General features: G+C 42.1%; 1 long non-coding RNA gene across 3 annotated transcripts; it reads right to left on the bottom strand.

Moving 5' to 3' along the window:
- LOC102161430 lies at nt 16989–47886 on the bottom strand. 3 transcript variants are annotated; one of them, XR_001304013.2, is made up of 6 exons: nt 47235–47886; nt 29919–30041; nt 23253–23326; nt 22582–22947; nt 20656–20799; nt 16989–17254 (listed from the first exon to the last, which is right to left on the bottom strand). It is a non-coding gene; the product is annotated as an uncharacterized LOC102161430 (long non-coding RNA). The 3 variants fall into 3 exon arrangements; XR_001304012.2 differs by lacking the exon at nt 16989–17254 and having other exon boundaries at nt 18227–20799; nt 47235–47884; XR_298883.3 differs by lacking the exons at nt 16989–17254; nt 22582–22947 and having other exon boundaries at nt 18225–20799; nt 47235–47877.

Below are 72089 nucleotides of genomic sequence, written 5' to 3'. Positions count from 1 at the left end.
TAGCCCACAGAATTCAGACTTTCACCTCTCATGTCTGAGGACTTTCTGAGCTTTCTCCTGAAAGGAGCACGATGATATGTGTGTGCGCATGTGTTTTGAGATGGTTAATCTATAAAACGGGCTTGTCAGTATCCATTTTACAGCAGCGCAAGGATCTGCATTGCATGTAAAGAAGGACAGCCTAGGAGGCCTCTGTGCTCCACAAATAGCATATGTAGTAAGGTTTATAAAGGGTCCTTAATAAATTCTACCCACAGTTACTGAGCATCTGCGTGTGTTGGGTGCTGTACCAGTTTCTGGGAGATCAGAGGTTCACAGAATCACCACACCCCATGCTTCAGTGTAGCTGGTATTCCACTGAGGGGTGGGGAAACCGACGGAAACTAACGACACAACTTAACTAATTCCAAGGATGGTGAGTGCCTTTGAGCACCATGAACCTGGTGGCAGAGTGGCAGAGTGACAAGTGATGATGTCACAGGCATGGGAGTCAGTCCCTTAAGGGCAGCTGGGGAACATCTGAGCAGAAGCCAAAGGACAAGTGGTGTGTGTGGGGGGGTGGCAATAGCAGACATCAGGGCAGGATGCTGCCCCTGGGAGAGGGAGGAGCCCGTGAGACCATGACATTGGGAATGATGAGAGGGAGGAAAGGAGCCAGCATGTTTACAAGCACCTATACTAATTCACTCGTTCATCCACCCACTTCTGCACTCATTCCTTAGACAAGCACGTATCAAGTCTGTTTGTCTGTGCCAGGCTCTCTGAACCGGACCTAGTTCTTGTGCTCAAGAACTTTCTCATCTCATAGAGGAAGCCCATCCAGGCAGATGTTCCCCACTTTGCTCCGTGTGGCTTTTCTGTGGTCATTGGGCTAATTTTCAGTCTTCACTGCAATTCCTTTATGTCCAGCTGCTTCTGTCTTTAAAGGCAATGCCCCAATCAACAAACCTTTCAAATACAACTGTAGATGGCAAACTCGAAACCCTCCCCAGCCTAACGTCTGACCCTCTCTGGGTGCTCTGAACAAGGCACTTATCCTACAGCCTGTGAGTAAACCACCTCCTCTTGCTTTCCAGGTCGTAATCCACCCAAAGTGCATGCGTTCAGCTCCATGTCTTTTCACCTACACAGACTCCAGATGTCTGTTTCTTCACCCAGGACTCAGGTGCTTGGTTTGACCAGCATCAGGCTTAAATGGTGAGATTTTTTTTCTCCTGAAAGCATTTAGGCAGTCACCTCATCAGATCTGTCTGACTTCATGGCTCTCTATCCATTTTGCACACCTGCCCCAGCAATGCTTTTTCTGGGTCTTTCCAGGGCTTAGAACCACTTACAGAATCTTATTCGTAAGGTCTGTAAATCCCTCCTGGTTCATATGGAAGACGGAATCACTGCTCATATTTTTTCCTTTGTTTTCAAAGATGTCTCAGGTACAGCATCTTATCAGACCCTCACTGCTTCCTTGGCATCAGAGCCAATGACCATAGGGGAGCCAACTGAATTTCCAGGAGGGTGGGGCTGCAGTAGGGAGGGGTGAAGATCTAAACTTTTGAGATGCCTGAGTGCTTTTCTGTTCTGGTGATGGCCATAGGATTTCTTCCAAATATTCTCTTAAAAAGCTCATTTAGGGAGTTCCCATTGTAGCTCATTGGGCTAAGAACTACTATCCATAAGGATGCAGGTTCAATCCCTGGCCTCGTTCAGTGGGTTAAGGATCTGGTGTTGCTGTGGCTATGGCTGTGGCCAGCAGCTGCAGCTCCGACTCAACCCCTAGCCTGGAATTTACATATGCTGAGGGTGCAGCCCTGAAAAGACAAAACCAAAACCAAAAAATAAAATAAAATAAAACCTGCATTTTGTAGACATATATTAGCCACCCAAGGTCCTAGAATGATAGACTCAAAACTCCAAGCAAGGGCTTCAGACTCTTTGTTCAGGGCACCTTCTTCTATATGATCCTGCCTTCATCACTGTGAAGATAAGCCCAATGGCCCATGGCTTGTGTGGTGGCTTGGAGGCTGGAGGGAGCTGGTGGGTGGATGTTCTCGACCCAGGATCTCCACAACCCTTGTGGATGTTCTCGCTCCTGTTGTATTGAAGAGGGAAAGGACCACAGGCTGTTATAGAATCTGTATATTTAGAATCATGGTCAGATCCAGACCAAAAGCATATGTGTTTCATGAAGAGTCTAGTAAAATATTCTTTCGTCCTATGCATCACAACAAAGAAAGCTTAGAGACCCAACAGTCTCAAACGTTTAACAAAGAAGGAAATGAAGAAACCCACTTAAGGATTGCATTCCCAAATTCCCTTCTATTACCTGGCTGGCTGAGGCTTATATTTAAGTCACCCACCATGCTCACCCACCATGTCCTCTGTGACAGCCTCCCAGTGAGTGTTAGGTGTTCTCTTTGGGGTGACCTCAAGGCCTTGGGCGCTTATCACCCAGTAATTTAAAAGTTGGCTTAGGAGTTCCCATTGTGACCCAGCAGGAATAAACTGACTAGTATCCATGAGGATTCAGGTTTGATCCCTGGCCTTCCTCAGTGGGTTAAGGATCCAGCGTTGCCATAAGCTGTGGTGTAGCTCACAGATGTGGCTCCGAGCCCCTGTTGCTGTGGCTGTGACATAGGCTGGCAGTTGCAGCTCGGATTTGACGCCTATCCTGGGAACTTCCATATGCTGCAGGTGCAGTCCTGAAAAAGATGAATAAATAGATAAATGTTGGCTTACATGTTGGATCTCTCCAGTTAGACCCCAAATCTATTTTGGGACATAGTGTATGCAGACTTGTGGCTCCCAGGAACCCAGTTTGGCACCTGGCAATACCTAGAGACTTAGTAGAAGCTGAAAGCACATGAAATGAACTTTTAAATAAAATGGTATTTCCTACAATGAGTTCCACGACTTTTTGGGAGATGTTGGGTCAAGAAGGGAGTTTCGTATCCTAATATTTTTGGGAGTATTCAGAGGAAGAACAAGTATGGAGGCCCCTTTCTTGGGAACTTCTCAAAGCCATTATCGTCCCCATGTGCAGAGGAATCTCCTAGAGGAGCAGGGCAGGTGGCATTTCCCACTACAAATTACCTTCTGTTCAAAGGACTGACATTTGATAGAACCATCATTGGGAAATACTGCGATAGATCAGTTCCCCTGAACCTCCCACTGCCCAAGGTTAAACAGTCAGGACCCCACTGGGAGCTGAGGATATGGTCTCAGGCAATGCTATCTAAATGATGAAAGGACTGCTGCCTTCAGGGCCAGCTATTTTGAGACACAACCTAAATTCTCCAGGTTGGGAGCTCTTTAAATGGAGGTTGGTGCCAAGGGAGTAGACCAAATCCAAGATTCATGTGAGCTGGCCTCCGGGCCAGCAGATTTGGCTTAGAGCAACTGCCTTTTAACTGGGTGCCTTTGAGAAAATCACTCAACCTCTCTGGGCTTTAATTTTCATAGAAATCAATCAAAGAGGTGTAGAAAAAAGTGAATGCCACATATCTAAGGGAGCATCAGCTTTTTATAGTTGTCAGAAAGAGTGTTCATGTTAGCTCTTTGGGCTCTTTTTTATTTTATTTTTTATTTTAATTCTCGGGATCCTGGGGTAAGTATATTGATATCCCCACTTTACAGGTAAGGAAACTAAGACATCCATTTCCTGATTTCCTCTATTTAAAGCTAGTAAAGGCACGAGCAGAGACACTGACATGGAAGATGGATTTTCCAAGTTGTCCACAGCTGTGTAATGTCACGAGTCTATATTCTGCCTGACCCCACCCTTCACTGACTCTCTATCCTCCTTGAAATTTGCCCTGCCCTCCAAGGTCTGAGGTAAGTGTTTCTAGGCAAGTCCATTCTAGAAAGCTTCCACATGGCCATGTCTTGATGAAAAGCAAATTAGCAGGGGACAGTGACAGATCATTGGCTTTTATGTTTGCTTCCTCCCACCAGCACTCTTCCAGCAGAGGGTATGGAAGCCCTTTCTCCTTCTACAGGGAGGCCCCAGATTCATGTCAGTCTCTGGGGCAGCAAGGTCTTCTTCCCATTGCTGCCATATTGCTTCATCTCTGACCCCAGGAGTCAAGTGTTTCCTTGGCAGGAGAAGAATGTCGAGCTTTAAGAATGAAAAGCTCCATCCATCATTAGGTAAGGGAATAGCTTTTTTTTGTGGCAGTTCTGCAAACCCCTGTGCAGTGCAAAGAGCCGTGAGAACCAGGGGCTTCTTTCTGGAAGCAGGGAGAATCCAGTCCCCATGAGAAACCCAAGGGCACCTCAGCCCCTTAGCCATCTCCCACCAAAAGCAGGGAAGCTTCCATCGGTGTCAACACACAGAGGACACCGAGTGCCTTGCTCGTCTCCATGCATCCTTCCATTGAAAGTGTCCTCACCACCAGGTCAGCAGCCTCTGTGATCCTGCCCCAAAGCTCAGAATATCAGAAAAGCTTCTTTTCTCAGGCTGTCCTCTGCTCAATGCCCTCTACCCTGATGCTGTGGGCCACACACCGAAAGGTGAATCCACCAGCAAGAGATGAGCTGGTTTGGAGGTGTCCACCCTCCATGCTAATGTGCCCCTCCATGTATGTCTCATGGGACATGGTCTGGCACCCCCTGGTGTCCCAGACACTGTCCTCTGAGATCCCCCCACCTTTGCTTCTGCTCCTATGTAGCACGGAAGCAAAAACCCTCCCTGAAGCCAGCACTACACTTACACTTCATTAGCCCTTGACATTGTCTTTCATTAATGCAACCTAGAGCTACATTGACATTTGGTTAGACACCCCCCTGCCTTCCAAAGAATAATTCATAACCCTGTGCTAATTCACAGTGGCACCAGCCTGCAGTTTCTGACCGTGAAGCCCCAAGGACTGAGTCCCACAGCTGGGCTCACTAGCTGCAGAATCTTCCCTCTCTTCTTTCCGTCAACAGCCCTGCTTCCTTCTCCTCCTTCGTGCTGCTTTCTGTGGTCTCAAGACAAGACAAGCCTTTGTACTAGCCTCCCTGTGCTCCCTCTTTCCCGCGCTGGGGAAAGGATACTCAGCTGAACAGAGGGGACCATTGGAGCAACCAGGCAACAAAGGAGCAGAGTGAACACTGCTTCCTCCAGCCCTTCTCCCCTGTGCTGTGCCCTCAGCCACCTGCCAGGGCACCTACAGGGGGCCAGGCCCAGCTCCAAGCCAAAGACATGAATGATTAGCACATTTACAGTTTCCAAGACCCCATGAGTGCAACTACTATGCTTGTCTCTATATGTGAACCAGAAGCCCAGGTAAAAGCACTCGCCCATGATGTCATAGTTAAAAATGGCATTGTCCAATTTGAACCTGGTCAGTGTGGCTCAAGAACACGTGCTTTCTTCTAAGAGAAAGACTTTCAGAATCTTCTGAAGTCCCAGAGGCCTTGGTCCCTGGGCCCTGGTTCTTTCACTAGGTGGGACTCTGGAAACTTCCTTTACCTGCCTAAGGGCTCAGCTTGGCCAACCCCTTTGCAGGTGACTCTGGCCCTTCTGCCCTCCTGTGGGGCTGCTCTCCTGGCCTGGCCTGGGCCCCGGTACCCTGTCTGTAGACAAGGAAGGATCTGTCAGGCCAGTTCCATGAACTCTAACTCAGGACTTGGAGATGAGAGGCTGAGAAACAGAGGCCTCCCTCAGGACAGAAGGCTAGGCAGCCCTGGCCATCGGAGCCTGTTAGGAGCTCGTGGGCCCTGAATTCTGTCTTTGGGGGTCCAGACTAAGAGCATAAGCCAGAGCACAATAAAATGCCATCAGGTCACTCCAGGGACCTCCATGTCATTCCTCCATCCACATGGCTCCAGCTCCAGCGTCACCCTTCCCTCTCCTGACCTGGCCCCTCTGTCCAGGGAGGCCAAACATTCCTTTGAGGCTAATCTCAGGAACCCAGGGCCCAGACAAAAAAGAACCACAGAAACGTGTCTAGGACCCCCCGTGGGGAATAGCGCTCAGCCTCTCAAAATTTGGATTCAAGCTGCTATCATTTCCATACGCTCAGGTTGGAGCACAGAAAGGTGGACATGATTGAAATTTGCATTTAAATGGAAATGGTTCAAGGTAAAGGCCCAACGTTTAGAGAAATGAGAGGATCCATTTTTCTAAGAGGGAAGCCAGGTGCTATTGTGTACCATTAAGGTGTCATGGACAGAAATATGTTTAGAAATATTAGACGCGGCTGCCGCACGCAGAGCGGAGACAGGCATTTGGAATGACTCCACACTATGAAGGAACCGAAACAAACCCTGCGCATTGAGCATGATTGCTCATCATGTCGCCTGCCACCGTTACCTAATTCCAGCCCTGTTTGCCCAACAGGAGACATTCTAGTAGACATCTTTGTGCTGCTTTTCCATTGTAATAAATACCAGAACTGCTTCGTCAACACACAGTTTGGCAACAGAGACGGTCTTCCATAGGATACAGACATACAGACCTTGACCTGTTTGGATGATGCCTCACTGAAAATGTCGCATGGATTTAACCCACATTATACCAACAGGGCATGGGTCATTACCATAATCCAAGAGGAAACAGAGATTAAGGTAGTGGAAAATGTTGTGTGCCCTTCTCAGTCTGGTTTCTCTTACCTTATGCCATGGTAGAAGAGACCCCGAGATTTATCCTTTATGGCAACTAAGCTTTCTTTCATTCTCATGCTCTGTGTCTGTCATAAGTCCTATGAAGCTCTGCTTCTTACCCCCCAGTCCAAGACTCTGGCTGATGGGTGGGCTGCCATATTGACAGTGTGGTCACCAAAGCAGAGGGACAAAGAGACTCAGGGGGTCCCTCACAGACAAACTAATAGTGTAGCTGGAAGTGACACCTCTTTCTTAGCTCACCACCCATTGGGCAGAACTACTTCATAGTTCCAGAAATAAGCTGACTCAGTACCCAGAAGGCAGGGACTAAGAAATATTGGGTGAGCCCCACTAATGGCTCCAGGCCACCTTCTAGTCCACACTGTCAGGTGGGGAGAAACTAGAGAGGTTGCCTGTGAGAGTGTCAGAGACAACACAGATCCCCAGACTGGACGGCAGCAAACACGAGTGCCACCTAGAAAGTTATCCTTGGAGAGGAAGAACTAGGGGAGAGGAACGAAAATAGAGCCAACAAAGAACCAAAGAAGAAACTGAATCCCAGTCACCGTGGAAGAGTTGAGTAAAGAGAAGGATTACAGGCTGGAAATGAGTTCAGTGGCTAAGACGAGATGGCTGGTAGAACAGAGGAAGGGGTGAGAGAGCAGCTGAACCTGGAGCACTTGGAATCCAAGTCCATGAACTCTTGCAGATGGAGAGCCTTTACATCCCAGAGTCCCATAGTGCTCGCTGGGTCACGGATAATGCCTTAAGGAGAAAGGCTGAGCCAGAGAGCTGTCTGCAGTTTTGAGGGAGCATCGGTTAGTTCAAACAAATAAACGAACAGATAAAACATGACACATTGCATCCAGGGTTTGGGGGCTGTTGTCAGTTGCCGGTTTCCAAAGCATTCTGTCCTTTGGCCGAGCAGGAATCACTTGCTTATCTCCTGGGTATCACCTCACCCTTTGTAAAGTGAATAATCATTCCCTCATTTGTTCAACAAATATTTTTCAAGCTCTCTAAAACAAGAGCTTAGAACAGTGGCTCATGCATACCAGGTATTTCATTTAACAAATGTTTGTTGAAGGGCTTAACGAGTGACTCCCAACTCTGAGCCAAGTGCCATAGGCCATGCAGGGAGAAGAGCGAGACTGACATCAGACACCATCTAAGCTCCTGCCACGCCCGCACACCCGCCCAGGTCACAAAGAATCAAATGACAGTGGCATCGTGGCATGAAAATGGTCAACTCCACCTCTCTTATGCCAGGTTCTTCTAAGTGCCCTACCTGTAGGAGTGGATTCAATCCCCCAAACAGCCCTACAAGTTAAGTGAGATACACTCCCACTATACAGATGAGGAAACTGAGTATAGCAGGTCTTAACTGTCTTGCTCAAGCAGAGATACCAGGATATAAACCAAGGTACCTGGCTTTGGAAACCATAACGATGAGAAAAACATTATAGAGGAACAGAAGAGGAAGCCATTGTTTGTGGAGACACTGAGAGGTGATGCATTATCTGGGAAAATCTCTAACTAGAGAGTTATTCCATCTGGGCATTGAGGGATGAGTAGGAATTACCAAGAGGGAAAAGGACGGTCCAGGGAGACTGGACTGGAAGACCCAGGAGGTCCTTTCACACTGGGCAGTAAGTCCTTAAGGGCAAGCCCATTTCTATTCATCTGTGCCCCTGCTTCCAATAGAGGCCATGATTCACACACAAGCATATTTTATTGAGCCTAAGATACTCAGCTGTAAGATGAAACAGTATCATACAGGCCACTAAGAAAAGTGGAAGAAAAAAAAAAGAGAGGATATTGACGATAAAACAGTGGCACCATGCTTTCTTCTTACTTAGAGATCTTATTTTGGACTTAAGTAGACAGATTTTTTTATCATAAATCACTGTTGTGATAGGAAAGAAATATGGTTATAGTCATCTTAAAACTTGTTCACAGATTGCAGCTTCCCTGAATCACTTTTTCAGTTAGAGTCTGTGGTTTTCTTTTTCCATACAGTATTATTTTCTCTGCTGTCAAGAGAGTTAGTGACACAGCATTTCTTTAAAGAATTATGGTCATTGGTACTGGGCTGTTAAGTTGGCTTTGCAAGTATGTGAAACTAGCTGATTTCTTACTCCTTGGGAATGTTGCTAGGTTTACCACCTTCCCACAACCCTTTGAGTCCTAGAGGTTGAAAAAGGTGCTAGAGGAGTTTCTGCCCTGGCACAGTGGGTTAAGAATCTGACCACAGCGGCTTGGGTTGTTGCAGAGGTGTGGATGTGATCCCTGGCCAGGAGCAGCGGGTTAAAGAATCTGGTGCTGCCACAACTACAGCTTAGGTTACAGCTGTGGGATATGATTCAGTCCCTGGCCCAGGGACTTCTATATACTGAGAGCTCAGCCATAAAAATAAAATAAAAAGGTGCTCTACCATCATCACCTGGTTACCGTTATCTCTGCAGCTCTGCAAAGCTTGTAGCACTCTGACAAGTACCCATGTGCGGGCGGGGATGGGGCCATGACTGCTCTTGGTATTGAGTGATCATGGGTACCCGCTATGGATTTAAAGGTGCATCCCAATTTCAGAGATGCTTACATATGCTTCTTAAAATGCTTAAAGATATGGGCCTCAGAAACTTCTGTTGCATAAATGGATGAATGAGCGTTTGAAAGACCCTAAATGTTAGAAAAAGTCAATTTCAATTTTATCCTAAAAATCATAGACAGTCACTAAGGTTTTGCCCTTGGGTTATGTGGGGTGGTAGGATCTGACCTTGTTTTTTGTTTGTTTGTTTTTTGCTTTTTAGGGCCACACTCACAGCATATGGAAGCTCCTAGGCTAGGGGTCAAATCAGAGCTACAGTTGCAAGCCTACTCCACAGCTCACGGCAACGCCAGATCCCTGACCCACTGAGCAAGGCGGATCGAACCGGCATCCTCATGGATACTAGTAGGATTCATTTCCACTGTGCCACGATGGGAACTCCTGATCTTGATTTGTAAACCAAGAGTTACTGAAAAGAAAATCCTCGACACTTAGGAATTCCATTACCTGAAATAATTAGGGCTTTTTACATAAAACTGGATGGAGTTTAGCTGAGCTGATACTGTGGGTCTTTCCCGAATTGAGAAGAAACCTGTGGGACAGACTGCTGGGCCAGAGCGCTGGCGGGAATGATTTGCATGCTGGCCCCCTAGGAGGTGGAGGGTGGGGGGGTGCAAGGTCTGGTGAGATTCACCCTCCAGGTCCCTTCAAGCCCTTATTCCATCAGCAGTGCTGGATGTCACCTGTGTCTCCAGACCAAATGGAGCTGGGACTACACGCGGACTCCTGGGAGATATCCAAGGGCTGTCTGAAAAATCTCAGGACTTTCCAAGGCTGTTTAAAACATTACAAACTTTATCTTTATGGATGGAGTAAGCAGGCCTCATTTGCCAAATCCTGATGCAAAGAGCAGCTCTAGAAGAATCTCTCAATGTCGGAATGGGACGATCTCAAAGCAGAAGATGTAATGGGTACCATGTATGAGTTTGAGAAAACTTAGGCTAATTCATGGTTAATGGTACCGTTAGCCAACATTATTGGGCATTAGTCACGGACCATTAGTACGCTTACTCCCCAACCTTGTCTCTTTTTAACATGAAGTACAGATGATTGACAACATTTTCAGGTGTACAGCAAATGATTCAATTATATATACACAAAACATATATATATAAAATACTAACTATAAATATATATATATGAAATATATGTATAAGAATATATATACATTCTTTCCCAGGTTTTGTTCTATTAAAGGTTATGAAAAGATACTGAACATAGTTCCCTGTGCCATACAGTAGGTCTTTGTTGTTCTTATGAAACAGATACAATTACTGTTTTATTTCACAGATGAGGAAACCGAGGCACAGAGAGATTAGGAAGTGGTGGGGTCTTGGTTGGAGGCCAGATGATTTGACTCATGGGTTTCAGATCTGTGCCTTTACAGGACACTTTCCACATTCCCATCTCAGACCCACCTGCCCCAGTGGGTTCTGGATGCAGGGCTCATCAGCTCTTTGCCCTCTGGCAAGTTAGCTAACTTCTTTGAGCCTCAGTTTCCTCATTTGCAAAGTGGTGGTTGAATTAATACCCACCCCGCTTCACTGATACAAGGGTTAAGGAGTTGATAATGTGTACAGAACAGAGCGTGCCTGGCTTAGACTAAGTGCTCAATAAGATAATTTACTATTTCTATTATTATGAGCCCACCGCTCCTTCTAATAACTGATTCTAGTTAACAAAACAGTTTTAACAGTTAACTAGGGCTGCCTGCATCTTCCCCCTTGTAAACTCTTATCTCCGCAGGAGTTGATGTTGCCTCTCACAATACCAAGAGTGAGAGTGCTCTCACAATTCAGACTATATATTCTCTGAATCACTTCTTTAGCCATGAACCTGACCACCTTGCACCAGGTATTAAGATAGCATTTTGCTCTGTGGTTGGCAGACTACCAGGGACAGGCCAGATCTGGTCATTGTCTGTGTTTGTGTGGTTGTGGAGTCCAGAGTGATTTCTATATATTTGAATGATTGAAAAAAAAAGTTGAAAGAAGAAGAATGTCTTAGGACACGAGAATTACGTCAAATTCCATCTGTCTCCATAAGTAAAGTTTTACTGGAACCTGGTTACTCCTGTTTGTTTGCCTGTTTGTCTCTGACTGTATCTGCCCTACCGCAACAGCGTGGAGTAGGTTGAGAGAGACCATGTGACCTGCAAAGCCTAATATATCTGCTATCCAGTCTTTCATAGAGAAAGCTTACTGACCTTTGTCTTGGTCATCTGTAGCAAAGCCAGCTGTGGAACCCACTCTTCCTCTCTTTACTGCAGAACATGCCTCTTCAACCCTGTCCTCTGTCCCCCATGCCCCCGGTGATTTCACTGCACAGCACCCTGGACGTAGAAAGTCCTCATTTGTGTGTCTTTGCAGGCTAATCTGAAGTAAGAACTAGAAAAACAACCCCTGGCTGGAAAGGCTGCTGGGTGCCACCCTCTTGTATTCTTGTAGCAACTATGTGTCTTATGTCTTTGCTAGCAGCCCTGCTAACCAAGTTCCAAGCATTGCTTATCAGTTTCGCTTTTGTAATCTTGCTTTCTCAGCTCCTTAGGCAGGAACTCTGTCTGCTTGGGGAAGGGGGAGGGCCAGGACTGCTTGCACAGGAAAACCTTGAGGCCAGACATCTGTATTATATAAGTTACCCAGAACAAAGACCGGTGCTCAGACTCTGGTGGTGACTCCTCTGAGCCCTCACTGGTGCTGAATAAACCTTGCTATTCTGCATCTCCGAGTGCCATGCTGTTTGTCTCTTTCCGCTGCCATGGTTTCTGCAACAAACCTAAAGCCCACATTTTGCACTTGCCTTATTTTTACTTTGGAACATAGTTTTGTATCCCTTCACGTTTAGTTTGCTTGATCGATTCATTGATTTATGTATTATTTCGTGCCTGATCAGTCTAGGATTCATCATGGGGCCCTTGATCTCAGTCATGACATTCTACCAGCCTGTTTCCATAAAAGTTACTTAGGTGGATCACATTCTCCAAACCTGGGTGCTGGCTTCTTTCTTGTCACCAGCTTTGTGGGGAGCAACCTGATCCTAGACTGAACACTGCAAAAGGATTCTGGCAAGACATTCAGACAGCCCCTAACTCCTTTCCCTGAATTTCTCCCCTCCCACCCCCTTAGGGATGTATTTAAGTACTTGGGCAGGTTTGCAAATATTCAAATGGGTGCTCAGTTGGGGGGGGGAGGTCCTATAAGAGAGAATTCACCAGGATAATGCATTCATTGCCTCCTTGCCCTACCCACCTTGTAAGTTTCATGTCTCTTTCAAAATACTGTCAGTGTCATTCCTCCCACACAAGAAAAGTAGCCCATGTCACATGTAGAATATGCCCATTAAAGATTTCTCTAACGTCCACCTACTGAAATGGGAGGTTTGGGGGGGGTTTTTGTTTGTTTTTTTTTTTACTTGGAAAGACTTCAATGGGTTGTACTGCTGGGGACCAAAAATAAGATTTTAATTGAAATACAGATAAGATAGGAGCCTTTAATTTACCTTCTCCCTAAGCAACAGGACTTTTCCTGGCTGCATCTGATAGATGGCTTTCTCTCCTTCTTTCTTTTTCAGCCTAGGCTAGAGCAAAATTATCTTATCTTCAGATGAAATATTTTAGGGATTTGGGGATTTTGTGTGCCTCAGGACAAAGGACAGTGTTTGTGAAAAGATCACTGTCCTCTTTTGGAGGCAAACTCCATCCTCATTGAAATTCTGATGTTAGAAAAGTCTGCCATCTCATTACCACCCCGCACGCCACGCATTTTATGCGCTCTTAGAGGTGGGCACCAGAGTATTAGGGGCAAGAGAGAGAAAGGAACACATGGAGATTCCCCCTGCAATCCTGTCAGATGAGACGTTTTTCTCCACCAACAAAAGAGTTTGCACAAAGTGTGCTGCTATAAAAGTGAATCATGATCTTCTTACTGGGGCTCCAAGGGACAATGCCTTCTGGACCGGGTGTCCTCACTTTCAGAGGAAACAACACGGGTTCTTTTTCTCAGCCCCCTCTCCACGTGCACACCGGGGACCTCCCCCCACCAGTGGCCAGCCCCACCATCTCCACCCTCCCCAGATCTGACTGAACAGCAGGGATTGATGGAGAAGGGCACATAAACCGCACGACAGACTTCCAAGGCCAAAGATAATTGAATTACCTGGTTGTCTGCAGTGGTGAACACAAGTCATAGAAACAGGATGAATAGTTTGTTTTTACTGCATTTCTGGCTGCAGTTCCAGCTTTTAGTTTCCATGCCTGCACCAAATGGCTGCAACTCCACTGTATCGGCCATTTCTGGCCCATAATGTCCCTCAAGCGCCACTTGAAATGCGGCTTTGAAATCACCCTTGCATTGCGCAGATACTAGATGGTAGTTGGTCGTCCCTGTGTGATGCAATTTTACAGAATATTTGACATGATTGCATGAATTATGCAACTTTATTAGTTTTAAATTAGGTCTGATGGCAAGTAATATTTGTTAATAAGCTGTGTACTTATTTTTCTCTTTCGTCCTTGCTGGTCAGATGATTTCCCCCTATTTTTTATTTGGCATTTCCAATTTTCACCTCTCTGGCTGCTGTGCAGATTCCTTGTACAGAAGTTCCATACCAGGAACGTCGTTGGCCTTTAATGTAGTAGAGCAGTCATTGCGTAGATGAGAAAGCACAGTGGAGGAAAACATAGCATTTTGGAAAAGGCACACGAATTCATTTCAGAGCTGAATGAGGCTTGAGTCCTAGCTCTTGAGAAGGCACTAAGATTCTTCACTACCTAATTCCAAGATGGCAGACGGAATGCTTTTCTAAAGGGCTGACGTGCGGTTGGAGTTACCTAATGCTCATGCAAACACTTACTTGGCACAGACTCCAACACAGGTGACCCACTGACACATGAATTCATTTCTTTTTCCTGTTTTTAATGGCTGGATGGAGTAGAAATTATGCCATTTCAAAAAAAAAAAATTCAAATTTAAAAAAATTTTAATGGAATGAAATAATGCTATTTGCAGCAACATGGATGGACCTAGAGGTGGTCATACGAGTGAAGTCAGTAAAAGACAAACTCATAGGATATCACTTATATGTGGAATCTTAAAAGGGGATACAGATAAACCTATTTGCAGAATAGAAACAGATTCACAGACATTGAAAGCAAACTTATGGTTACCAAAGGGGACAGGTATGTGGTGGGGGGGATGGCCTGGGGGGGTGGCATTAGCATATGCGCAGTATTGTACATGAAATGATTGGCCGGAAGTGACCTGTTGTATAGCACAGGGAAATATACCCAATATTCAGTGATAACCTTTATGGGAAAAGAATCTGAAAAAGAGTGGATGTATGGGCTCAGTAGTTAATGAACCTGACTAGTATCCATGAGGACAGGGATTCAATCCCTGGCTTTGCTCAGTGGGTTAAGAATCTGGTGTTGCCACGAGCTGTGGCGTAGGTCGCAGACGTGGCTCGGATCCTGTGTTGCTGTGGTGTAGGCCGGCAGCTACAGCTCCGATTGGCCCCCTAGCCTAGGAACCCCATATGCCTCAGGTTCAGCCCTAAAAAGACAAGAAAAAAAAAAAGAATGGGTGTGTGTACATAGATAACTGAATCACTTTGCTGTACAGTAGAAATTATCACAACAATGTAAATCAACCGTACTTCAATAAAACTTTAAAAAATGAAAAATAAATTACACCATTTCTCTCTCTCGCTCTCTTTTTTTTTTTTTTTTTGTCTTTTTGCCTTTTCTAGGGCCACTTCCGCAGCATATGGAGGTTCCCAGGCTAGGGGTCTAATCGGAGCTGTAGCCGCCGGCCTACACCAGAGCCACAGCAACGCAGGATCTGAGCCCGTCTGCGACCTACATCACAGCTCACGGCAATGCCGGATCCTTAACCCACTGAGCAAGGCCAGGGATCGAACCCACAACCTCATGGTTCCTAGTCAGATTCATTAACCACTGAGCCACGACAGGAACTCCAAAATTACACCATTTCAATAAAAGAAATCAATTATCATATTTTTCACTTTAAAAAAATAAAGAAATTATGGCATTTCATCAGCATCCTCCTGTTTGCCAATTTATTCTCCCTCCCAGGAGAATTAGGGGTTGGTGGGCCTATAATCTGCAAGCTCTAAATGAGCAAGGACTACATGTGTCTGTGTATTGCTGGGTGGCCAGCATCAGGCCAGACCTGGCAAATGGTACTTTTTTATTGAGACAACGTGGAGATGTACCTTACTGACAAATACACCCCATTCTATTAACAGATTAACAGAAGATATAAGTTCCACAGTCAGTTCAGCTAAAATGTGATATATGCATTCCTAAAAATCACCCACTATGCAAAACTGTGCAAGAAAAACCACAGAATTATGGAAAAAATTAGGCTGGAACTCAACATTCAAACACTTTCTCAATGGCATATTGGAAAAACAATTTTTAAAAGACCCAATAGAAAAAGTTGCACATGCTCAAAGGTTCAGAAAAACATGTGAATACTGCACTAGATACAGTACTTCCTCCAGAAAAAGGCTCAAAGTTGCTTATAAAAGTGAGCGTTGGAAGAGTTGAAGCTTGCGCGTTATTGCAAAGGGGTGGAAGGACGGTTTTCTGAAACCGGAGGAAAAGCTGGAGCAGAGCTATGAATCAAGACACACACAGAAGACTGGGTGGTAGACAGGTGTGTGAGGAGTACCTGCAGGTACAGGTGGACAGCCTGCATTTCCACAGGACCCCATTCACATGGGTGCGTTTTTCTGCTTTCACCCAATGTTTCCTGCAGAGGAAATGGCACACAAGCAAAGGCACATTTTGCATAATATTTAAATGGTTCCTTAATCTATCAATTACAAGGAAACAAATGTGTGTTTTCCAGACAAGAGTTACAGCCAAAGTGACTGTATTTTCAATTGCTTAATGGGCTTCCCTGTAGAAAAACCAACAGGCTGCTACTTGATTTGTCAGACGGTGGAGCCATGGGAAATGGATAGATCTTGGAGAAGGCAGCCCTGTTCTTGATAGAAAGCCCATGATTGTAGCAGTCAGAGCTGCCTGACCATCCATTTCCATGGAGGGCGGTGGATACCACGTTACAGGAGGGGTTCAGGCAGAGGATGGCCATCCGTTAGACTGGCTAGCCTCAAAGTCTCTTGAATATAAATTCAACTATAAATTTAAAAATTCTTAATAGTATTATTTAAGTTGCAAGGACAAGACTAACCAGGCGAAAACTTGAGAACTAAGTCAATAAAATGTTCATCGTGCTCACAAAATGCTAAATTTCTGATGTGTTGGTATATGTGCGTGGCTATGTATGTGTATATGTGTTGGTTCGTCTATGTGTGTTGACGCATGTGTGTATATGTGTTGGTGACATATACGTGTGTCTGATCTATTTGTAAATGGATGAACAATATTGTGTGTACGTACTGGAGAAGATTAACCCCAGCTACTGAAATAAATAAACCCTCAACTTCTAGTGCGTTAACACTTCTGAAGTTTATTTCTTGCTTAAGTTCATTCTAATGGGTGTGCCCTGAAGGAAAGAGAAGCTTTCAAGCTCACAGTACTTTTCTTCATCAAGCCAGAGGGGACCAGAGCATGGAGAGTTGTACGGGAAAGCATGTGGCAGTGCCTGATAGGAAGGAGGCTGGTACATGTGATCTAGCTCTGTCCTCAGGAAGGGGGTGGATGGCAGACCTGGGGATCTCTGGCAACCTCTGCTTCAGCAGAACCCACCTTGTCCACATCTGCCAACCCCTGTCAACACAGAGAAAAGTTAACTCATTGCGGGAGCAGAGGGGGGAAAGAGCCAACATTTATTAAGCACCTATCATATGTTTAACTATATTCCTTGTACATGTGTTAATAATGTTTCATTTAATAATTCTAATTGTGCTGCCAGGTACTGGTCTTCCCATTTAATGTTAGAAAGGTTGAGGTTAGAGACAAGAAGCAAGTCGCAGAAGGAACTTGAACTCCAAACAGAAGATGCTCATTCTGCTTTCTTTTCCTTTGGTCCTTTGGAGGCACTCAGTTGGTAACTTTTGGCTTAGGGAGGACTGAATCTGCAGTAATGATGACGTAGAGAGACTTGGATGTATCTTCAAAGATGGGGAGGGATGGGAAGGGGGAGGGGGGACATAGACTCTGATGGGGGAGCTGGTCCTCAATTTGGTCGCTAAATGTGTATCATTTGGGCACACCATTTGTTGTCACAGAAACAGCACACAGGCTTCAAATCTGGACCAACCGCCGTTTCTAGACTGTCCTCAGTTACTTGTGGCCACCTGTGTGCTTACTCCAGCCATCCACCCAAATTTCAGTTTCTTCAACTAAAAAACAGATAATTAACCGCTTTTCTGGAGTGAGCTAAGAGTCCATTAATCGACAGTGTGCAAGTGAATGTGTTTTTAAGCTCTTAGGTGCTATATAATTATCATCATTACAGAAAATAGCCATTTGTGTCGCTGGAGTAAAAAAAAAAATAATAATAACAGGAAAATCATATTCAGGTTGTTTGTGGGGAAAATACAAAAACTTGATCCTGAATACAGGGGGAGGAAAAAAAAAAGAGTCTATTTTTCCTCCTGCTGGTTCAATGATGGCTATTAATGTTTTTAAATCTTTTGGTTCGGTCTTAAGGACTTATTTTCTGAGGTCTTGTTGCAGGAGAAAAGCCCATGGCAGCGATTTCCAGTAATCTAAGTTAATAAACTGAAAACTAACTTTTTCCCAAAGATTAAAAAAAAAAAAAAAAAAGAAAACTCTACTACCTTTGACAAAATAATTGCACCAGTTGTAAAACAGCCAAATGCTGGCTACACACAGATACATCATCAAGGCCTTAGTGTGGAAAACAAAACAAAACAAAAAACTACGTGAGTTCCCGTCATGGTGCAGTGGTAACGAATCTGACTAGAACATAGTTGCGGTTCGTCTGCCTTGCTCAGTTAATGATCCGCATGCCGACTGGTGTAGGCAGAGCCTCGATCCTGTGTTGCTGTGGCTCTCATTATAGCTATATATAAATCCGAATCTTATATTTTATTTAATTTTATTTCGCCAATTGTTTATTATATTTCTTCTGTTATTCCTTCATTGCCATCAAATGTTTGGCCAATTTCTGATGACACGTCACTGCACAAATAAAGTTTGAATTAAAGGAAGAAAAAAGAATGGGTATTTCAGTCACTCTTCCCATCGACTTGTCTTTGTCCGCCTGCCATGTTGGAAAGAATGTTCTGGAGTTTGCAAAGCTGGGGGAACTGCTGAGCTTTCGTCCCAGCGGTCTGCTTTTAGAATGAAGAAGGAAGAGGAATCAACATTTGGACAGTGTTCACCATCAACCAGGATGTAATATGGCTCATCATTGAATTCTGTCAAGTAGGCTGGGATATCACTGCCTCCAGCCATCACTGGAGGCTCAGAGAGGCTACATCACCTTCCTGAGGCTGTCACATCATTGGGAAGTGTCCATACCACAACTCCAACGCAGGCCATCAGGATTTTGAAGGAAATTCTTTGCTTTTAAAGAGATCGTTGTTGCCTAGCATCATGAACCCCAACAAAATTAGACTGGCTTCCTTTCTGGGGGGGTGTGTTAGTCAGGATTCTCCAAAGAAAGAGAACAGGATGTTGCATTTATTTAGAGAGAGAAAGATTTATTTTAAGGAAGTGCCTCATGTGATCATGGTAGTTGAATAAATCCAAAATCTACAGGGTTGGTTGGTAGGCTGAAGACCTAGGGAACAGTCATAATTCTAGTCCAAAGGCCCTCTGGTGGCAGATTTCCTTCTCTCTCAGGGAAGGTCAATCTTTGTTCTATCAAGGCCTTCAACTGATTAAACGGGGCCCACCCACATGGTGGAAGGTAATCTGTTTTACTCAAAGTCTACTGATTTAAATGCCAGTCTCATCCAAAAAAAACCCTCACAGAAGCATCCTGAATCATGTTTAACCAAACATCTTTAGCCCAGCCAAGTGGACATATAAAATTACCCAATCACAGGGGAGTAATCCATGATGAGATTCAAAACAACAAAGAGAAATTCCTAAGCTGAGAATCTCCTCTCCTTGTTGGAAAACCAGTTGAAAACACATTCTCATGTCAGCTTGTCAAGAGGGAGGTCCATTGTTCCCAGTGCATGAAAAGGCTGAGGTGGCAAAGAGCACAGAAGTTATGGGACAAAACATATGAAGGTGGGCATCTATCATCTACAAATCCCAGATTTCCTACGTAGTCTCCATGTCGCATTTTCACTCCACAGTGTAAGCTCATCCATCACCAGGTTGTCCCTCTTCTTTTATGAATTTTATTTGCTTCTGACAAGTAAATCCATTATGGGGGGTGGGGTTTACACAAACTGGGGACTCACTGCAAGTATAGTCTTTGCATCATTGTTGTCATCACAACACATCGCAATACCAGCTCAGGTGGGCAAGGTGCAGGCAGCCTGTTCCACATGTGCCGCCACAGTTACCTGAGGAACTGTCACTATCAGCCTCACAAGAGGGTATTGTTATGTGCGTTTTGCAGATGAGGAATTGGAGTCTCAAAGAGGTAGGACAAGTTTTCTAGAAACACCTAGATTGTAAATGGCAATGCTGAGTTTTAAACTCACGTGCGTCTGTGCTGACACCTGTGCTGACATTTGCCCAACGTGACATTTTTCCAATGCATTATTCCTTTTGTCTCTGATATTTTATCCCCAATGTTTATGCAGAATGTACCTTGCTCTTGGGTTTAAAATATTTGTTTTATTCCACGACTCCCATTTAAAAATCAAGAAGACTCCACCTGTAGAGTGCTGGAAGATTCTGTGTCTTGCTCTGGATAACATAAAAAATGATCATCTTGGGACTGAAGTTTCATGAGCCTTATGAAGGTAGGTCAGACCTCAATGAAAGAATTCAAAACTAAAACCCAGAATTTTAAAACCTACCAAAAGACAAAACAAATCCAAAGAATAGAGCAATAAAACCAACCGCAGGACCTGAGAGTGTCCACACCGAAAGAGACTAACTGAAACGTGGCTTCTTTGCTTGGGCGTTTTCATCACGTGACGCTGTCACGGCTCGTCTGGGTGTGTTCTTGTCATCCAGCCAGACCACCTCTCAGGGACCGAGCCTGGCACACATGCTGCCTCGACACAGGCTCGCAGGGTGAATGAAATCGTGTTTCTGCCTTGGCACATTTCATTTGCTCAAGTTAACCTGGTATGAGTCAAAAACCTCATCTTGTTTACCAATTACGGGTTCTTGGCAGAGGCATTTATTACACACCTTAAATTTGCAAGGTTATCTTTTTCCCTTCCTGCTGTGCACTCACCTTTAGCTTCCTTATCTCCTCCCTTCCCTGATAAGTGCCCACTCACCTAAAACACGGGGTAATGATGTTTATTACCTCACAATGAAAATATTGTTATTTATGGTTACAATCAGGAAGTCATCAAATACGAAGGCTCACATTTGGCGAAGCCCTTTCAACTGATTGTTGATGTAAATGAAAGCATTCGTTCATCATCTCATCCATTTGGGGAAGAAACAATCAGCCAGGCAGGTGGATTCTCCTTGTAATACCTTTTTAATATTCAGTTCGCTAGAAGCCAGTCTGCAACAGAAGAAAAGAAATTAAAGAATTTCAAGATAGATTTAAGTCTAGAGCAAGATACAAAGTGGGCATGCCTGTCACCATCAGCACACAGCAGGCTCAGGGCAGGCAAAACTCAGCGACGGATCCTCTTCGCTGGGAAACTTAACAGGGATGTTTAATCAGGATGCACTTTGCCATAGCAACGCCGCCACTCCACCCAGTGTCTTCCACTTAGCCCCATGTGAAAGAGACCATCATGCCAGTTACATCAGTAACTGCCCAGCCTTACAGCTGGCCATCTTCAACATCTCAGGGATGTCACATTTATAGGCTACGTCTTAGGTAACTTACCTATGAATGAAAAATTAGATGGGCTCAAAATTATGACTCTAAAAATGTGTCCATAATGGCCATCTGAATGGCCAGGTCCCATTATACCATTAAGAAGGGAGTAAAATGTTCTGGCTCTAACACTTGTAATGATTAATACTGAGGCTCTCAGTTTGTAATAAAAAAGGAAAAAGGATCCCATTGTATTATTCTCCAAAGGGTTATATATATATATATATATATATATATATATATATATATATATATTTTTTTTTTTTCCCTGTAAGGGATCAGTTAACAAATAGTTGTGACTTTGTGGGTGGGCCATACTGTGTCTGCTGCAACTATCTAATTCTGCTCTTGTAGTGCAAAAATCCCCCACAGAGAATATGTCAACAAACAAGCATGTCTGTATCTCAATAAAACTTTGTGGACAAAACAAGTGCCCAGCCAGTTTTGCTCTATGGACCATAGCTTGCGGATCACTGGTCTAAAGCATTGTTACCCAAAGTATGATTCAAGAACCCTTAGCCATACAGAATATTCTCGAGGGAAAAGAAGATTCTCTAAGCAAATAAGTTGAGAAGCACATCACATATCAACTCCCTTGGACATTTATGATGTACATTAGCCCCTTACGTGGGCAGAAAAATCCTACTACAGAGAAACTGCTTAAGCTAGAATGTTCCCAAGTACATTTGACCTTTTCCGGGCACCTACCCGCTATGCTGACCCTAAAGGATTCTTGTTTGGAAGGATGTTTCCCAGAAGCATGTGTTGGTCAGAAGGCTCTGGGATGCAGAAAAAGGAAGAGTTTTAACCTCACTTTGCCAAACTTTGTCTGGGTGATCCATGCTCTGGGGTGACAGAACTGGGATCTAGGGAGACTAATAGATCCAGCAGGTAAGAACCACAATTACTTGGTGGGGAAACTTTGTCTTAATGGGCTGAAGACTAACCAGGAAGTAGCCTCACAAACACATGGAAGGACCCATTTAAGAGACCCAAGTCTTGGTCTTCAGTTTACCATTAACCAGCTCTGTGGCTCTGGAAAGCCGATTCACCTTTCCCAGCCTCATTAGCAAAATCACCTCCTTCAGCTGGAAAAGGAAGGCATTTGCTGAGGAAAACCCTAGGGGTTTTGTTACAGTGCTTTTGTTTCCACCGTGGGATGAGATTTGCTGTCTTTCAGGACAGCTAGAATGTGGAGGCAAATTCGTAGCACGAGGAATATGCAGAAAGATGGAACAGCACTTTTTTTTTTCCTTTCTTTTTTGGCCGCCCCAAGGCAAATGGAGTTCCCAGGCCAGGGATCAGATTTGATCTGCAGTTGCAACCTACCCAAGAGCTACAGCAACACCAGATCCTTTAACCCACTGTGAAGGGGATTGAACCTGCGTCCTAGTGCTTGCAGAGCCTCCCCTCAGCCCTTTGCACCACAGCAGGAAACCCTGGACCAGCCCTTCTTACCCATGGGCTTGACTTCTTGGCTTTCAATTTCATGAAAACAAACTTGGCTGGGGTTTGTTTCTGGATTCAGGCTCACAAGGTTCCAGGCCCCAGGAGGAAAGAAAGCAGCAGCACGTCCTCATGAAAACCACTGGGTGGCCTTGCATTCGGATGCAGAAGTCCTGATCGGAACCCAAGTTCAGGTTATTATTCATGGGACCGTGCAGAGATTACCCGCTCTTCCTCCCCTGGCCTCGGTTCCCCCCTGGCCTCGGTTCCCCCCGTGTCGCTGGAGATAATGAAGACCCAAAGGTACTTTCTAAACTGTTGTGATAAGCGAAGGATGTTGTCTTTAATGCCACAATTGCCACCATCGCTGTGGTTGCTCTGTAGGAAGGATAAAAGGCAAAACAAAATTACATTGTCAGAGTTCCCGTTATGGTTCAGCAGGTGAAGAACCGGACTCATATCCACAAGGATGCAAGTTTGATCCCTGGCCTCGCTCAGTGGATTAAGGATCCGGCATTGTTGTGAGCTGTGGTGTAGGTCTCAGATGCAGCTTGGATCTGGCAGTGCTGTGGCTGTGGCGCAGGCTGCAGCTACAGCACAGATTTGACTCTAGCCTGGGAACTTCCATATGCCACAGGTGCTGCCCTAAGAAGAAAAAAAAAATTACATTATGAATATCATACCCTTCTTAGAGCTGGCAGAGCTTTGGAGGGAACAGCCATTGCTTTGTAGCCATGGTGTGGATTAGCCTTCTCCTCTGCGGAAAAAAAAAAAAAAAAAAAAAAAAAAAGCCATGTTGAGAGAATGCCTCAAACACCATAAATACTTTTGACACATTATTATACATAGAAACAATGGTTACTAATGGGACATACTTTGTGGAGAAACAGGGAGACAACCTCAATTTTTGCAGCAGAAATATGCTAGAAATCGCAGGACAGTCTATCCCACAGAAGGAGATGAAGAAATTGGCCTTGAATCCAAAAGTTTGCAAGGATTTAAAAAAAAAAAAAAAAAAACACATGACTTGGCTTTCTGGAAAATGTATCCAATTGAATTTCCTTTCAAAGGAGAACTGAATGATTCCTTCATTTCGGTTGGAGCCTGGCTTCATAAATACCATCTCTGCACAGTATATTACACACATCATTTATTCAGCAGATATCATAATATATTCAGGGCTGCTCTTAGGGAGAGAAATTTCAATATTAGATAAAAATAGTGAGAGGGCGACGGTAACTGTGTTTGTCTGGTACACAGAGTAAATAGGATTGTTAGTGATTGCTAAAGGCTTCGGGAAAAAGATAGGGAGACAAAGATAGCCCGTGCCAGATGCTGAGCCAACCGGTTGCAGAGGTTCAAGGAAGCTTGATTACCTTCTGCCATCGTGTACTTCTAAGCCCGGCCAGAGATGAGTTCCTCCTTCCCTATATCTTCTCCCAAGAATAGCTGAATGTTATCCTAATTAGAAATCTCCTCCGATTTGGAAACAGGCTGGCGTTGCCTTCCTTTCCATTCTTTCATCCACTGCTCCTCTCTCTCTCTCCTTCTCTTTCTCTCCCTTTTGCTCCCTTCTTTTCTCCCTCTGTCACACACACACACACACACACACACACACACACACACACTCTCATGATAATGTTCAATGTCCCAAAGAGTCAGATGTCTCGGCCAGGCTTCTACCACAAGCTACCCACATGGACGTGACCTTGGTTGCGGCGCTCAGCCTCTCTAAACGTGCATCCTTCAATCTGCATCAGGAGGTTGATTGTACATTTTCCTGTTCATTTCCTGTACATTTCAGGGCTGAACTATATTGACCATCAGGGACACCCAGGCCTGGCCATGTGCCGGCCCTGCTTTAACTCATTTAATCCCCAGAGCACCTGAAAGACGGGTGATGTGATGGATGAGGAGCCAGAGGTGTGAAGAATTTACCAAGTTGGCCCAAGGTCACATCAAGGAGTTGGCCCAAGGAATTCCAGCCCGAGCTCCGTGGTTCCAAAGCACAGAGCAGAGAGCACTGGACAACCTCTATGAGGCCCAGATCTGCAGTGAACACTCCTCCGTCTCATCGTTCAAGGCTGTGACTTCTGTGTGTCCATTAACATACGGTGCGTTCATGTGCACAATTCTGTGCTCGCTACCCTGAGCATTGCAGAAGTGTCCTGCTATGTCATCAAGAGCCTGAAAGACAGTTGGAAAGCGTGGACCTGGGAGACAGCTGTGATTTTATAGAAGAAAGGAGAAAGTAGAATAAAGGAGACTCTGCTGATGCCAGGCAGAGGGGAGGTGGCCCTGGGCTGAAGGGGTCCGAAGGCACCTGATGAAAGAAACATTTGGAACCGACCATGAGGTCAGGTATGGAAATGGGAAGGAACAAAGCAGAGGGCAGGAAAGTGAGCGGCATCTGGGCTGTAACAACAGCAGGGCAGAGCTGAAGACTCTCTCCTGCAAGGGGAGGAAGGCCAGGAGGCATTATTAGTTGACTTGAGCTCATTTTTATGTTCCAGTTTGTTTTGCATCATGCTGAATGCCAGTGGAATGCCTCCAGGGACTCTGGAAAGGCTGGTTGAGTTTTTGACAAAGATTCTCAACCAGGTAGCTGATGAGCAAGGTTGCAGACAGATCTTATAATGGTAACACTTCACAAGCTCCACCAAAGCCCTCTACATGGCACATAAGGCATTTCTTCGTTATCTTCTGGTTGTGGACAATATGGATGAATAGCTGAGAATGTAGCATCTAAATTATTACAATGCACTCACCTCCTCCTACTTATTCTCATCTATTCTTCTGGGCTCCATGAATAGATGGTTGGATGGGGCAGACATCTCACTGTGGGGGTCCCCACTTGTATCTTTCCCTTCAGCTCGTCCACGTGGGGCCCAGTTGGGACCCCCACTCAGGAAGAGCTGGGATGCTCGAGCAATGTTAGTGCCCTGTGGGTCTAGCACTTGCTCTCCAACTTCTGTCCTTGCCTCACAAAGAACTTCTTTGTTTCTGTGCCCACCAGTCATAATTTTTGTGTTATTTCCAGAAGCACTAGGAAGTTCCCGGGCTAGGGATCAAACCCTTGCCATAGCAGTAACCAGAGCCACAGCAGTGACGATGCCCTCTGAGCCACAGGGAAGCTCTTCTGAAGCATGCTGACAGTTTCAAAACTGGGGGAGGGTGATTCAATCTTAGCAGGGGGCCCCCTTGTATTCTCCTGAGGGAAGAGAATGAAATTCCATATGTAGGAAGATTCTTGAATCTGTCTTCATCTACTCTATTCACCCACCTTCAGAAACAAGCTCTAGACTGGAGTATCACAGGTGCTGGTATGTGTCTTCCTTTTGTTTCTACCTTCTGGGGGCTCAGTTCCTCCAGCAGGGAGGGGGCTGGCTGCCTTCCTATGGAAGTTCCCTTTTGGCCACTTTATTCCCACAAGGTCAGCTTCCTTCTCTCCACAGACAGATGAGGAGGCTGAACTTCAAGGCTGTTACAGAGTGCAAAAAAATAGAGAGGATGGGAAGGAAGAGAAGGAAGGATGGAAAAAAGAGAGAGGAGGAAAGAGGGAGGGAGGAAGGGAAGAAGAAGAGAAAGAAAGAAAGAAAGAAAGAAAGAGAGAGAGAGAGAAAGAGAGAGAGATGAAAGAAAGAAAGAAAGAAAGAAAGAAAGAAAAGAAAGAAGGAAAGAGAGAGAGAGAGAAAGAGAGAGAGATGAAAGAAAGAAAGAAAGAAAGAAAGAAAGAAAGAAAGAAAGAAAGAAAGAAAGAAAGAAAGAAAGAAAAAAAGAAAGAAAGAAAGAAAGAGAGAGAGAAAGAGAGAGAGAGAGACGAAAGAAAAAGAAAGGAAGGAAGGAAGGAAAAGATTCCAACACAAGTGGATCTGATTTCAAAGTTTTCATTTCTTCCCTTATACTCAGTTTGGTTCTCTTGAATGAAGAGCTTGAAGGGGAAATGCTGGCTCGGTTTTGCCATCTGTAAGGTGGGGCTGTGAAAAGTAAGGCAGAGGCTGGTTGGAAGAATGGAATTAGCCATGGCTTATGTGGTGGTGGGCAGGGGGAGCCAGGTGCCCACAGATGCCAGTGGGATTTCAACCTGGGTCTTCTACGGGAAGAAGGGAGGGGTGGTGCAAAGTGCTGCCGGTGGATACAGGAAATGGAGGAAGCTCAAGTCCCCCTCAAGCTCAAAGCTCATGATCAGTCTTTTGATTTCAAATGGAGTGTGAGTGGCGGCAAAGCCAGACTCTGCTCAGCTGTGTTTTCCCTTCTCTCCTTCTGACCCCATCCCCTCCCCGTCCACTGTCTTTGAAAGAGCAGGTGGAGAATGGAGAGAAATTTGGAAGTCAGGTGTTTTTGCCTCCTCATTTCCCTCTGTATGAGTCTGACCTCTTGAACTCTCTGAGATTCCCTTCTTCCTGCATCAAAAGGAAGGAATCAGGCTAAATTATTTTAAGATTTTTAAATCTTAGCGTCTCCCATCTTCCTCCTCTGCTTAGTCCCCTCCTCCTGAGAGTCACCTTCTGTCAAAGAAGCTCAAAGGCCACATGCAGAAGACACGACCAAGAAAAACCAAAGCTGGCTTCCTCCCTCCAGGTAGATTTAGGCCGGGGCTGAGGGATGCAAAGAATCTGGATGGTAACATAAAGTCCGGTTAATGTCCTGTTCTGGAAAAAGTCTCCAACCCAGACAGGCCTCCTGGAAACACTCACGGGGGTGGGGGTGGAGGCTTGCTCAATGCTCCCCCCGTCTGCTCTGGGCCCTCCCTGCCTCTCCTTAGCAAGCACAGACAAAGTGTGGGAACAGGCTTTGCGGAAAGGGAGGAGAAAATGAGACTAGAAAACAGGAAGCAAGGAGAGAGAGGAAGGTAGAAGATGGAGCTAGAGCAGGTGCCGGGAAGAGAAGCAAAGCAGAAAGGACGGAGGCAGGAAGGTGATGGAAAAACAAAGACACCAAACAAGTGGGAGAAGGGACAAGGAGGACACAGGACACGTGGAAGACTAAACATTGAACTCCTGTGCTTCACTGTGCTGGATTCTCAAGTGTACTTTTCGTAATGGTTTTATTGTAGCTGATTTACAATGTTCTGTCAATTTCCCCTGTACAGTAAAGCGACCCAGTCATACATATATACGCATTCTTTTTCTTACATCATCTTCCATCGTGGTCTATTCCCAAGAGACTGGATAGAGTTCCCTGTGCTGGACAGCAGGACCTCATTGCTCATCCATTCTAAAGGTCATAGTTTGCATCTACCAACCCCAAACTCCCGTCCATCCCACTCCCTCCCCTCCCCCTTAGCAACCATAAGCCTGCTCCTAATGTCTGTGAGTCTGTTTCTGGACACTCAAACTTAAAGTTTCTACTATATAAACGGGTGGGTCCTCACAGACTCCCCCAGGGGAGGACTGTTACTTGTGCCAGTCAGGAGGAGGACACGAAGTCTAAGACAAGGTCCTTTTCCTGAAGCTCCTTGAGCAGTGAGCCCAGAACCAGCCTCGTCCGATTCCCGAGTCCAGGACCATCCACCAGCCTGGTCTGCCGGTCTCCAAGTTCAACCCTGTTTTCATCCAAAGTATCTCGGATCCACCCTGAACCCCAAAGAGTGGGAATCCATGAGAACAAGTGAGGAAAAACTAGTTTCTACCTGAACTGCATGTGCCAGTCAACTCGGGGCCCAGCCCCATGCCCTAGAATTTTTTTTTTTTTTTTTTCATTTCAGGTCAGTAAAATCAACCTCTACTGGAAAAATCATACAAAGAAAGGAGATACGGCTGCAACACTAGCAATTAATGTATTTGTTAATTCCTTACTGCATCATCCAACCACTAATACATGACCAATCGGAGGGTGCAAACTCTGGGGCTAGACTGTATGAAATCAGGACAAGCTCTGCCTTCGAGAGCTTACCATGTAGTGAGAGACTTTACATGCATATATATATATTTTTAGTTGAATTTTTTAATTAAAGTATAGTTGATTTACAATGCTGTGCCAATTTCTGCTGTACTGTACAGCATAGTGACCCAGTCAGGCATATATATATATATATATATATACATTCTTATTCTCATAAATCTTCCATCATGTTCTATCCCAAGAGATTAGATAGAGTTCCCTGTGCTGTACAGGAGGACCTCATTGCTTATCCAGTCTAAATGGAAGAGTTTGTGTTTACTAAACCCAAACTCCCCAGTCCCTCCCATCCCTCCCCCTCCCCCTTGGCAACCACAAGTCTGTTCTCTGGGTCTGTGAATGTGTTTCTGTTACATATGTGTTTAAATATCTCTTAAAGAAGATTTTTAAAAAGGAAATGAAAAAGGAAAAATGCCAGCAATCTGCAGGGTCTGGATAAGAGTACATATAAGCTTTAGTGCTGGCCTCTTTTACCCGCCAGCTTTGATGTCCAATCAGCTTTTCAGATCCTCAGTTTTCTCATCTATGAAATGGAGCAAATAAGAGCCGTATCATCTGGTTGCTCCGGCGAAGTCAAGGTGATACGTCAGCGAACTTGACTGCCCCAGTCGATTTATCATCAAGGAACCAATGCATGTACACCACCCGGTTATGTTCCAAACAGGCAATTTTTTTTTCCAGTTTTGACTTGAAAGTATTTCCTTATCTGTGTTTTTATTTTTTCTATTCTTAATAAGTTTAATCAAAGGGACAGTGAACTGGAAAGGGAAAACATGTCAAAATGCCGAGAATTCCGAAAATACATCTTTCCAAATTGTGCAGCTTGGCGCTGGCAAGATGACAAGGGCCCCTTACAACCCGGTGCAAACAGAGAACTGAAAAATCACGCAGCTCGCGTGTGCAATATATGTATGTTACGTGCCAAGTGCTAAGCAACTGCTTCTAAACAAATGACAAACACGATAAGACTCTGGAAGGATAAGGCCAAGCGTTTGAGGGGTTTTCTAGATGCCGATGTGGACAGGCGCTTTTCTCATCCCCGCCCACCAGCCGGTCCCACGCCAGGGACCCCAGACCGCATCACCTCTGCTTCCCGCCACTCTCTGCCAACCCTGTGCCCGGTGGCCCAGCCGACCTGTCGGTCACGGGCACACAGCCTCGGGAACACGCAGCTCCATTTCAGATGGGAAGCATTGGGGCGGCGGAATATCAGACAGCACGTTTTTTTCCTCCCACTTCACTTCATGAACTTCACTAATAATTCCATTCACCACATGACAAAGCCACCGACTCCCACCCACAGCAGCTTAAATGGAAGCGGGTCATAAAAATTCCTTGTACGCCCAGGCTGGATGCCATCGTTAAAAAAAGAGAAAGGATGACAAAGTGAAAGGGAAAACGCTGTGATTCTTTTATGGGAAGATTACATTTAAAAATAACCAACTAACCGTCTGCACTTTTCGGGGGCCTGACGTCTCGAAACGCATTTAGATTGATGCAGACTGAGGCTGAAGTTCTCGTGCTGAGTAAACAGTCAAGTGTTCTTAATAGGAATTGCAGTTTCTCGACATCTGTTAGGGAAAAGGAAATGGCGAAACAACAATTTAGAGTGAGATTGGTTTTGTTAAATGCATTTAAATTCCAAGATTAGTGGTGTTCTTTCTTTTTCAATTAGCATTTACTTGTAGAAAGGTTACAGATGAAAGGGCTGGGTGGGGGGAGGTCGGTGGATTTTTTTCCTCACTGAGAGGGCACTCCAAAGCATAGCAAAGCTAAAATTGGGCATGAAGAGAAGACTTAAAAGAACTTAAAGGCGGTGCCAAATCAAGACGGCAGATCGTGAAGGGGAAAGCATTTGGGGAAAAAAGAAAAAAGAAAAGAAGAGAAAAAGAAAACAAAGTTGAATCCGCATTGGATGTGCCTGCCCTCTGGGTAGAGAAATCATAAATTGCTTTGAGAAAATATAGACACGTGGATTTTCCAAGCCAGTTACTAAGTGAAATTTGCATGAGTCCCAAATATATGCCATGGTTCTGTTTGAGTGTGTAAAGAGCTGTAACTAGCTCAAATTTTTTTTTTTTTTGATAGAAACATAAACAGAGACGAAAAATGTAGGGAATGTTTCACCTGTTTTACTGCCATTAAATAAACCTCATCTGCTACCAAGCTGTTTTGGGTGACATTTGTTAAATAAATACATTTTGTGGGAGACTGGAGCAGGAAAAGAAAGAGACATGCAAGCAATGTTCTCAGATAAATTCTGTTTCCTTCTTAGCACCCTTACCCCTGCCCTGGGGGCAGAGCGAGGTGGCAAATTCAGATTTATAGTTTCCCATATGTATTTTATGGCTATACTTACAGAGCTACAACCAAAAGTACATATTATTTGTAAAGCTTCTTTTAATATCTCTCCTTCCCTCCTGGAAACACGTTTATTTAGTAGTTGTGTTTTGGGTTTTTTTTTTTATTTAATTTTAATTAGGGACGAATTTAATATTTCTTTTCTAGTTCTTTAGGCTTTGATTTTAAAAATCTATTAGCGTGTCTCTTTTGTGCACGGCCGAAACCTTTAACTATTGTTAGATGGTCGTGATTATTTCAAGATATTGAATACTTGCTTCATGTAAAGCCAGTCCTACCATTTCTAGTTTACAAGCTAATAAGCAGATAAGCCTGTTCTTTCAAGCATCTCTGCAGATATCCTACAAGGCACCAGGACGGCGTATTGTTTCTGATGATTTCCTAGGTAAAGTCTCTGCAATTTCGCAGCAAACATAAATTGGAGAAATTGAAGACCACGAAGTTCTGAATATATCACACTGGACTGCACTAGATGAGCAGCCAGCTGAAGTCCTTTGCTGTCCCCAGCAAACAGGGGACCCCAGTGAGGATAATGCCAAAGGTATATTCTTCTAGAACCTTCTTCAGCCAGACTCTGGGCACCAGGATGCCTGCATGGAGGCAAGGTTCCTCCGGCTTTTCAGCGTGCCTCCTCAGAAATTTCACATGCTGATTCTTTTCAATTATCTGTCAATTTTCAAAATGCAAATAGAAACACGCATGTCATCACTTTGGTACTCACCACCTGATTTCCTCCAAGCACCCAGACCGTAAGTGAATGCAATTCAATATGTTCTCTTCCCTTTTTTAAGTGGAGTTAATATTACTGAGCAGATTTTGGTCAGCTTCCAGGAACCCAGTGTGGAGAGAGGCAGAATTTTATTTTAGAAGCACGAGTTGGTTTGAAAAATGTGAACTTAGCTCAACTATTTCTTTGTTTCATCTTTCTCGCTAGACATCTTTTTCTGAAAAAAAAAAATCTTCATCGAAACACACACACACACACACACACACACACACACACACACAGTTTCGGCCAAATACCATTACTGCTTAGAATGTTTTCAATTATTTTACATGCTTATAAGACAAAAATGGTAAAGAAAAAAGGAAAATGTCCCAAGACAAAATAATAACCAATAATAAATATTTTGGCATGATTCATTGGCACTGTCTTCTAGGCATATATTTTATAGGGTTGTGTTCACTATGTTTTGACCTTAACCTCATTAATAAATATTTCTTCATAGGCACAAAATTTCTTAATTTACATAACCTAGTATTCTAGTTAATTACTCTACCTAATCATTCACTCGTTTGGGGGATTTTGCAGTTTCCCTTTTTTTCTTCATGCTTGCAGTAATGCTTAAACAAACCAATTCATGGAAAATAGCTATCTAGGTTGGCTTACTTTCTTAGAACCAGATTCCCGGAAATAGAAGGACTAGGTCAAAGGGCACCAACATATTTAATGTCCCTGATGCATATTGGCAACTTGCCTTTCAAAAAATTATGCCAGTTTGCCCTCCTGCAATGAGCGTATAAAAGTGCCTGTCTCACAACCTCTCTCTTGCAAGATTTTTAAATAGTTCCACACATTTGAAAGATAAACCCCCAAATGGTAACTTTTGCCTGAAATAATTTCTAAACAGATACCAGGCAATGGAATCCTTTTAAAACTAGTTTAATTCAGGAGTTCCCGTCGTGGCACAGTGCTTAACGAATCCGACTAGGAACCATGATATTGCAGGTTCGATCCCTTCCCTTGCTCAGTGGGTTAAGGATCCAGCGTTGCTGTGAGCTGTGGTGTAGGTTGCAGATGCGGCTTGGATCCTGCGTTGCTGTGGCTCTGGCGTAGGCCAGTAGCTACAGCTCCGAATCGATCCCTAGCCTGGGAATCTCCATATGCTGCGAGAGCGGCCCAAGAAATGGCAAAAAGACAAAAAAAAAAAACAAAACAAAACTATTTTAATTCATCAAGAAAATTTAAAGCTTACCTCCAGGACATTTTCTGACCAAGGAATACCAAAAAATTGTGATTCAAAATCGTATAGTAGATTGTGTTGTTATACTATTACTTTTTAAATTTTTTTATTAAAATATAGTTGATTTACAACGTTCTGTCAATTTGTGCTGTACAGCAAAGTAAAACGTATATATACATATATATGTATACACACACACATACATATGTATACTTATTCTTCCTAAGATTCTTCTTTTCCATTAGGCATTATTACAAGATATTGAAGTCTTTCTAGTCCAGGAAATATTTCCCTAAAACAAGGGTGGTGACTAGTTTTTTGCATCGCATTTAAAGCACCCCCCACTAGACTCTAAACATGATTGAATGAGGGCATCTTTGAGCACAGATTTTCAATGACCCATGTCGTACGGCTTGGTACTCTGCCAAAGGGAGAAGATGGATGATGCCCTTGGTCCTTGGACAGACACTCTGAGTTCAGGAAGGAGAACTGAAGAGATGTTTGAGAACCTGATTTCAAACAGTCTTTTTGAGATTTTTTCTGTCAAGGCCATAAGAAAACACTCAACTACACAACCCAGAGAGGCACCAAGAAAACTGCTCAAAGGAGCAACAACAACACAAGGAGAGCACACAGGAAAAAGCTTCTCACGCCAGAAGACTTGCCAGAGACCACCCAGGGGTCCTTGACAAACACCTTTATGTTCCACTGTGTTAGAGGGAAGAAGGACAGTTTCGGTCAGTAAATGCTGCTTTTGTTTCGACATGTATTATTCCCCCAGGCTACTGTGTTTTCCAAGGTAATGAAGTCCATCCTACTCGATGTTTTTTGTGCTAGACCCTAAAGTTTTCAGCTACGTACACGTTGGCATATAACCATCCTAAAAGAGTTCCTAACAGTGCTAATAACTGAAGGTGGGTCTTTGTGGTCAGGGGAAGGATCAGCCATTCTGCAAACAAATTCAACATACAAATTAGCACCAAAGTGTCTCCATTTACATGGTCCTGATCATGCCTACTTCAACAATTGCCAGCGCTAGTGAATAGCATTCCTGCACCACTGACCATTCAAGACCAAATAAAGGACAGGGCAAGAAAGAAAAGGAAGGAAATCCAGGAACCACCAACTCCAAGTAGCTTCCCCTTCCCCCCTCCCCGCCCCCCGACCCCAAATCCTCAATTCCCTTAACTGTCAGATTGTTTAAAACTGAGCACACCCTCCTGAGATGATGGCATTTTTCCTTGTAAGAATATTCCTTCTAGTGATCACTTCCCAGCTTAATGAAGTGTTCCCTAAATTAAATCTACCCTTTCTGAAAGGTTACTCCCCAAACAAAATGAACAGGAAAATGCCTCTAGTCCATATAAATGTCATCCTGCCCTCCAGTAAATCTGTTTTAATCACTACTTTTCAGGAAGCAGCCCAACTGAATAGGAGGGAACTCAATTACTCCGTGCACCAAGACAACTACCAGAGGGGGTCACAAACAGTGTCTTTCAGAGGAGCCTTCCTCTGGAGAGATGCACTTTGTTCTGCAAATGATTTGTCCTTTCCCTTTTTCTAGCTAGAGTGCCATCTCCCACCTGAAAGAGAGGGAGGAGAACACAGCATGTCAGTTGAAGGCTCATGGTGCCAATGCACTTTATGGTAGATTTTCTTAGAATTCCTTAAAGCCAGATTATTCAAGATCTCTTTTCCCTTCTGTGTCTAGAAATGGAAAAAAGCTCCCAGAGGGGTGCAGTCCACCTTCAAGGTCACCACCAGCCCAGAGAGAGAAGAGGTGACACTTGCACCCAATTCCAAAGGTTTCGATCTGGGTAAGAGGCACAAACTCTATTTTCCACTGAGCTGTACAAGCCTATTTAAAAGAAATAGTGTGGGAGGATGAATCAGTCAAATTACTCTTAATAGAAGATTGGGCAGAAGCTGCTTCTCTGACACTTAAGAAGCAAGTGCTTCAGCAAATCCCTAGTGTCTACAGAATGTTAATGAATTTCATAGACCCACAAAGTCTATGAACTCAGGACTGAGGCTACTGACCCCAGATCAACATGGGACCATCAACTCAAGAGGGCTACAAATGACCACCCCAGAGAATTCAGGTTGGGAATGACAAGCAGCAGATACCTGTTGACACTGATTCCAAACAAGCATGTGCCTTGGATTGGGTTTCAGCAAAGGCATTCATATGCTTTGCAAAGCTAATGTGCAGAGGCAGCCTTCACTGCTTATGTTTTTTGGAATTAAGTTGCATGACTGTGCCTTGCTCTCTAAAAATGTGTAAATGTGTAAATTATGCTAAAACAGATTGCCAATGCAAGTTGAAGAAATGAAAAATATGGTGTACTCTCACGGTAAGGGGACAGGGGTGTGGCTTGCTGCCTGATGTTAAAAGCAGCCTCCAAACTCTCCATCTTTGGGGGTTCTGGAAAGGATTATTAGGAAGGAGTGGTGAAATGAAAAGTAGCTAGGTGGCTTTTCCAAGGGCCCAGTTGCATCTCAACATGATCTCTTTTACTGGCACTAAAGAGGTTATGTAAATTATGTGTGTTACATACGTTCTGTTTCCAAGTCATAGCTAATTTCCCCAATTCACCGTATCCTAATAGAAATACCGTAGTTACATGCCAAATCTTGATCCCTAAGATGCTCAAGAATAAAAAGAGAGGGAAATGCCCCCACCCCTTCATTAACTCTGGGATGTGTGCGTGTGTGCGGGTGCGTGTGCGTGTGGTGTGTGTGTGTGTGTGTGTGTGTGTGTCCCAGTTAGCTCATTTTAGTGTCGTCTCTATTTACTGTGATAAGGAGACTAATTCCATCTATGAAAATGCCATGCAAATATACAATAACTCCTTCCTTCAAGAAAATGGGATGGACTGGGAGTCTGGGGTTAATAGATGCAAACTACTGCATTTGGCGTGGATAAGCAATGAGATCCTGCTATATAGCACAGGGAACTAATCTAATCCCTTGTAATGAACATGATGGAGGATAATATGAGAAAAAGAATATATATACATGTATATTTATATTTATATATGACCGGGCCACTTGCTGACAGTAGAAAATTGACAGAACACTGTAAACCAACTATAATGGAAAAAATAAGAACCATTAAAAAAAGAAAACGAAACAATCACATCTCCAATGTTTCAGAGTTGAGAAGGAAGAGCAGATGCTAATCATGTCTGTAGCCTGGGACTTGGTCATGAAATGAAGAAATGATGTGAAAACTGTGTTCGGTCAGTGATAGGTTTGTGAGCCATCAGGGCCAAAGGCATCACCTGTGAAAAATGAGTCATCCTGAGGAAAGATACCTGGAATCCAGTCCTTTCCTTGGAAAACTAAAAATACCAGTGACTTCCCAGGCTCACACACACTGTCTGTAGAATTCATGCTAAACTCCTGCTAACTCCTTGTCCCCTGTTCTCCTTGGTACAAGTTCTATTACTTGGAAAGTCAACAATCATTTTGTAAATTGAGCCAGACCATATTCTTTCAGCTTCCAAAAATACTTCAAGCATTAGATATGACTCCTGTTTTAAAGGAAATGGATAACGAACATTGCAACTTCTCCTAAAGGTCATAAGTTGCACACGGAAAAGGAGGAAATTTAGATACTACAATTATAGGTAGGTCCTCACAGCTTTGTCGAGAGGCGGAAATGTGTTTCTATAGAAACTCGTTGACACATGCAGCCAATTTAATTGGAAAGGAGATCTGGAATAGGAATGCTGAAAATAGTGATGCCTAATTGTGGACAAAGGTTTCAACGGTGTTACGGAAGCTTCCAGATTTGTGATTTTCATTCTCTTGTTCCTCCCTCCCTTCCTGTTCCATTGTTCCCTCTCCTTTCCTTTTATCTGCCATCGGGAGAAAGCAACGAGACACTGGAGGTGACAGCTCTGAATTGGCAGTGCCCTGAAGAATTTTTTTTCCCCTTCTAGTCTTAATATGGAGCTCTGTCTCTATTACAAAGTGTAATGAAGGCTTCATGAAATTAACCCATAAAGTCACAAAAGAACAGGACCCTACAAAGAAGAGGGACAGAAATGTGTGCGGGTTTGCATCAATTACCTCAGGTTTTGCAGGAGATTGGAGACTTGCATCTGAATGGCCTGTTCAGTTCTCACAGATATCGAACAAGCCCCAGTACCCCAATGTTCATATCAGAAGACAGTATGGCCTTGGTTACGCACAAGATTCCTGGGTTTGTGCAGGAATTCTATGAGCTGAGCTAGTGGGGCTCCAGATCAGGCCCACAAGGAAGACCTATGACATCTGAGAATCGAGGTCTAGCATCCAGTACTGTCTTCCCTATCTCAGCCAGCTATTTGTAACCAGAGGTTAGGGATGCTTCGAGGCACTGGAAATGGTCTAGAAACTCCAAGAAGATTTGACCACCTGCACATAAATATAATTATTACATGAAAATACCTGTCTCCACATCTTGGTTAGCAGTTATTCTGTAGTTCCTCAAGATCAAAGAGTATACTTTTTATCTTTATATCTGTCTTAAAATTTTTATCTCCTCTTCACCTAACACATCGCCTGTCATTTAATAGGCATTTAACAAATACTAGGTAAACAAATAGATGAAGCGAAAAAAATCAATCAAATAGTTTTTATAGAACTCAAGTGCTTTGTACTTCTGATTTTTTTTGCAACAGTTTTCTGCTCTGTTTCTGTTTTATTTGTTAATGAATTTTCTATCTGCAACTCTTGAATATGGCTTAGTTCACTCTGTCTCAATTTAAATATCCAAATTAAATCTCAAGGGTATATCATGAAAATTAATATATGTATTGAGGAGTACGCCTTGTAAATTCTTTGCGTGTTTTATGTTGATTGAAGGCAGACAACTGTAAATAACTATTAGAAATAATTTTTGTAAGCTCTGAAGCACATACTGTGTGGAGATGTCACCCTAGACATTTTCATATATATTACTTAATCACTCCTAGCTCTGTGTGTAATAACAGCCCTATCTCACCCCCTGACACCTCACTCCAGAACGAAGGACCACTTCCAAGGTCATTCAGAGTGGTGAAACTGGAATTTGAATCCATGTGTGTCATTCTCTGCAACCACATATCAGTGTAAAAATGAAATATTCTTTTTAAAATAACTCAAGATTCTGGAGGATCAATCATGAGTGTACCGTATTTACCCAGACGCTCCATCAAAGAATGCCATTTATCAGGAAACTACTTCACAAGAACTTTAACAATTTAGCTTCTTGAGTGATTGATTTCAGAGTTGACTCTCATTAGATTCTTGCAAGCTATGTTTAGCAGAATGGATTATGTAATCCATTTTTTGAACTGAATTTTTATTATCCGATATATTTTCTAGTCAACTAGTCATGATTGAACTTTTTGATGGCTCCAACTTCAAAACTACATCTTACATAATTTTAAAATCTGGCACTAAAAATATGTTGTGCAACATAAATTATCATTTCTGGGAGAAGAATGATGTATATTATTCAAGTTTTCTCTGGAAGGGTGGTGAGGTGTAAGGACTTCTGTAGTGTCATTGCTCGAGCACTTACCAATGTGTGATTGCAAATGTGTTGGCTCATCTCTTTAAGCCTCGGTTTTCTCATCTGTAAAGTGGGGATAATAAAAGCATATATCTTTTCCAATGTCTTTTCCAATTGCCATGAGGGCACAGAGAAACTGGCTGTAAAAAGGATTTGTGAAAGTCTAAGGTAAATGCAAGCTCTAAAAAGAGATCACCATGCAATTTGGACCAGTAAAACAGTCCCCAGGACTTACTAAAGAACAGATGCGTACCTGTCGGTAACTTTGAAAGATTTAATCAAGATGCTTACTACCACAGAGAGATCATTTGTTATAGATCTATTGTTTTCTTTTTAAAATATATTTTATTAAAGTACAGTTGATTTAAAATGGGGTACCAATTTCTGCTGTACAGCAAAGTGACTCAGTCATGCACATATATGTGTGTGTGTGTGTGTGTGTGTGTGTGTGTGTGTGTAAATATTCCTTTCCACATGCTCTATCCCAGGAGATTGGATATAGTTCCCTGTGCTATAGGGTAGGTCCTTGTTGTTTATCCATTCTAAGTGGATCTATTGTTTGCAATCGTGGAGGCCACCGGTTTTCACTCATAACCTTGGAAATTTGGAGAATCTTTATTGAAAAATATTATAGATATTATCATCCTAATTACCATAGAGTGATGAAGGTGATCATAATTACATTCTCATTCCGTCTTCTGTTTCAAACACAGCCTATGTGGAAGAGGGCCCCGCGACGCCTGCCTTTGCGACAGTCAGGCATGTACCACCGTCACCTGGCACACTTCCAGCCGGGGTAATTGCATTCTGCTCACCAAAAACTCCCTGGAGTTTTCCCCAGGGACGGGCTCCCTCATTTCCTGCTCAAAACCAGCTGTGCCGTGGGGCTGGCAAACAGCTGCCGCCTGGAACAAGGCTGGGATATGTCTGTGGCCAAGGCTCCAGAGAGAACCAGCAGAGTATCCAGGCATTTTCTTTTGCTCTTTAAAAAAAAAAAAAGCCTTCTGAATAATACTTTTCAGTAGATGCTACCATTTGGGGGTGGGAGGACAGGGAAATATGACTTTATTTTCCCATGTATTTTGAAATTTTAAAAAGCCCATCATTAAATAGCATCACACACCTCCAGCTGCCACATCTCCAAGGAGGGAACGAACAGTCTATTTTATTTTAATTGTTCATAGTTTAAAGATGACCTCTTTACCTCCTAATTAATTACCGAGTTTCTGGTAAGGTTCTCCAGTTAGAGCTAAAGTTGATATAAAACCTAGACCTCTTTCCGAGCTATGATCTTGCAGATGTATTTTTGAATGAGAACATGATTCTGTTTACATGATGTCTAGTGAAAGGGATGATGGAGATGTTTGTGGCTTCATGCGGGCCTCCCATAAAACCCCACGCAGAAGATGAAACATGACACCCGCTTTGTAATCCATCCAAGACTCCTACCCCCAGTCCATACGTTTCATATGTATGTAATCAACTTTTATTGGTTCTTGAATTACATTCTGCAAGCACAGAACTCCCCTTTGCCAATTGGAGCACAATAGCAGAGCTTGGAAGTGTCATTAATAAACAGCCGTGTGGCTTGAACACAGTGAAACATTTTTAAAAACTCTTGCTTATACCGATGCCTATTTTGGGGGGAACGAAGCTTTAGAGAAAATGTTTCACAGAAAAATAGGACATCAGAATTAGAACCTTGATAAAGTGAGCAAACTTTCCTTCCTTCCTTCCTCCCTCCCTCCCTTCCTCCCTTACTTTTTTCTTTCCTTCCTTCCTTCTCTACTTTGCTGAGTGCTTCCTGTGATAAAGGCACAACTTAAACATACATGACCTTGATTTGGCCGTAAGGAACTCATGCAGATATGAGCCAGCCCTTGCAGTCAAGGGATAATGGAGTGCTACCATCTGAGAGAAAAAGCATGTGGTTACAAAGGAACATTTCTCAAAGCAGCTACTCATGATTACATCATGGTCCAGAAGTGACCATTCACCCTGGCATATTCAGGAACTCAATCAGTTTGGAGGAGATGACCTGTCCTTCATGTTTAGACTCATACTAACCAAACTCAAAAAGTCAGATGTATAGCCTCCAAATATTGATTGACTCAGTTTAAATAAGAAATTGATCTTATTTCAAAGAAAGTCACAAAATGCTCAGATTGTCTAAAATGCCAGTCTCCATAAGCAGCCATATCAAGAAAGTTACTGAAGCTCAAAAGTTCCTTAGTGAAAATGGCCATCAGGCCACAGGTACTAAGTCTCTGACGTCAGGGTAGGACAGCCTACCCTGTCCTAATCAGGGTGAGACAGCCTCATGTCTATATCACCACCAGATAAATATTTGAACCAAGGACTGCTTTTGCTAGGACAGTTCTTATGGGCCCTACCAGGTCTTATTGGCTGGATTTCCCAGTTCTTTGTCTCAGGCTGCTTAGCCATCAGCTAATCACAAAGGTTTTTCTCCTGATAAGCTTGACAAAAACCATCAGGCACCCATTTATTAAATGATAATCTCTCCAAGCTTAACTCTTAGACACTCTTGCTGATTTCTGGACTTGGGATTGAGCTGCTTCCAAGCTGCATCACGCACATTTATGGCTTGCTGAGTTTGTGCACACAGATGGCTAACCCTCCCATTATGTGTGGATGTGAGGATTTTAATTCTCAGAGGCAAATACTGAGTCTGGGGTTAGGGAGCATCTGTGATCACCAAGAGGAACCACATTTCTGTGCAACCCAAACCTCATCCTTCCCACACAACCCACGAGCACACATAACCCTCCTCGCTGTAACTGTCTCCATTATTTCCCACTGGGTCTGGTCCCTCATTCTTGGTCCTGCATTTGGAGTTACCAGGTCATGCAAGTCTACCTGGCCATTCTCATGCCTTTGACAATTGCATCACATGTTCCTTCTTCCCAATATCTCTTGCATCTGCTTCTTCATGATGGTTTCCACTGCCACCATTGTGAATCGGTCCTGGCTCCTTCCAGACTGATCTTTATTGCCATAGAATCAAACCTCCATGTTCATCAAATCTCTTCCCAGCACAAAAGTCTGCACCTTACTTCATCCCCTGCAGCAGAGACTCCATTCTGCTCAGCTTGGATTTCAAGTTTGCACAACTCTCTACATGTGGACAACATGAAATGTCTTTCAATGGCTGCAGATTTGGCTTCTAGGTCCACTTTAACAGGTGAAGAGCTTAATAAAAGCCATTTCAACACTCTGAACATCCGTTTTTAAGTGTAAGCTAGAAAAAGCAAAGCCTATCGCCTATGGTTTTAAGTGGATCCTGAGAATGGGCTTCCATAGCTACACTCCCCAAAGGCTTATCCTGCCTTCCAATGATCATTTTAAGGCAGGTTGGGGTCAATCCTTCCCTCCTCCCTGCCTATAAGAAGATTTCAGAGTCTGGCCCCATCGCTGGTTCCTCTCCACATCTCTTCTGCATTGAGGTGAACTGGAGTGAATCTCATGTCTTTAAGAAGGATTAGGAAAAGCAAAATCATGTTAGTCAAGGGGATTAATGACAAACCCTGGGAGAAATCTGTCTTTAGTCTGTAGGCAGTGTGGACTCTGAAAAGTTTGAAGGATGACTAACAGCAATAGAATATGCTACCTTCTGAGGATTAGTTATCCCTTAAAAGTGGAGATTTAAAAAAAGACAATAAATAAACCCCAGGAACATGAGCACCTCTGAGAACCGTATTGAACGGGAAAGAGAGTGTTGGGCCAGGTCTTCCCACTGCAACTCATATCCTCATAGTCTAACCTCTGCTCCAACTAGGATGAAAAATATGTGAGCGTTAAATTCTTTCAACCATCCCCCTTCCTCCTCCTCTAACTTTTATCTCCCCAGGTCTTTTTGTTTGTTCGTTCGTTTGTTTGTTTTTGCTTTTTTTAGGGCCGCCCCTGTGGCACATGGACGTTCCCAGGCTAAGGGTCGAATCAGAGAGCTAGAGATGCCGGCCTACGCCACAGCTGCAACAACACCTGATCCGAGCCATGTCTGCGACCTACTCCACAGCTCATGGCAACACCAGATCCTTAACCCATTGAGCAAGGCCAGAGATCAAACCTGCATCCTAACGGATACTAGTCAGATTCGTTTCTGCTGCACCACGAGAGGAACTCCCTAATTTTTTCTCTCCTTTCTCCTTCCTTTTTCTTATTCTTCTTCATATTAGCTAGTGTTCTGCTATTAGCAGAGCAGTTTTATTTTTATGTGATTTTTTTCTTCTGTAAAATTATCTCATATTTTTTATGCATACCTTTTTATATGGAAATACAGTTGACTTACAGTGTTGTGCCAATTTCTGCTGTATAGAAAAGTGACCCAGTCATACATGTGCATACATACATTCTTTTTCTCATACTGTTTCTATGTATTTTTCATTTGCTTCTCACTCTGTGAAGTAAATCAAGTAGCTTTAATACCCTTCATGTATAGATTGTTTAATCAAATTAGGCCAGTTTAGTAACTTGTCTAAGGTTACACAGCTAGTAAAGGAAGAGCAATGACCTGAACTTTTGTCATCTCACACTAAGATCCATGGTCTTTCAATAGGAGTCCTTTTATTATTGTGCACTCTGTTGCTAAGAAATGTTCCAAATTTTAGCATTCTTGAAACTGACAGTTTTAGGACAAACCTCCAAAACATTAAAAACAATTTTTTTTCATGTGCCTGTTGGCCATCTGTACATCTTTGTTGGGGACATGTTCAACATCACTAAGTGGTAGAGAAATGTAACTCAAAACTATACCCATCACCTCACACTGGCCAGAATGGCCACCATCCAAAATGCTACAAATCACAATGCTGAAGAGGCTGTGGAGTAAAGGGATCCCTCTTACACTATTGGTAGGAATGGAAATTGCAGCCACTATGGAGAACAGTGTGGAGGTTCCTTACAAAACTAAAAATAGTTCTCATACAATCAGCAATCCCACTCCTGTGTCTATACCCAGAAAAGATGAAAACCCTAATTTGAAAAGATAGGGGCATCCCAGCAGCATTATTTACAATAGCCAAGACAAAAACCATCTAAATGTCTACTGACAGATGAGTGGATAAAAACGTGGTATATATATACAATGGAATACTACACAGCCATAAAAAGAATGAAATGCCATTTGCAGCAACATGGATGGACCTAGAGATTATCATACTATGTGAAGTAAGTCAGACAAAGACAAATATTGTATGGTGTCGCTTACATGAGGAACCCTAAAAAATGATGCAAATTAACTTATTTACAAAACAGAAATAGACTCACAGACACAGAGAATAAATTTAGAGTTACCAAAGGAAAAAAGTGGGGGCAGGAGTGATAAATTAGGCATTTGGGGTTTGGGGTAATATATACATACTATATAAAATAGATAAATAGCAAGGGCCTACTTTATGTCACAGGGAACTATAGTCAATATCTTGTAATAACCTATAATGGAAAAGAATCTGAAAAAGAAAATATATGTATTATATATACAATATAATTATATATAACATATATCATAATATGTAACATATATATGTATATATACATATATAATGTATAGCATATTATACATACAACATATATAATAATATATAATTGTATATAACATATAATATATATAACATATATAATAATATATATAGACCTGAATCAATTTGCTGTAGACCTGAAGCTAATACAATGTTGTAAATCAAGAAATACTTCATTTTTTTAAAAAAAGAGCAATATTTTCTTTAATAGTTTTAATAGCTATCACAAAGTATTACTGAATAACCCATGAATTTATTTTTACTTTTCAAAGGAAAAGGTGGAAACTTTTTTCTGGAACATTTTTTTGAGCTTCTGATCTCTTATACCCCACATTCTATATATTTAAAAGGCTGGAATATAGGTATTCTCTCCTAAACATTCTGGCTTGAAGTGTTAGCTTTTTTCCCCAAGATGGTATTTCAGCTGAATATGGACATGAGGTTGGCAGGAGAGCTATTCTACTGTGGGAACTGTCTACTTCAGAATAATGACTACTCATTTATGACCTTAGGAGAATTTTTGTGATTGTTTTCCCCATTGCTGTACCATGTTCTGCCTTTCCTTCTGAAGAATGATTTTCTTTTTCTTTTTTTTTTTTTTTTTTTTGGCTTTTTAGGGCCGCACCCGTGGCACGTGGAAGTTCCCAGGCTAGGGGTTGAATGGGAGCTGCAGCTGCCAGCCTACATCACAGCCACAGCAACTTGGGATCCGAGCCGTGTCTGCAACCTACACCACAGCTCACGGCAACACCGGATTCTTAACCCATTGAGTGAGGCCAGGAATCAAACCCACATCCTCATGGACACTAGTCAGATTCATTTCCGCTCAGCCATGAAGGGAACTCCCAAAGAATGATTTTTCTATCTGTGCTAAGGATGCTCCATCTAGAATGCACCACGTGTCTTGTTTCTTATACGCGGAATCTCTGAAACCACCACTGGGGCCCATGATCGGAATCCAAAGGGGAGCATAGTTTTCTAATCTGACCGGAAAGTAGAGGTTGGGGAAAATGAAAAAGGATTATCAAGTCATTAGGGCAAACCAAGCATGGAATCAGGATTTTTAGTCAAAGTGATACAGAATATTTTTTTTTCAAGTTCTCCCTTATTTCCAAGACTAGTAAGAAATTTCAGGGAGAAGTAATTTGCCCCAAATCATGAGGCCGCCCAGAGGCAGTTGGGGATGTCCATCCATGTACACGTGTCCTCAAGCTCAGAGATCCGAGAGGGGACTCATTCGTTGGCCGTCTCACCATGTTTCATGGCTATAAACCCCTACAGTTCTCTCACCTTGTCATCCCCTTCTCCAGCCCTTTACACTGGTCACTGGTGTGACCAGGTCACTGCTCAGGTGCCGCCTCCTCAGCAATACCGTCACTGATCCACTGTTCACTGTCTCGTTCCTTACTTGCTTGACATCTCACCAAAGAAAATTGCAACAGCTAAAAGCGTATTTTAAAGTGTTTGTTAGAGTTCCCATCGTGGCTCAGCAGAAACAACCCGACTAGTATCCATGAGGATGCGGTTTCAATCCCTGGCCTTGCTCAGTGGATTAAGGATCCAGTGTTGCTGTGAGCTGTGGTGTAGGTTGCAGACAAGGCTCGGATCCCAAGTTGCTGTGGCTGTGGTATAAGCCAGCAACGACAGCTCTGATTCAGCCCCAGTCTAGGAATCTCCATATGCCGCAGGTGTAGCCCTAAAAAGATGAGTAAATAAATAAAGTGTTTGTTACTTCTGTCTCTGTTCATAAGTAAGCTCCACAGTAGGTGAATTAAAGGCCTGACTGTTGGCCTGAAACCATAAAACCCCTAAAAGAGAACATAGGCAGAACACTCTTTGACATAAATCATAGTAATATTTGGGGGATCGGTCTCCTAAGACAAAAAGGTATAAAAGCAAAAATAAACAAATGGGACCTAATTAAACTTAAAATTTTGTGCACAGAAAAAGAAACTGTGGACAAAACTAAGGACGACCTACAGAATGGGAGAAAATATTTGTGAATGATATGACTGACAAAGGGTTAATATCCAAAATAGGTACAAATCAATATCAAAAGAAAAAATTAGGAGTTCCCGTTGTGGCGCAGTGGTTAATGAATCTGATAGGAACCATGAGGTTGTGGGTTCGATCCCTGCCTTGCTCAGTGGGTTAACGATCCAGCGTTGCCGTGAGCTGTGGTATAGGTTGCAGATGTGGCTCGGATCCTGAGTCGCTGTGGCTCTGGCGTAGGCTGGCAGTTACAGCTCAGATTAGACCCCTAGCCTAGGAACCTCCATATGCCGCGGAAGTGGCCCAAGAAATGGCAAAAAGACCAAAAAAAAAAAAAATTAAACAACCCAATCAAAAAATAAGCAGAAGACCTGAGTCAACATTTTTCCAAGGAGACATACAGATGGCTAATAGGCTCATGAAAAGATGCTCAATTTTGCTAACTATTAAAGACATTCAATCAAAATAATGAGAAAGCACCTCACCCCCGTCAAAATGGCTATGATCAAAAAGTCTGCAAATAACAAATGTTGGAGAGGTTGTGGAGAAAAAGGAACTCTTGTACCTGTTGGTGAGTATGTAAATTTAGGCAGCCACTATGGAAAACAGTATGAAGATTCCTCAAAGCACTGAAAATAGAACTATTATATGATCTAGCAATCTGTTCCTGGATATATATACCTGGGAAAAGGAAAACTCTAATTCAAAAAGATACTGCAGCCCAATGTTCATAGCAGCACTATGTATAGTAGCCAAGATACAGAAGCAAACCAAGTGTCTATCAAAAGACGAATGGACAAAGAAGTTGTGGTCTATCTATACACAACGAATATTACTCAGCCCTAAAAAATGAAATATTGCCATTTGCAGCAATGTGGGTGGACCTAGAGAATTGTATGCTTAGTGAAATAAGTGAGAGAAAGACAAAAACTGTATGATATCACTTATGTATGGACTTAAAATATAAATGAATGTGTAGAGCAAAACAGGTTCACAGATACAGAAGATGAGCAAGGGATCAAAGCTGGAGAGAGACAAAGAGGAAAGGCAGATAGGGATATGGGATTAAAAGATTCAAATTACTATGTATAAAATGGAGAAACAACAAGGATGTATTATTCAGCACAGAGAAGCAGAGCCATTATCTTGTAATAATTTGTGATGGAGTAGATCCTGTAAAAAAACCAACAATCTTATAAAGTAACTATACTTCCATATGAATAATAAATAAATAAATACACATACGCATACATTTTTTAAAAACTTTTAAAAATAAATGAAATCATACGGTAAAAACAAAACGCCAGTGAGTGGGCTGGCTGGTTTTTGGAAAGGGAAGATGGAAGAAAATTGGGAATGGCTCACCAATGGGATGGTGCAGGCTTCACTTCTCCTCTGATTTTTTCTCCCTCCCCACCGGTTCCTTCTGACTTGTAAATCACCAGAAAAGGTTGGGGAGTCTTCTGATAAATTGCAGCGGATGTCAGAAGACCTTTATTTGAACCCCAGGTCCGCCTTGAGGGGTCTGTCCACTTACAGAGCCCGGTCCTCATCTGCCGCAGGGTCTTGATTATTCTTGCCCTCTGGAAATGAGAAATGCGGGGACCTGGTGAGCTGGTTTCCCGAGCTAGTTTCCTAACACGATTTCTTAAACCACGAAGTCCAGCACACATCCACGGCCCCACTTATCCGTCACGGCCTGATTAAATGGTGTCGTGCTTTGTTTGGTTTAGTTGTTCAGGACGAAATGTGTATCCTGATCTTGCATTCCGAGAGCTCACAAGAATTTTAAATCTAATTTGATTTCTCTGATTCTGGCTTTCCTTTGACTTCCTATTTCAAGAGTGAAACTAAAGAAGGATCTATTTCTCTTTGGTTTCGGGTTCTAACAGCAGGGCTTTTTTTGCATTCTGATTGCAGGCACAGCCTAACAAAGCCATATTTAAACGCAGGGAAATGTCACTTACATGTTAAAAAAGCTCACAGAAGCAAGTCTGCCTCTGCTGAATCTTTGAAGACACTGCTTAATAAAACCGAGAGATCTCTCTGACGCTGTCCAACAGAACCTCCGGTAGATTCGTTCTGTGCATATTTTTGACGATAGAGATAAAAAGGGGGAACACAACAGTCATTTATAAATTACAGGCAGATATCCTCCAGCTTTAGTGTGATGGAGTCCATCAGAAAAGATGGGGTATTAATTATGAAGGGACACTTGGATTTCTCAGCAGAGGATATCAAACAGGCCAAACGCCATAGTCTCTCATTTAATGCATCGCTCCCTTGTAGGGGGGCACATAGCAACGAGTCTCAAATTGCCTCCTCTGCAAAAAGAAGGGAGAAAAACATACACACACAACACACAATTAAAAGCAGATAAGCATCAGGCGCTGTGACACATTTTCAGCAGAAAGCCAAAAATGGAGGTCTTAATCTCGGGGGTTGGTTTGCTAAGAGTACTCTCTGATACTCGCCTCGATGCGACTACTTAACTCCTATTAAAATTAATAGGGGTCAGGCCTGATCATCAAGGGAGAAGGGGCCTCCTGGCGCGTGCAGGCTTCCAGGAACAAGGATTTGGTGATTACTGTGTTATTTGGCGGTTCATTTTCAGATTATCTTGTAAGTGTATGCTCTTTGTGATCTTTGGTCCAATTATCAAGAATAACATGTCGTGTAGGATCTATTTTTATTAAAGCAGCATTCTTCTCTTAAGCATGTGAGGTAAGAGGCATATTGACAGGATCTTAATGCAGAAACCTTGGAACTCTCTCCCCACCCCTGCAACCAATCAGTCAAGTTAGTCATCATGTCTAAACTAAGGGTACCTTTGGCGGACCTGTGACCCAAAGATTTGGAGAGCCTCAATTCATGGAGAAACTCAAACATGTCTTGGGTCATGCAAAGAGAAGGTAAATTTGTTTCCAAAAATGACATGCACATGGAGTCCAATGATAAATGTGAAAAATGCAAGGCAGCACTAGTTCCCCCCAATGTTTGAGACTCAGTTTACTCTTCTGTTAAAAGGGTGTAAAATTAGCAGCCTTGTTTGAAAGAAGACCACGCTTGTAAAAGTGCTTGGAACAAAGAGCCATGGCAAGCAATGCAATTGTCATCCAATGTCACAGACTCTGATCCGTGTCCTGAGGAGGAACGGGAAGAATGAAAGCAACAGGACCCACTTGCAATTTTTTTAAGTATTGCCTATTTTGAGTTTTAGCCATTAAAGCAATTAGAACAACAGCCACAATATACATAGTAATATCAAGAGCAGGAGAAAGGACACTTTTAAAGGCACAAGGACTAACAACGTGTTCCCTTGAAAGAAAGGAAGTTACTACCATGAAATCACACTGCCTCGCTCTTATTTTTCTCACTTTGGTGAAACTACCTCCCAATTACTTCCGAAGCTACCTCTGATCTACAGGTAAGCCTTTAGGAGCCTCTGAAATAAGCCATCACAGCATCCCAATGCCATGCCTAAGTTCGGTAATTCACAGAGACATTAATAATCAAGGAGTCTGGTGTGGTTGAGCCTTTACTTTCTCATCTGCAGATCCAGACATTGTGCTGTGACCTGTGAAAGAAAGAAAATGTCTGCCAAACATATGCCTGATAAAGGGTTAATATTCAAAATATAGAAGAGGCTCATACGACTCAAAGCAGAAGTCATCATTACAACCAGCCTCATCATCTGATTAAAAAATGGGCAGGGGACTTGAACAGACATTTCTCCAGAGAAGACAGACCCCTGGCCTACAGGTACATGCAAAGGCGCACAACATCATCAGGCATCAGGGGACTGGCAAGCAAAATCACAGTGAGGGACCGTCTCACAGCTGTTAGAAGGGGTTGTCATTAAGAGACAAGAGATAAATGCTGGTGAGGATGTGGAGAAAAGGGAACCCTTCTGCACTGTTGGTGGGAATGTAAATTTGTGCAGCCACTATGAAAACAGCATGGAGATTCCTCAAAAAATTAAAAATAGAACTGCCATATGATCCAGCGATTCTGCTTCTAAGCATATATTCAAAGTAAATGAAATCACTCCCTCAAAGAGATATCTGCAATCTCATGTTCGCTGCAGCATTGTTCACAATTGCAAAGACATGGAAGCAACGCGACTGACCACTGATTGATGAATAAAGGAAACGGGATGGATATATGCAGAAAGACAAATACTACATGATCTCACGTATATGGGGAATCTGAAAACATCAAAAAACCTAGAAAGAGAAAGTAGACTGATGGTTGCCAGGGGTTGAAGTTTAGAGGAAGTGGGGAGATGCTGGTCAAAAGGCACAAACTTTTATTTGTAAGATGAATAAGTTTTGGGGATCTAAAATACAGCATGGTGGCTATAGGTAATGATACTCTATTATGTACTTGAAAGTTGCTATGAAAGTCGAGCTTTAAAGTTCTCACTGCAATAACAAGGTAGAAATTATTTGCAAGGTGAAAAATATGTTACCTAACCTTATTGTAGTAAACATTTTGCTATTATCACATGGTACATCTTAAATTTTCACAATTTTATAAACCAACTATTTCTCAATAAAACTGAGGAAAATCATTGCAAAGACTGAGAAACAGTCAGACCCCCCAGATCCCACCCTAAAAAATGCTGTGTTATACATACTCTTAAACTAGGCTATTTATATTTCTACATTTTCTGTCATTCTCACTCACTCACTCTTCCTTCTCATACATATTGTGGGATCAAGCTTATTTTTACTGCTTGAATTTTCCTTAATAACTTTTTGTTCGCTCAGTTATAAGCTTTGGAGACATATAAGAATTTTACACTATAATTGAAAATTCATATTATTATTATAGTTCTGCCCATTTTTCTTCTATATAGTTTGAAAATATGTTGTTAGGCACAGGTGGGTTCAGAATTGTTATATCTTCCAAGAGGATTATTGTTGTTTTAAACACCAAATAAATTTATTATTCCCTAATGCTTTTTTGCCACAAAGTCTTTCTTTTCTCTGATACTGATATTGCTCTTCCAGCTTTCCTTTGCATTGTGCGTTTACTGTTTTAAAAAAAAATGTTTCTATTCTCAACCTTTCTGTATCGTTACTTGTGTTCATGGCCTTTATAAATAGAAAATAGCTGAAAACTATTTCTTTAATCAGCTTTTCATTTTAAGATAATTGTAGCTTTACATCCTATAGTAGGAAATAACTAAGATGAAGTCCACATACATTTTACCCAGTTTCACCCAATATTAATGTCTTGTAAAACTATGGTCCAGTAACACAACCAGGATGTTGATGCAGGTTCAGTCAAGGTACAGAAAAGTCCCATCACCACAAGGATTCCCCATGTTAATCTTTTATAGACACACTCATCCCCCCCCCACCACAAGTCCTCTCCATTTCTCAGCACAGCCACAAAGCTCTTGTCCCTTCCTGTAATTTTCTCATTTCAAGCATGGTCTGTAAGTAGGATCGTAGAGTACGTAGCATTTTGGGGATTTACTTTTCTCAATCAGCATGACAGTTTAAAGATGCATCTAAGTTGTGTGTCGGAAGTTCTTTTTATCACTGAAGAGTATTGCACAGTGTGAACGTACTACAGTTTCACCATTCATTCATTCATTGCAGGACATCTGGGTAGCTTCCAGTTTTTAGCTATTATGAATAAAACTGCTATAAACATTTGTGTACAGATTTTTATGTGAACATAAGTCTTCTTTTCTCTGGAATAAATTGCCCAGACATGCAATCGCTGGGTCATATGGTAGGTGCATGCTTCGTTTTTAAGATATTGCCAAACTGTGTTTCTGGAGTGACTGTACAATTTACATCCCCACCACCAAGTACGAGTGATCAGGTTTCTCCACATCCCTCATCACCATTTGATGTTGTCGCCATCTCGTATTTTAGCCATTCTGATAGGTGCGTGGTGATATGCCATTGCGGTTTCAGTGTGCATTTCCCTAATGGTTTGTATATGCAGTCTTCTTTAGTGACAGGTCTTCTGTCTTTGACCTTGTCCAATTGGATCATGTGTATGTTTGTTGATTGTTGGGGGGATTCGTTATGTATTCCAGATAGTATTCCTTTACCAGATATGTGGTCGGCACGTATTTTCCCCACTCTGTAGCTTGCTTCATTCATTTAGCAGTGTCTTTGGCAGAATTTTTTTTTTTTTAATTTTGGTGAAGTCCTACTTAACAATTTTTTTATGGATTCGATTGTTGATATTGAGTAGACAAACTCTTTGGCCCTACATTCTGCAGATTTGTGGTCCATTTTTTTCTAAAACTGTCATGATTTTACATCTAAGTCCCTTGTCTATTTTGATTTGATTTTTTATAAAGTGTAAAACTTATGTCAAGGAGTTCTTTTTTGTTTTTGTTTTTTGCTTTTTCGAATGCCCAGTTGCTCCAGTATCTCTTGTTGAAAAGTCTATTCTGCCTTCCTTGAATTGTACTTTTGTCAAAAATTATTGGACATATTTGTGTGAACATATCTGAATTCTCTTCTCTTTTCCATTCATCTATCTATTTCTCTGTTAATACCACAGTCTTGATTACTGCAGCTATGTAAGAAGTCCTGAAATAGGGTAGACTGACTCCCAATTTATTACTCTTTTAAAAGATTGTTTTAGCTATTCTAGTCCCTCTACTTTTCCATATACATATTAGAATAATCTTGTCTAAATCTACCCAAAAATGCTCTTGTCAGGATTTTGATAGGAATTACATTAAAGCTGCATATCAACATATGAATAACAGGTAGCATTATGATGCTGCGTTCCAATCCATGCACACACTGTATCTCTCCATTTATTTAAATTTCCTTTGATTTATGTTATCAGGGCCATGTAGTTTTCAGTATATAGGTCATGTACATGTTTTATAAGTTCTATACCTCAGTATTTCATTTTTCTGAGGGATTATAAATGGTATTATATTTTTAATTTTTATGTTCATAAATTCATGGCCAGTATATAGAAATAGAATTAATCTGTCTATGTTTGTCTTATATCCTCTGATCTTGCTGAACTCATTATTTCTGGGAATATTTTGTAGATTCTGAATATTTTCTTTTCCTTTTTTTTTGGACATTTTAGGGTCATACCCTCAGCACATGGAGGTTCCCCCAGCTAGGGGTTGTCAAATTGGAGCTGTAGCCGCTGGCTACACCACAGACACAGCAATGTAGGGTCTGAACCGCATCTGCGACCTACACCAGAGCTCACGGCAACACCGGATCCTTGACCCACTGAGCAAGGCCAGGGATTGAACCTTCATCCTCATGGAAGCTAGTCAGATTCATTTCCGCTGAGTCACAATGGGAAATCCAGGATTTTCTACTTAAAATATTTTTACTATCTTTTTCCCTAATTCTTTTACTTTCAACATTTCCATGTCATTATCTCTATGAATAACTTTGAAAATATTTTAGCTGGAAATTATTTCTTTTTACTCTAATAAATATCTTTCTTACAACTAGCACATTTTATTCACTTATATTTACTGTAGTTAAGGACAAATTTAAGTTTAATCCAATATGTTTATTTTTTATTTAATGCAGTTTTTTATTTGTTTTTCCCCTTTATTTTGTTCTCTATTGCATTCTTTGGATTTTCTTTATTTTTATTATTTGTTTGTTTGTTTGTTTGTTGCTTTTTTTAGGGCTGCACCTGCAGCATATGGAGGTTCCAAGGCTAAGGGTCAAATCAGAGCTACAGCTGCCGACCTTCACCACAGCCACAGCAATGTCAGATCTGAGCCACTCTGTGACCTACATCACAGCTCATGGCAATGCCGGATCCTCAACCCGCTGAGTGAGACCGGGGATCGAACCTGCATGGTCATGGATCCTGGTCAGATTGGTTTCTGCCGTGCCACAGTGGGAACTCCTTTATTTATTTATTTTAATTCTCCTTTCTTTGGTGGTTTCCTTCACATTGAAAACATACACTTAACTTAATGAAGCCTAGTCAACATGACTCTCTTTTGAATATTACAAGAACTATAGCACTTCTAACGCCCTCTCCCATCTTGCATGACCTTGTGGTCTAACATTTTATTATTCTATTATCTATCCAAAATCATTCTATTATCTATCCAAAATCATCTTTATGATAATTATTCAGTTTACTGTAAATCTATACGCAAAACTCAATCAATTGGGAGTTCCTGTCGTGGCTCAGCGGTAACAAACTCAACTAGTAACCATGAGGATGCAGGTTCGATCCCTGGCCTCACTCAATGGGTTAACAATCCCACGTTGCCATGAGCTGTGGTGTAGGTTGCAGACAAGGCTTGGATCCCCCATTGCTGTAACTGTGATGTAGGCCAGCAGCTGAAGCTCTGATTCGACCCCTAGCCTGGGAACTTCCATATGCCACACGTGTGGCCCTAAAAAGCAAAAAAAAAGAAAAAAAAAATCCATCAATTGTTTTTTAGCCTAGCACTGCTTTGTCCTCCCCATTCTGCATGTCTGCATGTCAGTGTTATTCATTCACATGCATACCCTCCCACGGTTCTTTTGCAGGACTCCCTGAATGATGCCTCCCATGGACATTATTTGCCTGAAATGTCTTCCTTTACCCTTGAATCCGAATTTAGCTACATAGAGAACTAGGTTGAGATTTATGTTCCCTCAGGGCTTTGAGGATCCTATGCAGGCTTCTGGCCTTTGGTGTTGGAGATAAGTCTGCTGTCGCCCACACAGTTAATCCTTTCCAGGTAATCTGACTTTTCTCACTGGTTGCTTTGGAAATTGTCCTTGTCCTTTTCCACTTTCACCATATGTGCCTAGATGTGGATTGATTTTCATTTCTATTTCCTGCTCAGACTCAGTGTGCTACAGACCAAGACTGGCCACTACTAGAACTTTGTCTTCTTCTCTCAATACCTCTAAGGTGATGCTTCCATGACTTAATAGTGTGGAGGAATTTTCTTTGAACTTGCCCTAAATAAAGCACCCTTGGAACTCAAGCCCAAAGCAACTGGGAACAGAGGGTGCAACCATAGCTACCGACAGGGCTTAGAAGTCAAATATATCATCAACCTGCAAAAGAAGGAAGCATTTTTATGGCAAAACATACTCCAGTACTTTAATGAGGGACATGTCCCTTGTTAATGAGGGACGTTCAACTGAGAGTTCTGCCCCGTTACTACCTTTTCCCTGGATCTTGGCGTAGTCCCTTCTCTGTTTGACCATGTATAGAAGGAAAGGCAAGCAAGAGCACCTGCAGGCTCCCTTGCACTGCTAACATTCTAGGATGCATGTGGTCTCCAGTTTTTCCAGGGCTGAGCAGATCATACTTGCTCTTCTAAGAGGTTAGTCAATGAGTGTAATTACTGACTTGTTGCCGAGAACAGGCAAGGCATCCACTGTGTCTGTCTTATCATTGAATGCTTGGTTCTGGCACACCAGCGGCCATGCCGCCTCCCTCCGACATCCATCTAAAGTAATGCTAAGGTCCACATCTCATTTCCTTGACAAAAATGTCAACGGCATTATCTTATGCATGTGTTGCACAGATAAGGGAAAGTCACTCTAAAGAATCCGTTCCATTCACATTGGGTTTACCGGCTCACATCTTTATTTTTAATTCAGCAAAGCCACAGTGTTTGCGTTGGAGATGGCAAAGCCAATCCCAGTCACCAGCTAGGTGAGCGGGTCACCTTCCGCAGTGTGTTCTTTTGTTATTTTTGTAAGGAATTTCACTGTCAGTCAGAAGAAATGAGACCCTCTCTCGTCTTTCAGGGAAAACACATCTTGTAGATTTTTTTATACAAAAATCCCCTATAGAATAATGCATGTTAGCACCCAGTCTGTTTGGTCACTTGTGGAGTGCAAACTAGAGGTAGCTTTTATTCATGGAGTGCCTTAAGTTCTATCTCCTATCTCAAGTGTGACAATAAGATTTTTTTTTGTCCCCGTATTTTGATAATAGGAATAAGGACAACTAACAGTCACGGGGTGCTTACTACCTGCCAGGCACAAAGCACTCTATGTATCTATCATCTTTTTTTTTTTCAGCCCTTATAATAATCCTGTAAGTATGTACTATTGTACAAGGGAAGAACCAATCTGGTTCCATACTAGATCTATTTCTTTTACTTTAACCTTTGTATTCTATCTGTGTTCTATTGCTTTTGCTGTGAGTTGAGAATGTTGCCTATAGCCTGAAATATACAGGAGAGCCTGTTCCCAAGACTCTGACCTTTAAGGGTGTTAACACTTGCCCATTCACACAGAGATAAAAAGTTGCAGGACAGAGAATAACTGCTATCTTACTGGAGGTTTACAGGACCATCACCACCTGGCCCTGACCTTCATGGGCAGCTGCAAGAACAAAGGATTCCCACCCCAAGAAGTTCCCAACAAGCGGCCACACCCCTCCCTCCTCTTGCCTTCAAAAGTGCTTTGCTGAAACCCTTCAAGGAGGTCATGGATATTTGAGGCACAAGACACCTGTCTTCTTGCATGGCTCTGCAATAAACTGTTCCTGCTCCAAACTCTGATGTTTCATTATTGTTTGGCCTCGCTGCACATGGAGCACATGAACTCGCATTCAGTAACACTGTTGTATTTTCTATTCACGGATTCAAAACCCGAGAATTGATAACGTGCCTAAAATTGTCTCTCTTGGAGGCAACTGGGCAGCAATTTGACTCCAGGTTTGCCTGAATCCAAAATCAGATTTTCAATCTCTATCACTTACCCCCTCTGTTTCCCCTCCCTCCTCCCAGTTACTGATGCACAAAGAATGGCTGTGGTCACTGTCCTGAGTGCTGTCCCAACTCCTTATGAGGCAGCAATTTTACAGGGAACAAAGAAGAGGCATAAAGATGCTGAGTCACTTTCCCATTTGACCCCTAAAAATCAAGCTCCTAACCACTGCACAAGAGGGCTGGGAGGGCAATTCCCCTCAGAGACAGGGCGGGAAAGATTGACTTCAGTTCACTTTCATAATTTTTTAAAAGAAGGAAAATGCCCCAGATGAACAAGAAGTGATATTCTTACCAATTTAATGCAGAACAAAGTAAAATGAGAATTAGCAGTTTATCCTCCTTTGGGGGTGGATGTACACAGTCATCAGAGGTAACTCGAGTTCAAAAAGAAGCTTTCTTATTTTCTTCGGCACGCAGGTGAATTTTGCAGGTACACTGTATATTGTCTGGGAGAGTTCATATAAGAATTTTTCACAGCATTGCTGTGGTGCGTTCAAGATTTTCAGCCATGTGCACATGTCCCACCTAAACAACCTACATGTTCATGGAGCAAAATAAATGAAAATGAGAATCACACAGGCAAAGTACCAGAGATTTCCACTTTTAGGAATCTATCCTCCGTATTATAGGATCTGTGCACAAGGCTGTTTGTCATAGCTTTGACGAGTCTATGTAGTGATGAAAAATTGCTAACATGCTAAATGGACTTCATTAAATTAATTACAGTGTACACATGATATGGACTGCCTGACAGCTTAAAAAGAAGACAGCTCTGCCATGGAAACCTTTTCAAAATTTTTTGGTAAAAGTCAATTGTGGGACAAAATGCATAGTTAAATTCTAATGATGTAAAAAAGTTAAAATAAATCAGATCCATGTGTACGTGCATTACGCTTACATGGAAGCTGAGGTTAACTAGGTTTCTAACCCAATTTGGCCATTAGAGACTGAAGACCCTTTTTTGACTGTGGCAACTGTTGAAAAACTTTAGCTGAAAACCATTTGCCATCTCAATTACTCATGATTAATGTAATCAGATGGAATCAATTAATAAAGTCAAAATATATCGAGAGTTAAAATAGCACAACAAGCACACACAGGTATGCAGATACAAACAGAAGAGGAAGGAGAGACTGCACACACCTAGCGATGATCACTTGAGAATACTGTGGAAAGTAGTAACTTTGCAAGGTTAATTATTGGTGCATTATGCAGAACACAATCATTTTGTTGGGAGTACCAGATTTTACTTTAATAGGCTTGTGGGACAAGGAGATAAGGTGAAACCCACCAGGGATTTGGCAAAACCAGGTCACAGAATCTGACAGTTATGGAGGAAGCAAACCAGTCTTCATTCACCAGGCAAGCAGCAGCTTCATCCTTGCAGCCCTTCAAAAAGCCAGGGGAGCCTCGTGCAATTGGCAGTTTATCCTGCTATAGACTGAGGGCTTTCTGTATGCTTGGCCCAGGAATATAAAGGTGAGCACAAGCCAGCCACAGAACCTATTTTCAGGGGTGCAAAGATGAGGGGGCTAGCAGGACAGGGACATATGTTAATCAAATAAGCCCCAGAATCTGCATATAATCATAAACTGCAATGAATGTAACAAAGGAATTTGTTCTGAATGAGATAAGACAGAGCATCATTCCAAAAAGATGGTTGAACCTGGCCTTAAGAATGGGTAGGCAGGAGTTCCCATTGTGGGTCAGTGGGTTAATAACCTGTCTCAGTGGGTTAAGGATCCGGCATTGCCACATTCTATGACAGTGTAGATTGCAGATGCGGCTTGGATCCTGTGTTGCTGTTGCTGTGTCGTAGACCTGCAGCTACAGCTCCGATTGGATCCCTAGCCTGGGAACCTCCATATGCTACAGGTTCAGCCCTAAAAAAAAAAGAATCAACAGGAAAAAAAAAAGTGAGAGATTGGCGGAAGGTTGGAAATAAAAATGAGGGAAGAACATTCTAGGCACAGAAAACAGAACATTCAAAGATCTGTGAAGGTTTATGTTTATCAACTCACATGGTTCTTACTGCTCTTTCTTAATTTCCTCATTTTAGAGGTGCAAAAACTGAGGCACTGAGAGATTAAGTACTTTGTCCAAAATCTACAGGACAGACCCTGGCAGTCCCCCTGTTGGAGCTCGGCTCCACCACCTGCTAACTGTGTGACCTCTGGCAAGTCACTTGCCCTCTCTGAGCCTCTTTTCTTGCCTCCAGGAGGGGGAGCTGGCAGCAGGAGTGGGGGGGTGGTCACTATTTTGTGGGAAATCTTGCACATGGAAGCTCTGGCAGCAAGCCATAGCCATTGTCTGTTACTAGGGTGATAGAGGAGGGTTCCTGTTTCATCAGGAACCAGCACTAGTGGGACCAGTGTGGCTGAGAGCAGCATGATGCTGAGCAGCTCACGTCCATCATCCAGCCCTTAAGATGTGAATGTGATTTCATTCTCATGGCAACACTGCACAGGTCCCCTTACAGATGAGGTCGCTGGGATACAGGAAGGCCAACAGCTGGTCCGAGATCACACTACCAGTACTCGGTGGGCCAGGACACGAACCCAGGTCTGAGGAGGTCTGCCGCCCACCCTGGCCACCACACTCCCTTCTTCAGCATTGATCAGGACAAGGTCCTTTCTGGGACTTTGGCCTGAGCATTGCTACCCAAGCCAAGCCCCTGATGCAGGACTGTGTCTATATCACATCCAAACAAAGGGGCCTTCAGAGGAGCTGTGGCCCTGCCACAGGCTACCCCGAGCACCCCAGAAAGATGGGTTTTCTCCCCAGATTCGCTGTATTTGGATGAAAAGCAGAGACTTCCCTTGGCTTTACCTTGGTCAGTAATTTCTTCCCGTATATACCTCGCTGAGTCTTTAAACAAACAAATAAAACTCCGTTCCTCCCACTTCATCACCAGAGGGCAGCGGGGCCTGCGAGTTCCAAGTGGAGAAATGACCCTCCAGATTAAGGAAGGATTTGGGAACAGAGGCTCTGAGCTATAGAGAGAGGTGCCAGCTGGAAACTCCCACTCCTTGGGCAATATTAACACCTGCTGTGCTGACGCCCTACACTTGACCCAGTGTTTCCCTTTCCAGGGAGTAAGAGGAGGGGGTGAGCTCAAGATATCCACTGTCAGAAAGTTATACCTGGTCCCTGTCGGTTACTCTCGGGATGATAAGACAAAGGAACGGGAATCAGAATCCCAGCAGTAAGAGAGGTGTGGTCAGTTTCCGGGATGGGATGGCAGAGGGGGTGAGGGTTAATTGCATGGATTCTGGGCCAGACTGTGGGGTTCAGATGTTCCAACCTGCCATCTCTCACCCAGCTAGTTCTGTGACCGGTCAAGGCCTTTACCTCTATAAGCTTCCATTTCCTAAATTTTAAAAGGGATTCTTGTATATGTATAGACACCACATCTTTAGGCATTCATCTGTCAATGAAGATCTAGGTTGCAGCCGCGAAAAAAGAATAAGATAATACCATTTGCAGCAACATGGATGGACCTAGAAATTATTATACTAAGTAAGCCAGATAAAGACAAGCATCCTATGATATCTCTTATATGTGAAATCTAAAAAAAAAAGATACGAATGAACTTGTTTACAAAACAGAAGTAGGAGTTTCCATCATGGCTCAGCAGAACCAAATCTGACTAGCATCCATGAGGACGCAGGTTCAATCCCTGGCCTCGCTCATTGGGTTAAGGATCTGGCATTGGTGTGAGCTGTGGTGTAGGTCGAAGACACGGCTCGGATCCCGCGTTGCTGGGGCTGTGGTGTAGGCCAGCAGCTACAGCTCTGACTTGACCCCTAGGCTGGGAACCTCCATATGCCACGGGTGTGGCCCTAAAGAGACAAAAAAATAAAACAGAAATAGACCCACAGACATAAAAAGCAAACTTTATCCTCCAACTATAATGGAAAAAATAAAAATCATTTAAAAATAATGAATAAATAAATAAAAATAAAAAACAAAGAGGAGAGGGAGGGAGAGAAATAAATTAGGAGTTTGGGGTTAACATATATGCACTACAATATATAAAACAGGTAACTAACACGGACCTTTGGTATAGCTTACAGCACAGGACGCTATACACAATATTTTCTAATAACCTAGAAGGGAAAAGAATATGAAGACTACACACACACACACACACACACACAACCGAATCGCTGTGTTGTACACCTGAAACTAACATAACAACACAAAGCACTAATTTCAATTGAAAAAAAGGGAAGAAAGGGATTCTCAGCAACTGCTTTATAGAATTATTCTTTGACGGCAGTGATCTAAGTCAAAGGTTTAGAACACCCCAACTTACGCCAGGTACCCATCTAGCATGTCACGCATCACAATTATGACCTTTTGCCATTTTCGACAGTGTACCCTTCCCCCATCAAAATGAACAGCAGACGGAAGATGCTATGTTGTCTCAAATCCAAAGAGCTTCCCACCAGAACATCTTTCCTCTGTGAAATTCCTACATCCAGATTATTCTCTTTATGAATCGATGTCTGCTTCACCTCTTCCAGGGACCCCTCCTTGGACATCCTAGCCTGGTCTTAAGAACTCCTTTCTGGAATCTCCTAGAAACTCTACTGCAGCATTTTTTGTTGTGTCATATCTAGTAGGTAGCTTCTCTGCATTTTTTCTTGGACTGTGATCTTTTTGCAGCCAGGAGTTACATTTTATCAAGTTCTGTCTCTTTAGCACTCAGTACTGTGCCTGGATACACAGCAGACACTCTCCCAACAGTCACTCCATCACTGCGTCAATGAATGAATGAAACAGCCTGAGAAGATGCAGTATGGAAGTGCGAGAAAAACAGGCCAGCTGAAGAACTTTCTGAGCTCTAGTTATGCAACAGCAGGAGATCTTGGACAAGTCCTTTGGCCACCGTGTCTAGGTGAACTTATCTGTAAAGCAGAAAAATGATACTGACCGAATTTGCATTGCCGGGGCCCTTTAGAACAACTAAGCCTTGCAAAGTGCTAAGAAAACCGAAAGACCACAGAACTGCCAAAAAAAAAAAAAAAAAAAAAAAAAAGTAAGACTTCACTGTCGCAGATGTGCTCTTCTTTGAAAGCGCCAGCACAAACGAGGCATTGTGAGTTAGGCGCACCAGATCCAGACTTGGAACCAAATCGTAAAGATGGGGGACCCCAGCACTGCCCCCCTTCGGCACTGCAGACAGGCAGGTCCCTTTAGGGCAGAGCTGGGCCCCAGGGTCACCTCGCTCAGTCACAGCGTGGATGACATCAGCCTCCACGCACAAGCCAGCGTCTTCTGCCTTTTCTTCTGCACCTTTAAGGCAACCGTGGGGGAGCTGATTGAAAAGGTGGAAGTAGGTTTCAGGGTCACTCGATCTTCATGGCAATGAATTCTCATAAAACAGAAAGGAAGAAATAGTTACAGATCCTTTTAATCTGCCTCTCGCCAGCATTTCTTTGCTGAAAACTTCTGCAGGTATAGGCTGGGGCGCTGGAATTTAGGTCAATGACATTCATGCTACCTCTTAGAACAGAATCTTTCTGCAGCAAGTGCATGATTTCCTGTTATGACTGTGGATCTCGCCAGCAGTGAAGTGACTGTAAAGGCTTCCATCCTGTTTGTTTATAATTCTTAACAATGGGCTTTTGGGGAAGGAGGGACCGACGTTGCAAACGCTCTGACGAGCGGCGCTGAGCAGGCGATGCCGCCTGAATAATGCATGCGCACTTTGTGTGTGTACCCGCCACGGGCCCGAATGCAGGATAATGCCGCCGAAGGCTTTGAAGCACCTGCTCTGAACAGCTCCGATGACAGCCAAGAGTCCAGATAAGATCTGAGCTCTGCCTCCTCCCCGCCACCCCGCTCGCCAGGCCGCCCCCATTTCCCTTTTTGCATTTAAAATAAGCTCTGAGACTAAGCCACCGAGAGACGCTGTCAAAGACTCCGCTTGCTTGCTTGTGGCGCCTATCAGTCCCTTCCTGTCTAGCCCCACCTGGTTCTCATACCTGTGCCCAGATGGCCGGGGCAGCGTCCCAAAGGCCTGTCCTGATAGTGCCTCCCTGCACCGCCCTCCACACAGAGGCAGCTGGTGGCATCTTTCTAACAACGACAAAAAAAAAAAAAAAAAAAAAAAAAAAAAAAAAAAAAAGTCCACCCTGGGCTGATGCAGCCCCAAAGCAAACGGCTTAGATTTAAGACACATCGTGTCTCCAGCCCCCTCTCCCCACCATCCTGGGCCTATCCTGCTTAATACCCTTTAGTGGCTTCTCTTGACCTTTTCCAAGTTGTATTCCAACTTCTCAGCTTGACACAGAGGCCTTTCCTGATCTGTTCAGCTGCAGCCTCACAGCCCCCTGGCCTCATCCAGACTCTGGGCTCCAGCCACCCAGGCTGTTAAGTTTCTCGCCTGTTCCACCGGCATCTTCACACCTGCTCACCCTGCATCTATCCACCCTTTTTATCCATCAGCCCTGGTGGCAGCCACAACCACAACCATAAAATAGTGGGCAACCCTCGAAGGTGACTAGTGGATTCCAAGCATATGCTAATGTTTCTTTATTTAACCCTCAAAACCACGCACGCTGGGAGGCATGCACATTGCTTAACTCCATCCTAAGGAAGCCCAGGGAGTCTCAGGATGACGGCATTTCTCCTCCGAGGTCACACAGCTAGATCGTTGGCAGGAGCGGGAGTCAAACCCAAGTCCATGATCAACCACCACAACGGGCATCGCCATTTACTGGACCCTGCAGTTCATCTAAGCTTTACCTGTTCTTAAAAGTTGTCCAAATTCCAAAAGGCTCTTGGAGGAATAAATCTATCTTAGGTCCCTCCCCACTTAAAATTCCACCTCTTCCTCTTTTCGTACAAGCTGGAACATTCTTCCTCATCATGGACTTAACAAAGCTTTGACCTCCCTTAAACCCCTGTATCCCCAGAATTGCAAAGATACAAGCACTTCCACGTCCCTTACACATCTATAGCCTATTCATCAAAATTGGATCACTCTTGTTACAAATATCCACTTAATACTATACTATGAATAAATACTTTTTCCATATATATATATATGGTAGAAAAAGTAAAAATACAACAAAACACTGGAGTGTTGGTTTAGCCCCCTGTCCTGACACCTTCCTTCAAAAGCTGGAACAACTCATTTGCCTCTTTTTTTTTTTTCTTTTTAATCACTTTCTTATTTTCTTTATAGCTTTATCACTTGTTTGAATGCCTAAAAATTATGGCTCATTGTCGCATAGTTTTGAAGTTCTCATAAATGGAGTCTCACTGAGTGGACTTTCTTGACCACAGGCAGGAGTTGTGATGTGTTGTTGTGCATTTCTGGCTCAATACTTTTCTGAGATCCAGCCTTGTCGTGGTAGGTCATCGTGCTTTATGCTCCTGCTGAACAAAATTCTATAGTGTAACTGTGCCAGGATGTCTCTATGTAGCGTGCCCCTGGTGTCCATTTGGGTTCTTTCCAGTATATCACTAGGTCAAGCCTCTATGGAGTGATTCCTCTTTCTCCAGATAACGTGTATAGGACAGCTCTAGGGTCCATCCTGAGAGCGGAAGTGCCAGGATAAAGGGTGTGTGTTTTTTCAAGGTAACTTGATGATGGCAAATTGTTTTCCAAAGCAGTCTGATCAGTTCACACCCTCTTAAGAAATGTAAGGATCTCACTCGCTTCCCCATCATTGTCAAAACTTAGCTTTGTTAGTTATGCGAATTTTTGCCCTTCTGGTGGGTATAAAACAATATCTCATGATGATTCTATTTTTTTCTTCCTCCATTTACCAATGCACATCTCCTCTGTCACTGGCCATTTGAGGTTCTGGTCTGGCTAAGTGCCAGTTCAAATCTTTTGATCATTTTTTTCTACTAGGTCCCTAGTATTTTTCTTACCATTTTGTAGGCGTTCTTTATCCTGTATAGTGATTGTTTTTCAATTATATATATATACTATAAATACTTTCCCATTTTTAAAGATTCTATTTTCCTTTGTTTTTTTACTTTGAATTCATTAATCTTTTATTTCATAGATTTTATTCTTTGTATCTTTAGAAAACTGTCTTCGTGTAAATTCACTGAATACATTATTCCGTATTTTCCTTTATTATGTTTATGGTTTTGTCTTTCACTTGCATTCTTTAAACAGAAGCTCATTTTTGTGTACGTTTTGATCTAGAGTTCTATTTTTTGTGTGTGAATTATACATTGTCCTCCACCGTGTATTTAAATATCCATTATTTTGCCACTGATCTATGATGCCATATCTGTACATAAACACACACACATAGACACATACTTCTAATTACCCTGTTTCATTGGCTGGTTTGTCTAACCTGGGAACACTATCATACTGCCTCAATTCTACCATTAAAATAATTATTAATATCTGCAAAAGCCAGCCAACCAATTTTTTTCTTCTCATTCAGAAGGATCTCCCTTTTCTTGCCATCAGCAATTCCATGTAGATTTTAGAATCAAATTTTATACACATACCCACATGCCCATAAAACCAATTAGGGTGGTCTTAGAATTACAGTGACTCGGTAGATCAATTTGAGAGTGAGGATATGTATGACATGGAATCTTCCAATCAGTACAGCCATGTTATCTTAATTTCTGTAGATGGTCAAGGTCTTATAATAATTATTTTTCTATTTCTTCAAAAAGACCTTAAATATATTTTGTTAGATATAGTCCCAAAATCCTTATATTTTTGATATCATTAACAATAATGTATCTATTAAATTGCATCATCTGTTTATTGTCTATACATAAGCCTTGATTGCTTTTTTTTTGTTTTTTTTTTTTTTTTTTTGCTTTTTAGGTCGGTACCCTCAGCATATAGAAGCTCCCAGGCTAGAGGTAAAATCAGAACTACAGCTGCCAGCCATGCCACCAGCCACAGCAATGCAGGATCCAAGCTGTGTCTGCAACCTACACTCTAGCTCACAGCAATGCCAGATCCTTAACCCACTGAGTGGGGCCACGGAGCAATCCTACATCCTCATGGATACTAGTTGAATTCGTTTCCACTGAGCCATGGTGGGAACTCCCCATGTGACTGATTTTCGTACATTGATTTTGAGTCTGGAAAGCTTAATAATTTCTCCTCTTAGTATCTGTTCCTAAAAGTGATCCTACTTGGGCGTGAAGGATGATCCTTGTTAGATAAGGCTATATTCTGTTTGCTAATATTTTATTTAGGATTTTTTCTTGTATATTCTCAGGGCGACTGGTCTGTAATTGTCATTTTCATATGCAATTGTGAAATGTTAATATTGAGGCTAATCTGCTTCCCAAATTTGTTGAAGCATGTTCTCTTCTATACTCTGTAACAACTTCCGAAAAATTGAATTATTTGCTACCCAACTTTCTGGTAAATCTTGCTGCTGATGACATCTAGGCCTGGAGTGTTTTAAAGGGAAGTTTCATTTTATTTTTTTTTAAGTTTGACCAAATTTTCTTACTTGTTATAGAGCTATTCTTATTCTTATTGGATCAGTTTTAGTAAGGCATATTTGTTTATAAGAATGTTTCCATTGTACCTAAAATTTTAAATTTATGATGAAATTTTTATAATATCCTGTTATTGTCATTTCAATGTCTTCAGTTTAGTAGTAATATACCCTTTCTCTTCATTCTTGCTTTTGCTTATTCTCTTCTTTCTGTATCAATTTTATTTTGTTTATTTTTTCAAACTGTTAGGTTTTTACTCTATTGATCCTCTCTATTCTGTGCTTTTTATTTTCACTTTTTACTCTTTTTTTCAAAAATAATGTCCTTCTCTGTAATGTTTTGTTTTTATGTGGTATTTTTATCCTCCTAAATTTGAGAATAAATTCATTAATTTTCGACCTTTCCTCTTTCATAGAATAATCTTCAAAGTGTATAAATTTTCCTCTGCATAGAGCATTGGCTGTATCACTAACACCTTAAAAGTTTTGTTTTGTTTTTTACTCAGCTCTAAGTACTTCTAATTTCCATTATAATTACTTGTTTAATGCAGAGTTGTTTAAAACTTTATCTCTAAATATCCAAGGATAGTGTTTTTTAAGATATATTTTTGATATTGATAACTAATTTCTTTACATCGGAGTCAGAGAATGCAGTCTGAACGAGACTTACTTTTAGCCTAGTATGTTGTCAATTTTTGTGTACATTCTGTATATGTTTGGACTATGTATTTTACAATTAGCGACTAGAGTAACTTGTATATGCCCACTGGTTCAATTTTTTAAAATAATGCTTAATACAGAAGGAAGCATTATTCATCAGATAATTTTGTAAATGCTCTCTGTATATTAACTTATATGATTTCCACAAATCTTATAAGTAAATCCCTGTTATTTTTCCCATTTTACAGATTAGAAAATTTAGGAACATAGCCCAGGGCCCACAGCCCAGGCCTACACCTAATAAGTGTCAGTACCAAGACTTGAACCCAGGTTGTGTGTGCAATACTAAGTTTCAAGCATGTTAAACCTGTAAAAACTGTACTTATTAATATTTAATCCATCTTATCTATCAGTAACTAAGAGAGTGTGTTAAAAATTCCCTCCAAAAATGCTGGCTTTGTCAATCTCTCCTTAAAACTGTCAATTTTTTGTTTTATATATGTTGAGATATCTTCATAGATGTATTATTTGGGAGAATTGTTACTTGAGCTTTTTATTTTATGAGGTGGCCCTCTCTATTTTTTCTTTGTAGTCTATTTCGTTTATATTAGTGTAGCTAATATAAGCTAGTGCTTTTTTTTGACCAGTATCTACCTTCTATGCCTTTTTCCATACGTCTTCTCTCTAGCTATCTGTAGTCGTGGATTTTAGATGTATCTTTTTAAAACAGTATAAGGTTCTGCTTTATTTTTTTGTCCACTCAGAAATTTTATGTCTTTTAACTTGGGCATTTAATAATGTGCATTTTTTGTACTTATTTCTGTATTGGATTTATTTTGTGTCAATTAATTTTGTAGGTTCAGATAAACTATGCTTTCTTCATTTGTTTTGTCTAATTTCTTGCCTTCTTTAGGAGTCACTTGATCTTTTTCCTCTCCTAGCTTGGATGTTATATTCAGTGTTTTCTTTCTTTTAATAGATACCCAAGAAATGTTAAGATTTAAATGTTAATTTATCACAGACTTGAGCTAAATGGCATCTTCACCTCCTTCCTTTACAATATAGGATGTTGGAAAACTCTAATTCAGATTACGTCTCTCTTAACTTTTGTGTATTCTTATGGTTGTGCCTTGGTGGATGTTTTTAAAGTTGACCTGTTCTTAGTATTTTTTTATTCTGCTAGCGTTTGATTAGATATCTGCAAACAAATACCAAGTAGCTTGAGCATTTTCTCTTCACTGAATTTCAAGGCTTCCATCTGGGTTTATTTAACTTCTGTGGGGTGTGTGTTGGGGGGGACTCCAGAATTTTCTTTAGAGAGAGTCTGTTGGTGGGTAAACTCTCCCCACTTATCTCTAAAAATGTTTTAAATTCACCCTCATTCTTGAAATAATTTTTTCCTTAATATACACCGCTCTTAGTCGACAACTATTTTCTTTCAATACATGGAAGCTATTCTTTGCTGTCGTGGCTCCCACTATTGCTCTTAATAAGAAAACTTACCTTCAAATTTTAAAGGAAAACCCTTTTTTTCCCTCCAGCTGTTTTTAAGATTTTCTTGTTGTCTTCAGTGTTCTGCTTTTGACCATAATGTATCTGAGTATGCATGGATATATTTTATTCAAGCTGCTTGGGATTTATTTAACTTGCTGAATTTGCAGATTGATATACTTTCTGAGTTATGGATATTTTTCAGCTATTATTTTTATATACCACCTCTACCACATTCTCTCACACTCTTCTTGTTGAACACTTAAATTCCTTGTTGAACACTTAAATACGTGTTAGACCTTCTTACCTGATTCTCTGTATTTCTTAACCATTCTTTCATCCTGTTTGTCTTTCTAAGGTGCATTCTAGACTATTTCTTCAGAAATATTTTCCAGTTCATTGATTTTTTTTAAATTAGTTGTGTCTAATCTCTTGTTAAACAGAGCCTTTGAGTTTTTCATCATAGTTATTGTTTTTTTATTTCTTGTTTCCTACTTGGTTATTTTCCTGATCAAATTGATCCCTTATATTATGTCTTGATCTTATCTCACATTTTTCACTGTTTTCTTTTACTCTGCAATTTATGGAGGTATTAATAGTATATGATAAACTCTGCCCATGTTGAAAGTGTACTATTTGATACATACTGGAATGCATTCTTCATGTTTTTATCAGTTTGTTGTATATGCTATGTCAGTATCTTTTGTTTACATCAGAGTTCCCCTTAGAGGTGGAAAGGGAATTTGATACTTCCCTCTTCATCTCTGACTCCTTTTCCTCTTCCCACACATCTGAACCCCTAACGCAGATTAAAGGGTATTTCTTAACATACTGTTCTCAAGAGTACTTTTCTAGAAGTAAATTCTAAAACGCCAGAATCTAGAAGAGCTTTCCCATGGGAAGAAACTAATTCCACTGGTGTTTGAAAACTCTGCTTTGGCATTTCTGTTCTTAAGTTTCTGTTAACCAATTCATGTGATAGAACTTGGTCCATGTTTCATTAGTTTTGCTGCTGGGTTTACACATGTGAAGGTTCAAATATTTAAAGAGAAGGACATCAGTATCCCCCCTTGAGCAGCACTTCTTCATTTCTTGGTTCAATCTACTGGTGACATCTTAGTGCCTTCCATGCTCTATTATTACTCTCCAAAAGTACACATGTGGCCATAAGTTCTATCAGTAATGGAATTGTATAACTTGGATATCTGTCCTTAACTAGCCATCAGGCAATGTTGATACACTGTGATATCAAAAAGGTCTGTCTTCAAATTCTATCAATCATAATTAATAATAAAAATTGTTCACATTTATTGAGGATTCCTTAACTGCCAGGCACTAGGCTAATATTTAAAAATGTGTTAACACATTTAATCACCACAGTCACCCTATTATTGTCTCCACTTTCAGAAGAAGAAACTGAGACCCAGAGAGGATAATTATTTAACTAAAGTCATAAAATCTAGTAAATGGCAATTCCAGAATTCACATCCAAGCTGACTAATCCCCAAAACTGTGCTTTGAACCACTATATAATTTTCACGGTATTCTCTGATCTGATTTCAAGACTCTGGATTTTATTTAAATGTGTTTTATGTAAGTTGACCATTCCTTGGCTCTAAAAATATCTTAATACCAGGCAGTTCTATTTGTGTTAATTATGAGGCTTGATGTTTACCAAGCATTTTTATTTTACATAATCAAGAAATGTTGCCACAGTTTTTAAGGTAGTTTTACAACCCTGTACAGGATAGAGGATGATATTTGAGTAGACCAAGTAACTTGCCCAAGTTGCAGAATGGTTGTTTAGCGACAGCACAACAAACTTCAGCTATACATCTATGTCGGGCACAGAGGAGAGTCAATCAGTTTGGAAATAAAGATCAAGGTATTTAGAACCACTGAGATCCACTGGGGGAGGGCGGTGGCCCAAGAAAGATGCTTGGGCAGCTGACACCTGACCTGACTCTTGTAGAAGGAAGAGAAATTATCCAATAGATGTTGCAGTTGAACACGTATTGGCAGAAGTCAATGAGAGATGGAAAGATGCTGACATCTAAGGGAACAGCATAAGCAAATATACAGAGACATAACTGCCACGGTTTTGAGTTAAAGTGAACTCTATTCCACTTTGCTGAGGATAAAATGTGAGACAGTGAATGCTGGATAAGCCTGATGAACTTGGCCACATTATCCAGGTCACATTAAAGTATTTGACCTTTATCTCAGAGGTGGTCTGAAACCAAAAAAGGCTGTAAGCAGTATTTGCAGGAGCATCCAAAATGAGAAACCCAGTTGGTACCTGGGTTAGGAACTCAGGGGAAAACTTAGGGCGGGAGGCATGGATCTGGGACTGATCAGATGCGTGTAGCACCAAACGCCTTGAGCATCTGGTGTGAGAAGGGAAGAACTACACATGTGTGAGGTTGACAGAGGGAGCAAGTCACAAACAAGGCTAATGAGAAACAGAGAAGCAGATGCTAAAATGCTGAGGACTGTTATGGAAGAAGAGGAAGCAGACATTTCAACAGAGGGGGATCAACAGCTTCCAATGCTTCTCCCCACCTCAACCTTAGAAGTCATCAAAGTTGGATACTGGAATGTGTCCACTGGGCTTTTGTGACTTCAGTGAGAGTCACTGCCAGTCCACTCCTCTTCCCGTAAGATTATAATGATACACAAAATGTTGTACATTGATGTGGTTTTAAAAGATCTCCGATTAGTTATCTATTGCTACAAAACAAATGACTACAAATGGAGTTGCTGAAATCAACACACATGTGTTATCTCACAGTTTCAATGGGTCAGAAGTCTAGGTACAACTTAACTGAGTTTTCTGCTTCAAGGTCTCACAAGACCTCAATCAAGGTGGCAGTCAGGGCTGAGGTCTCCTTGAGGCTTGGCTGGAGAAGGATCTGCCTCCAAGATCCCATGGTTGTTGGCAGCATCCTTTTTCTTGGAGGTCGTCAGGCTATGAGCCTCAGTTTCTTGCTGGATGTCTGCCGGTGGCTGCCCTTACCTCCTTGCCACATCAGGCAGCTTACCACACGGCAACTTGCTCCTTCAGAGCCAGCAAAGGAAGGAATGCCTCTTAGCAGGACAGATATTATAGTCATTTAAAGGAATCTTAGGAGTAACTTTTGTTGCTTTCCTTTGGAAGGAAGCCTTGGGTTCTGTCCACACTCAGGGGAAAGGGGTCATTGAAGACTGTGAACACCAGGCGATGGGAACGTGGAGTTTACTTCAGAATGTGTTTGTCACAGACCCCCTCAAAATATTTACCCTATTTTCTTATACATTCCCACATCAGCTGTTGGTCTTTTAAGACCACTCACCACCATTATTAGCTGGTACACAGAGGACTTTGGGTCAATGGCCAAATTTGTCTGTAATGCAAAATTTAATATTTATCTGGATTTTTAATGCTTCCCATTATTCACCCATGGCCACTGGTGAACTTCTTCCTCCTCCTTACCTGAGTTTCTCTGGACACTTTCCTTTCCTCCTCTGAACTTTAGTTTCATTCCCTGAAGTAAAGAATACTAGTCCCTCAACCCAGAGATGTCGTCAGATTACAGAATTAATCGCAGTGATTCATACAAATTGCTTAGCCCAGTGCCCAACCCATAGAACTTTCTCTATGGTAGCCATTGCCTTTTTCTGCTAAGAAAGAATAAGAATGAATAGAAGGCAAAAATGACTGTGTCATGTTTATCCCTGTGAAGTACTATTTCAGGGAAGGAGAAAAACTATGACATGGAAGATTAATGGTGATTACCCACAGCCATGTGACTTAGGCGAGAAAAAAATGCAAAGTAATCCAAGAATTTAAATGTTAACAGATGCTGAAGGCTTAACCAAGGAGTCCTTCAGCTGGATTCTCACCTTCAACTTTGTCTATTATTAAAT

This window comes from Sus scrofa, chromosome 7, assembly GCF_000003025.6.
Source record: "Sus scrofa isolate TJ Tabasco breed Duroc chromosome 7, Sscrofa11.1, whole genome shotgun sequence".
In the NCBI taxonomy this organism is placed as follows: Eukaryota; Metazoa; Chordata; class Mammalia; order Artiodactyla; family Suidae; genus Sus; species Sus scrofa.
This window is presented reverse-complemented; position numbering and strand designations above follow the sequence as displayed.